This window comes from Erythranthe guttata, chromosome 10 (assembly GCF_056151865.1).
Source record: "Erythranthe guttata isolate IM_541 chromosome 10, IM_541, whole genome shotgun sequence".
Taxonomy (NCBI): domain Eukaryota; kingdom Viridiplantae; phylum Streptophyta; class Magnoliopsida; order Lamiales; family Phrymaceae; genus Erythranthe; species Erythranthe guttata.
Genome location: NC_142542.1, coordinates 17,211,400 through 17,283,488, shown reverse-complemented (window position 1 = coordinate 17,283,488; position 72,089 = coordinate 17,211,400). Strand labels below are relative to the sequence as shown.

The 72,089-nt window shown below is 31.9% G+C and overlaps 9 protein-coding genes and 1 pseudogene across 10 annotated transcripts; 4 read left to right on the top strand and 6 right to left on the bottom strand.

The window, feature by feature from the left end:
• Positions 1–3,528: 3,528 nt before the first annotated feature.
• Positions 3,529–4,661, bottom strand: LOC148767718 (uncharacterized). Its single transcript, XM_088824221.1, has one exon. The coding sequence runs from the start codon at positions 4,516–4,518 to the stop codon at positions 3,577–3,579; it is 942 nt and encodes a 313-aa protein (XP_088680347.1). The 5' UTR covers positions 4,519–4,661; the 3' UTR covers positions 3,529–3,576.
• Positions 4,662–13,065: 8,404 nt separating this feature from the next.
• Positions 13,066–14,025, bottom strand: LOC105952279 (uncharacterized). The gene has a single exon (XM_012975813.2). The coding sequence runs from the start codon at positions 14,023–14,025 to the stop codon at positions 13,066–13,068; it is 960 nt and encodes a 319-aa protein (XP_012831267.2).
• Positions 14,026–34,577: 20,552 nt separating this feature from the next.
• LOC105952266 (hypothetical protein) lies at positions 34,578–35,608 on the bottom strand. The gene has a single exon (XM_012975800.2). The coding sequence runs from the start codon at positions 35,509–35,511 to the stop codon at positions 34,636–34,638; it is 876 nt and encodes a 291-aa protein (XP_012831254.2). The 5' UTR covers positions 35,512–35,608; the 3' UTR covers positions 34,578–34,635.
• Positions 35,609–37,393: 1,785 nt separating this feature from the next.
• Positions 37,394–39,098, bottom strand: LOC105952267 (hypothetical protein). Its single transcript, XM_088824562.1, has 2 exons — positions 38,682–39,098; positions 37,394–38,009 (listed from the first exon to the last, which is right to left on the bottom strand). Exons 1-2 carry the CDS (start codon positions 39,007–39,009, stop codon positions 37,402–37,404), a joined length of 936 nt encoding a protein of 311 aa, XP_088680688.1. The 5' UTR covers positions 39,010–39,098; the 3' UTR covers positions 37,394–37,401.
• A 3,373-nt stretch (positions 39,099–42,471) lies between these two features.
• LOC105952280 (EG45-like domain containing protein) lies at positions 42,472–43,882 on the bottom strand. The gene is made up of 3 exons (XM_088824810.1): positions 43,709–43,882; positions 42,862–43,138; positions 42,472–42,742 (listed from the first exon to the last, which is right to left on the bottom strand). The coding sequence occupies exons 1-3, from the start codon at positions 43,812–43,814 to the stop codon at positions 42,736–42,738; spliced, it is 390 nt and encodes a 129-aa protein (XP_088680936.1). The 5' UTR covers positions 43,815–43,882; the 3' UTR covers positions 42,472–42,735.
• Positions 43,883–46,069: 2,187 nt separating this feature from the next.
• Positions 46,070–46,942, top strand: LOC105952268 (putative EG45-like domain containing protein 1). Of its 2 annotated transcripts, XM_088824120.1 has the most exons (3): positions 46,070–46,259; positions 46,408–46,678; positions 46,775–46,942. In XM_088824120.1, exons 1-3 carry the CDS (start codon positions 46,154–46,156, stop codon positions 46,782–46,784), a joined length of 387 nt encoding a protein of 128 aa, XP_088680246.1. In that variant the 5' UTR covers positions 46,070–46,153; the 3' UTR covers positions 46,785–46,942. The 2 variants fall into 2 exon arrangements, with proteins under 2 accessions (XP_088680246.1, XP_088680247.1); XM_088824121.1 differs by lacking the exon at positions 46,775–46,942 and having other exon boundaries at positions 46,077–46,259; positions 46,408–46,682.
• Positions 46,943–55,424: 8,482 nt separating this feature from the next.
• Positions 55,425–57,954, top strand: LOC105952282 (EG45-like domain containing protein). The gene is made up of 3 exons (XM_012975815.2): positions 55,425–55,715; positions 56,559–56,832; positions 57,690–57,954. The coding sequence occupies exons 1-3, from the start codon at positions 55,607–55,609 to the stop codon at positions 57,694–57,696; spliced, it is 390 nt and encodes a 129-aa protein (XP_012831269.1). The 5' UTR covers positions 55,425–55,606; the 3' UTR covers positions 57,697–57,954.
• Positions 57,955–60,636: 2,682 nt separating this feature from the next.
• Positions 60,637–63,226, top strand: LOC105952283 (EG45-like domain containing protein). Its single transcript, XM_012975816.2, has 3 exons — positions 60,637–60,791; positions 61,762–62,035; positions 63,013–63,226. The coding sequence occupies exons 1-3, from the start codon at positions 60,680–60,682 to the stop codon at positions 63,020–63,022; spliced, it is 396 nt and encodes a 131-aa protein (XP_012831270.2). The 5' UTR covers positions 60,637–60,679; the 3' UTR covers positions 63,023–63,226.
• A 2,167-nt stretch (positions 63,227–65,393) lies between these two features.
• Positions 65,394–65,810, top strand: LOC148767717 (uncharacterized; annotated as a pseudogene).
• An 856-nt stretch (positions 65,811–66,666) lies between these two features.
• LOC105952269 (EG45-like domain containing protein) lies at positions 66,667–67,508 on the bottom strand. The gene is made up of 2 exons (XM_088824765.1): positions 67,228–67,508; positions 66,667–66,807 (listed from the first exon to the last, which is right to left on the bottom strand). The coding sequence occupies exons 1-2, from the start codon at positions 67,506–67,508 to the stop codon at positions 66,801–66,803; spliced, it is 288 nt and encodes a 95-aa protein (XP_088680891.1). The 3' UTR covers positions 66,667–66,800.
• Positions 67,509–72,089: the final 4,581 nt, after the last annotated feature.

The following is a 72,089-nucleotide window of genomic DNA, read 5'->3' as shown; positions in this document are numbered from 1 at the left end:
ATTTTCTCTTTATAAATGGGATCTTTTGTAGTGAATTTCTATATTTTTGTAGTGGTTTTTGATGAACTTATAGTGGATTTGAGACAATACCTGATGCAGGCGCGAGGAGGGGTGTCGATGCGCTTACAGTAAATAGTGGTTTTTGAATTCTGATGTGACATTAAATAGTGGATTATGTGTTACAGTAAATAGTGGATTTCAAACAGTGTATAGTGGGTTTCAAATTCAGACAAAGAATAGTGGATTTCAAACAGAATAGTGGATTTCAAACAGTGAATAGTGGATTTCAAATTCAAGCAGTAAAATAGTGGATTATGTTATTTTATAGTGGATTTAGATAGTGAATGTTCATAAATTGAATGTTCATAAATTTTGACGTGTAGCGGATTTTATTTTTTGATAAACCTACTGGATAAAAAATGGTTTTCACTTAATTTCGAAATATTTATAGTGAAATTCGATTTGGTAAAGTGAGAAAAAAAAATCAATAAAAAATATTAATTAAAAGAATAAACTGGAAAAAAAAAATTAATATTTCAAAAAAAAACAAAAAATTAAAAATAATAAACAAATAAAATTTTTTGAAAAACTAAAAATAATAAATAAATAACTATTTTTTTGAAGTATAAATAAAAAAAACATTTTTTTTAAAAGGAAATCAAAAAAAAAATGAACGTTGGCGTTTGCATACATAAAGATTTTTTAATTTATTTTCCATATTAATATAATTGATGATTGATTAATGAATATAATAGGGGTAAATGGGGTATTATGTTAATTGAGGGGTTATCCCTAATAGTAAATATAAAAATGGATTTAAACCTCTAAGGAAATTGTATGAGGGGGTTATCTCATATAACCCCTATATAGTTTTTCTTCTTGAATCAGTACACGCAATATTGTATATTACTATTATATATGAATTATCTAAATTAATATAAGTAGTTAATACCACGTGTCACATGTTGAGTGGACATCCGATTAAGATCAATTAACGGATGGTCCGTTTTGAATTTATTCTCTTCAACTTATATTTGATTAGCTCATGTTATCAGTTGAACAAAAAAAAAAAAAAGATGTACTTCGATCGTGCTGAAATTAATACTTCAAGATTTGGAGATTGCCTTAATAGTGGATATGTGATTTGTGTCTACTGATTAAGATATTTATTTGGCTTAATCAGTATTTATTTATTAATTCAGAGGAAAAAGAATATAAAGAAAATATGTAAAAAAAAAAAAAGTATAAAACTGTACTTAACAGATTAATTACTCAATAGTTGACTTTTCAAAATTACTTAAGAGTTGATTAAATATACTGCAAAACATAAAGTGCACAGATTTATTATTTTCCTACACATTCCTACATGAATTTATTTGTTTTTGTGGTAAATAATAATAAAAAAAATCCAATGGAGCATAGAATAAAATGTAAATATATTTGAAAATTGTATGTATATATAAATAGTTAATTGCACATAACCCCAATGTAAATTTCGAATTGCTAAAAAGACCATTTGTTAAAAAAAATGGGCAAGAACACCCCTATGTTCCGTTTTACAAAACACATCGCCCCTTATTTCGAAATAACAAAATATCAAAGAGTTACCAAAACTTACATCCAATAAAATATATATATATATAAGCCAAAACCCTTAGGGAATATCACTACTCAAAACAGGCAATTTAGTGTATTGCAAATCTCCAATAATTAAATTAATCTCTTCGTCTTCGTCTTCACCGTGGTGCTTCTTACATCGGAAATAAAACACCGTGTACGCCATTAAAGCCGACATCTTCAACAACGACAAAGAGTTCAAAAAGAACAACCCGTAATAATAAACCGTCACATTCTCGGACCATTTATCGATAAAATAGAAAACGGGCAACGACAAAATCAAAGCCACCAAATTGAAGAAAACGTTGAGCATGAATCCATGGAGGCGCTGGCCCCCCTTCACGAGCTTCTCCGCCTTTTCTACCGCCTCAACGCTCGACCTATCTTCTACAACGGACACCACAACCGACAAGGCCCAAATAACCGACGAATACAGCTGGCAAAAAAATACGATAATCCCGAAAACAAGAAAACTGCATATTGTAATAAAATTGGGATACGTTAAAACCAATAGAGCAGCTAAAAAAACAACGATCGACAGATAACGGGACGACGAATGGCTGGATACGCCGAGGAATATTCTTTTTCTAGAGGAGGGAATATTCTTCTTCCATGTTCGTTGTTTGATGCTCGAGAGGAGATCTTTGCATGTTAAGTTCTTGTGATCGGTGTACGAAAATGCCGATACTAGAATCGTCGCAGTGCTCGATAAGTGGGAGATTATGTTGTAAATGATCAAGAAAGAGAGCTCAACTGCAAGAAGGAGTGCTATGTATTTCACGAGCACGTGGTAATTATTATTATTATTGTTGTCTGAATTAGGGTTTTGTGTGTAGTTATAAGAAGCATACATTTTAGCCATGAGGGATTGGAAGAAGTAAATGAATAAGGGGAAGAGGATTGATGGTACGAGGAGGGAAAGAACGGCGATCGAGGCCATGAGTTTCCCATTTCTCGGGAGGATTTTTAGGGTTTCTTTTAGGATTATCGAGAAACCGAAAATTTCGGAGAAATCCATGAATATATGAGAATGTACTATGCAGTACAAGAAAAATGACTTTTAACAACTTAAGCATTTTGTTGTTGGTCTGAAATATATATATATATATATATATATATATATATATATATATATATATATAGAAAGACGATGGAAAAGTGTCGTGGGAGAAAATGTCATATCTGCATATCTGCATAATTATGAGTCCACTCCCACTCTCAAACATGACTTTTATATATTAATGATTTTATTATACACTGGAGATTTTCTAGCAATTAATAAGATATATTTGATTTACATGTATTTTGTATTCTTTATTATAATATATATTATTTATTTTTTTAATCTTATGACTCTGGCCTTTATTTTGTAGTCATTAAAAAAAGAAGATATGGAGATGGAGATGGCATTAAATAGTGGATGACATGTGATTAAATGATTAATGTCTACTGATTAAGATATTTATTTGGCTTAATCAGTATTTATTTATTAACGCAGAGAGGAAAAAGAATATAAATAAAATATGTTAAAAGAAAAGTATAGAACTGTACTTAATTAACAGATTAAGAATTACTCAGTAGTTGACTTTCAAAATTACTTAAGAATTGATTAGATATACTGCAAAAGATAAAGTGCAGACTTATTATTTACCTAGACATACCTACATGAATTTATTTGTTTTTGTGTGTGCCTGTGGATAAATAAAAAAAATATGTCCAATAGAGCATTGAATAAAATGTAAATATATTTTAAAAGATGTATGTATACATACAGAGTTAATTGCACAGAACCCTCCGTGCAATTTTGAATTGCTAAAAAAGCCATGTATTAAAAAACAATGGGCAAGGACACCCCTATTTTGCGTTCTACAAAGCACAGTGCCCTTATTTCGAAATAACAAAATATCAAAGAGTTACCAAAACTTCCATCAAACAAAATATATATACAAGCCAAAACCCTTAGGGAATATCACTACTCAAAACAGGTACTTTAGTATATTGCAAATCTCCAATAATTAAATCAATCTCTTCTTCTTCGTCTTCACCGTGGTGCTTCTTACACCGGTAATAAAACACCGTGTACGCCATAAAAACCACCATGTTCGACAAGGAGACGAAATTCAAAAAGAACAACCCGTAATAAATGGTCACATTTTTCACTGACAATTTATCGATATAATAATAAAAACCCGGCAAAATTAGAATCAACGCCACCAGAGTGAAGAACAAGTTGAGCATGAATCCATGGAGGCGCTGGCCCCCCTTAACGAGCTTTTCAGCCTTTTCCAACGCCTCCAGCCTCGAACTATCTTCAATAATAGAGACCACAACCGACAAAGCCGAAACAACCCTCAAATACAGCTGGAAAATAAAAACAATTATCGCGAAAATAACGGCTGCACAAATTGTAATAAAATTGGGATAAATAAATGCTAAGATAACAACTAAAGTGAAAGCGATTAGAATTAATCTCGATGATGATGAATATGATATTCTAGAGAAGGGTTTCTTCCATGTTCGTTTGATGGTCGAGAAAAGATCTTTCGAATTTAATTTCTTGCCGGTGTAAGAAAAGGACGATACTAGGATAGTTGCGGTGCTCGATAAGTTGTATATTATGATGAAAATGAACAAGAAAAAGAGTTCGAATGCAATAAGAAGTGCCGTGTATTTCAGCATGTGGCTATTGTTATCATTAGCATCGGAATATTCGGGGTCTGTGTGAGACGCAAACATATTAGCCACGATGAATTGTAAGAAGTAACTGAATAAGGCGAAGACGATTGAAGATAGGAGGAGTGAAAGAATGGCGATCGAGGCCACGGACTTCCCATTTTTCGGGACGATTTTTAGGGTTTCTTTTAGGATTATCAAGAAACCAAAAATTTCGGAGAAATCCATTAATATATATTGAAAAGAGGCTCAAAGAGATTCTTTTATTCTTTGGGAATTTGAGAAGAAGATATATAGGAGTGTGTGTGTGTGTGTTTTTATTTTTTTGTGCTGATATTTAAGATGGTTTATTGCGTGGAAAAGTATGTTTGTGGGAGAAAATTTCTTCTTATATACTTGGTCACCGTTGGCAATTTCGTAGTATATATATATATATATATATATATATATATATATATATATATATATATATATATATATATATATATATATATATATATATATATATATATTTGTTTTGCAATAATAGGAGAATAAGGAGTGATTCCCCTCAATCTATGTACCTGTCCCTTGCACTATTCCAAGCTGAGTTTTGTAATTTTCAACCAAACTAGAACACAATTTGTGAGATTTTTTTTATGGGCTCTTTGATATAATCCTCTCAATACTTGTACCAAAGGGCGAAATTCCTTGCCCCCAGGGCTTTCCGTCTCTTGGTTCGATAAGTATTTGATGGAAGAATGTAAATCATGGCAACTCAACGACCCGTTAAAGTAGCGGATCCGGACCTGGTGCTCACAAAAAGAACTAACCCTCATTAGAGTTGAATTTTCGAGAGAGATCCAAATTATTTTGCACCATTTGAGAAAAGTCCCTTTCTAATTTCAGCCACCTAATTTTCCAATTATGCCTCTGCCACCTCATCAACATTATCACGAATATAATTATTTCCCTGCCACCTCCATCAGTCGTTTTTTTTAAATTTTTTTATTTTTTTATTTTTATTTTTCATTTTTAACCTTTTTTTTTCTCTATCAGGTATATTAATCAACTATGAGATATAAGCATAGTCGATCAAGAAACTGACCACTAAAAATAAATAAAAACACAACTATGTAAAAACGAAAATCGATACTATTTTTACATAACAAATAATATACATAAATGGTAATTGATTTATACAAATCGGAATCAATACACAAAAATCCAAAAATGAAAAATGAAATCAAGTAACCTTAATCGACTACTAAAACAACTAATTAACACTTTAATCGACTACCAGAGTATAGTCGATTAAGTTAATCGACTACCAAAAAATACATAGTCGATTAGGGGTACAACTTGCGCGAATTTCTCTACCCGTGTCGTCCTCCGCGTGATCTACCAATAAACCCTAGCAAAATCAAATTAAAAATCCATAACCTACGGCGACGAAGAAGAAATTTTCGCAAAATCGAGAAACTATGGGTAAGGGGAACGCTACTTGGGGTATTCGCGAGATCCTCCGCCGCGTCGTCGCCGTGAGTTTCCAAAAATTGTTCGTGATTTAGACCATGGTGGTGGCAGAGGGGGGGATAGGGGTCTGAGATCTAAATATTGAGAAGAGAAACAATAGAAACGACGCAGAAGAAAAAAAAAGGGTCTGGAAAAGATGATATATAATTAGGGTTAAAATAATTATACTCAAATAAGGGTAGTTTTGGAATTATAAAAATATCAATTTAATGGTGATCCTGCTGGATTCAGGGTGGGTTAATTTAGGGAGTTAGGTAGGCCTGAACTCGGACCGGGGCCCGCGGATAAACCTACAAAAAAGGAAAGAACCGGACTTTGGCCGGAGTTAGCACTCCGACGGCCAAGTCAGTAACTTCCTGAAGAAGATATTATATTTTTATATGTAATTGATGTAGAAGATTTCGTGTGTCCTGATACTTGTATTTACTGCCCCTATTTATACTAGAAAGGGGACGAACGTCAAATATTCTCCAATTTAATTTATCTGTCCAATCGCGGTAATTAGGCATCCGGACTCCAAATTACTTCAATGCAGTTTAATATGTCATTTCATTGGCGGTTGCAGCTGCAAAAAGTAGGGGACCGAAACGACATTCCTCTGCGCCTGTCAGTGGATTATACATGCATTAAATACCTCCACGTGCAGCTAGCATCAATTCCGGGCTGGTCTAGCGAGAAGCTTTGCGAGAGAGTGAGAGAGCTTCTCGCTCTCCCGGGTCGCTTGGTCCCTCTCGCCTAACAAGGTGTCGATTTAATGGGCCCTCCTCTCTTAGTGGGCTTAATGGTGCCTTTTGATCCTAGTTGGGCCTTTGGTCTTTACTGGATCTGCCAAACGGTAATGGGCTGGATCAAATGGAATATTAACTAAGAAGATTTTCTCTAATTATTTTTTGGAGGAGCTATTTCCCTTAACTATATTTTCTAGATGAGGGTTCTTGCTAATTTTCTCTTTTTTTATTTATTTCTAATTTGGTGGAATATTAGCTAATGATATTTTTTTTAATTATTTTTTTCTCTAGTTATATTTTAGTTAATTTTTGAAAGGTGTTCTTACAAATGAATTGTCAGAATTGATTTCAATCAATTCGGTCCAAGAGATTGATATCATTTATTCTTTCCTTTTTTTTCTTCTTCTCCATCTCTTCACTCAATTTATTTTTTCGAGTTGATTTACAACTTGTTGAATGACCACTTAAGCTGCTAGTGAAATATATTATTTAATATTTGGGTAAATTATAATCACTTTCTGAGGGTATAGTTCAATTACTAAAAATCGCCTCTTGTTTGGATAGTTACATTTACTCCCCTCAACTATGAATCTTCTTACATCTCCACTCTTATGGTGTCAAAGTCAACATAATCATCTAAATTTCGTAGAATGTGCTCTAGTTTGTATATCATTTTGTGTAAAATACAGTTTCTGATGCACCAAAATCTGATATACACAAGCCAAAAAACATATCTTATGATCATCTCGCTTCAAAATGTGGAGCTCGAATGGGATAAAACGGGTACATAAGTGATTATATTACATATAATCTAGAAGATTCTACTAAATTTGAAACCGCAAGGGTGGACGTGCAAGAAGATTTATAGTTGAAGGGGTGGTTGTAATTACCCAAATAAGACGAGGGTTTTCGTAATTTGACCATATCTTAGGAGGTGGTTGTAATTTACCCGTAATATTAATATCTCCAATACGTCCCAATTTAATATTAATAACACCAATTCGTTGGCTCTGATATCATATTAAATAGGGTTAATGGCGAAGAAGTCTGACGAGCGAACTTATTAAAAAAAGTCATCCAACTTTTTTGTCTTTCAAATAATTCCAGCTCATTTAAACTTATTTGCAAATAAGGAAAACCCTTTTATATATACCAAAATTATCCTCAATTCCTTGACACCCATTCCAATTCCAATTTCATGATTTACAGTTTTACACCTCAATTCAGCCCAATTTCACCCATTAAATAATTTTGACCCGCCACCGCCGTTGACCGCTGGTCTGCAGCGTTGACCTTTTTTTTTTTGAAAACTTTTTTTTTCTGATTTTTTTTCCCGGCAGGTCAACCGCCGGTCTCCGGCGTCGGTTTTTTTTTTTTTGAAAACTTTTTTTTTTATGAAATTCTTTTTTCGGCAGGTTAACCGCCGGTCCCTGGCGTTGACTTTTTTTTTTTTTTTTTTTTTTCTAAAAAAAAATATTTAAATTAATATTACTTACTATATTGGCTGCTAAATTATTGTCTCCAACAGTAATTTAACCGTCGAAGACAGTAATTTAACTGTTAATTAACTTTTTTTTTTAAAAAAAATTGTTTTTTCTTAATAAATATTAATTTAATTAATATTACTGTCTTGGCTGCTAAATTAATGTCACCAACAGTAATTTAACTGCCTAAGATAATAATTTTACTGTATTAATTAATTTTATCGTCTTGGCCTACAATTTTGCTGTCTTCAACCGTAATATTACTGTCTCCGACCGTAATATTACTGTCTCCGACCGTAATATTACTGTCTCATGCAATAATATTAGTAGGGGTGAGCATTCGGGTCGGGTCGGGTTATTCGGGTATTTTGCAAAAAAAAAAATTATCCGAACCCGACCCGAGATAACCGGGTACCCGGTTATTTCGGGTCGGGTTCGGGTTTTGCTATTTTCCTCTTTTTTTTTTTTCTCTAATAATTATTTAATACTTCTAATTCTAAATGTAACATCACACTTCATAAAATATAAAAAATATATTAAATGTTGCTTTACTTGGACTACAAATACGGGAAGTAAAACATATTGTTATATACACACATTCATAAAAACAAAAGAATTACTAAATTTATTATACAAAAAAAATTAATCACAAAAACATAAAAAAAAAAAAAAAAATACAAACAAACAAATAGTGACCAATTTTACATAAAATATACATATTACATACATATAGACATATACATATAGATACACACAGACATATATATATATATATATATATATATATATATATATATATATATATATATATATATATATATATATATATATATATATATATATATAATTTTTCTTTTTTATTTTTTTAACCGGGTACCCGGGTAGAATTGCTAATACCCGAACCCAATCCGGTTTGGGAGCACCGGGTACCCGAACCCGGGAAAAACCCGGTTAAGTCAAAAATTATCCGATCCAATCGGGTAATACCCGGCCGGGTCGGGTCATACCCGAATAACCCGACCCGAATGCCCACCCCTAAATATTACTGTTTGGGACAGTAATATTAGTAATATTACTGTTCGGGAAAATAATATTTATAATATTACTGTTGGGGAAAGTAATGTTATTGTCCCAAACAGTAATATTATTGTCTGAGACAGTAATTAAGCAGTCAAGACAGCAATATTAATTTAAATACTTTTTTTAAGAAAAAATAAAATTCAAAAAAACAAAAGTCAACGCCGGAAAAAAAAAATTCAGAAACAAAAATAGTCAACGTCGGAATTTAGCTGGAAAAAAAAATTCAGAAAAACATTATTTTCCTAGAAAATATTTTTTTCAAAAAATTATTAAAATCGGGGTTAATGTGATATATTTGTTTAAATCAGGGGTCAATGTGTGATATTAAGGAAGTTAGAGTATAATGGATTCAATTGATAAAAAAATGTATTATGAAGGGTATTTTAGACTAAAGAAATGATGCTGGGTTTATTTGAAAGACTGTATTTTGTGTGGACCAATGTGCATTTAAGTCCTTTGCCATGTCCCTCTTTGTCATTTGCCCTATTATTGGGTGTCTTCGGTGTCTTGTGTATATTTTTTTTGTGTGTGTTTTCGGTGTAGTCTGTGTATATGTTTTAGTGTGTGTAATTTATTTAGTCTGTGTTTTCGGTGTAGTTTGTGTAGTTTTTTTAGTGTGTGTTTTCAGTGTAGTGTGTGTATATTTTTTAGTGTGTGTTTTCGGTGTAGTGTGTGTGTTTTCGGTGTAGTGTGTGTTTTCGGTGTATTGTGTGTAATTTTTTCTAGTGTGTGTTTTCGGTGTAGTGTGTGTAATTCTTTTTAGTGTGTGTTTTCGGTGTAATGTGCGTATTTGTTTTAGTTTGTGTTTCGGTATAGTGTGTGTATATTTGTTAGTATGTATTTTTGGTGTAGTGTGTATTTATTTTCGTGTATGTTTTCGGTGTAGTGTTTGTATATTTTTTAGTGTGTGTTTTCAGTGTAGTATATGTATATTGTTTTAGTGTGTGTTTTCGGTGTAGTGTGTGTCATTTTTTTAGTGTGTGTTTTCGGTGTAGTGTGTGTAATTCTTTTTAGTGTGTGTTTTCGGTGTACTGTGTGTGTGTTTTTTTTATTGTGTGATTTCTGTGTAGTGTGTATAAAAACTTTTCACAATCAACATCACCAAAAACTGTATACTATAGTACACAAATTTTAGTTGAAATTGGTGCAACGTCTAAAAAACTACTTCACAAAACTACTTCACGATCAAAATCACCAAACACTATATTGTACACAAATTTTTGACTAAAATTGGAATCAGTTTTTGGTGCTTTTAATCGTGAAAAAGTTTTTTGGACGTTCACCAATTTTACCCAAAATCTGTGTACTTATAGTATACAATTTTTGGTGATTTTGATCGTGAATTTTTTTTGGGACGTTCCACTAATTTTACCCAAAATTCGTGTACTATTATTGCATACAGTTTTTTGTGATTTTGATCGTGAAAATGTTTTTGGACGCTCCACCAATTTTACCCAAAATTTGTGTACTATAGCATACAATTTTTGGTGATTTTGATCGTGAAATAGTTTTTTGGACGTTCCTCAATTGTACCCAAAATCTGTGTACTATAGTGTACAATTTTTGGTGATTTTCATCGTGAAATAGTTTCTTGGACGTTCCTCAATTTTATCAAAAATCTGTTTACTATAGTGTACAGTTTTTAGTGATTTTGATCGTGAAATAGTTTTTTGGACGTGCCACCAACTTTACCCAAAATCTGTGTACTATATAATATACAATTTTTGGTGATTTTGACCGTGAAATATTTTTTGGACGTTGCACCAATTTTAACTAAAATCTGTGTACTATATTATACAATTTTAGGTGATATTGATCATGAATTTTTTTTACAGACACTACACCGGAAATATACACTAAAAAAAATAAACACACTACACTGAAAACACACACTAAAATAATTACACACACTACACCGAAAACACACTGTATCGAAAACACACACTAAAATAATATACACACACTAATATTATTGCATGAGACAGTAATATTACGGTGGGAGACACTAGTGTTACGGCTGAAGACAGCAAAATTGCAGGCCAAGACGATAATATTAATTAATACAGTAAAATTATTGTCTAGGACAATAATATTACTGTCTCGGACTGCTAAATTATTGTTGGAGGCAGTAATTTAGCACCCAAACCAATAATATTATTAAAATATATTTTTTCTATGAAAAAAACTAAATTTACAAAAAAAGTCAATTAACAGTTAAATTACTGTCTCCAACTGTTAAATTACTGTTGGGGCAGTAATTTAGCAGTCAAGACAATAATATTAATTAAAACAAATTAAGAAAAAAAAAGTCAACGCCGGTGAACGACAATTGACCTGCCGTAAAAAAATTTCATAAAAAAAGTAGTTTAAAAAAAAAACAAGTCAACGCCGCACCACCGGACTCCGAAGGGGTCGGGTCAAAATTGGAATAAGGATCAAAATTGGTTAATTAGTTAAATTGGGCTAAATTGGGATGTAAATCATGAAATTCGAGTTGAATCAGGGTTTCATGGAGTTGAGGGTAATTTTGGTATATATAAAATGGTTTTCCTTATTTACAAATAAGTTTGAATGAACTGAAATTATTCAAAAATAAAAAAGTTGGATGTCCTTTTTTTAGTTGTGACCTTATCATGAGCCTTTTTACCATTAACCCTAGAACAAAATGTAAATATTTTTGAAAGTTGTATGTATATATTCAGAGTTATTTGCACAGAACCCTCTACGTAATTTTGAATTGCTAAAAAAAAACCTTCGTATTAAAAACTGGGCAAGGACAACCCTATTTCGTTTTACAAAGCAGACCGGACGTTATTTGGAAGCAACAAAATATCAAAGAGTTACCAAAACAGGTAATTTAGTGTATTGCAAATCTCCAACTTCAATAATTACATCTATCTCCTCTTCTTCTTCTTCACCGTGGTGCTTCTTACACCGGAAATAAAACACCGTGTACACCATTAAAGCCAGAATCCTCAACAAGGAGACCAAATTCAAAAAAGAACAACCCGTAGTAAATCGTCACATTATCCACGGACAATTTATCGATATAATAATAAGCAGTGGTGGCGGATCTGGCTATGGTCTAGCCTCTAGGGTGTGCAGTTGCACACCCTTGATTTTCATCAAATAGTATTGTTATACATAAGTTGACAGGAAAGGCTATTGGTTGAGGTGGTAAAGATAGTTTTCATTCATTATAGGTCCCGGATTCGCCACTGATAATAAGTACCCGGGGAAATTAGAATAACCGCCACCAGATAGAAGAACAAGTTGAGCATGAATCCATGGAGGCGCTGGCCCCCCATAACGAGCTTTTCGGCCTTTTCCAACGCCTCCATCCTCGAACTATCTTCAACAATAGAGACCACAACCGACGAATACAGCTGGAAAATAAAAACAACTATCCCGAAAATAACGGCTGCACGAATTGTCATAAAATTGGGATACGTAAATAGTTATAAGACAACAGCTAAAACGATAGTGATTACAAGAAAACTTGACGACGATGACGATGAGTATGATCTTCTTGAGAAGTGTTTCTTCCATGTAATTCGTTTGATACTCGAGAAAAGATCTTTCAACGAAAATATTAAAGATTTAATGAAAGTATTAAGGATTTAAAGAGTCCATTAAATAGTGGATGACATGTCATTAAAATATTTATTTTGACTTGATCAACATTTATTTATTAATGCAACGAGGAAAAATAAATATATATGTAACATATAAGAAAATATATAAGTGTTTGCTATGTGATTTGGGGTATCAATAGGGTGGGGCCATGGTTTTTTATTTGACTTGAACCAAATTATATGGCAGATATATCATCACGATTAATAAACACACAAATACATACACACCCAGATTGGTGTGTAGATCAACGATAAAAATACTTGGTGAAATATTCAAAAAGAACAAACAATCAAAGAGTGGCAATAATGTAAATACTATACAAGCCAAAACCCTCAGTGAATATCATCACTACTCAAAACAGGTAATTTAGTGTATTGCAAATCTCCAACTTTAATAGTTATATCTATCTCTTCTTCTTCATCTTCTTCGCCGTGGTGCTTCTTACACCGGAAATAAAACACCGTGTACGCCATAGAAACAACCATGTTGAACAAGGAGACGAAATTCAAGAAGAACAACCCGTAATAAATCATCACATTATTCACGTACAATTTACGGATATAATAATATAAACACGGCAATATTAGAACCGACGCCGCCACCAGATTGAAGAACAAGTTGAGCGTGAATCCATGGAGGCGCTGGCCCCCCTTAACGAGCTTTTCGGCCTTCCCCAACGCCTCCACCCCCGAACTATCTTCCACAATTGAGACCACAACCGACAAAACGTAAACAACCGACGAATACAGCTGGAAAATGAAAACAGTTACCCCGAAAATAACGGCTGCACAAATTGTGATAAAATTGGGATACGTGAATACTAAGATAACAGCTAAGACGACGGCGATCGAAAGAAAACGTGACGATAACGATGATGATGATGAATATAATTTCTTAGAGAAGGGTTTCTTCCATGTTCGTTTGATGCTCGAGAAAAGATCTTTCGGATCTAATTTCTTGCCGGTGTAAGAAAATGACGATACGACGATAGTTGCCGTGCTGGATAAGCTGGATATTATGACGAAAATGAACAAGAAGGCGAGTTCGACTGCAAGAAGAAGTGCCAAGTATTTCACCACGTGGTTATCACTATCGGAATATTCGGGGACTGTGTAAGAAGCGAACACATAAGCGGTGAGGGATTGGTAGAAGTAAACGAATGACAAGAAGAGGACTGAAGGTAGGAGGAGCGAAAGAAAGGCGATTGATGCCACGAGTTTCCCATTTTTCGGGAGGATTTTTAGGGTTTCTTTTAGGATTATCAAGAAACCGAAAATTTCGGAGAGATCCATTTTATTGAATTAGGCTCAAAGAGAATTGTGCTTTTATTCTTTGGGAATTTGAGAAGAAGATATATTGGTGTGTGTGTGTGTGTTTATTTTTTTGTGCTGATATTTGAGATGGTTTATTGCGTGGAAAAGTATGTTTGTGGGAGAAAATTTCTTCATATACTTGATCATCGTTGGCAATTTCGTAGTGTAATATATATATATATATATATATATATATATATATATATATATATATATATATATATATATATATATATATATATATATATATATATATATATATATATATATATAGAGAGATATATGGTTTTGCAATAATAGGAGAATAAGGAGTGATTCCCCTCAATTTATGTAGCTGTCCTTTGCACATGATCTTGGTGACTTTTCCAAGCTGAGTTTTGTAAATTTGACTAAACTAGAACACATTGTGGGGTTTATTTACTTATTTTTAATTTCATCTCTCTAGTTTTATTTTAGTTAATTTTTGAAAGGTGTTCTTACAAATGAATTGTCTGAATTGATTTCAATCAATTCGGTTTAAGAGATTGATATCAATTATTCTTTCCTTATCTCTTTCCCCCCTCTCTTGACTCAATTTATTTTATCGAGTTGATTTACAACTTGTAGAACGGGCACTTAACTATTAGTGAAATATATCATTTAATATTAATATTTTCAATATATCCTACTTAGCTCTGATACCATATTAAATAATCACCTCAACCAAAATTTTAGATTAATCAACTAACTTAAATCACGTGAATCAACCGATTTACAACTAATCCAAGGTACTTAAAAGTTAAAACTAAGTCCTAATCATAATTTGATCAAATCCACTAATTTCTTTCAGTTGACTTACAACTTAGTCAATTAATAATACCAATTCAGCTTCAAATATACTTTTGACCATTTTTGGATATGGAGTTGGCAAAATTCAAACACGAAAATTGTAGTCAAATTTGAATCACTTAATCATCGAATGAGCTTATAAATTAAGGTTGTAATATCTACTAGAAACTAAAACACAAGACATGCTACTACTGCAAGAACGAACCTCAAAATCCAAAAAAAAAAAAAGAAAAAAATAATTTTTATATATATATATATATATATATATATATATATATATATATATATATATATATATATATATATATATATATATATATATATATATATCTAATTTAAATACAATAATATATAAGCCATCCTCAGGGAATATCACTATCCAAAGCAGGTAATTGACTGTATTGTACATTTATATCTTCTTCTTCTTTTTCTTCTTCTTCTTCACCGTGGTGCTTCTTACACCGGTAATAAAACACGGTGTACGCCGTAAAAACAAAAATGTTCAACAAGGAGACGAAATTCAAAAAGAACAACCCGTAATAAATCGCGAATTTATTCACGGACAATTTATCGATATAATAATAAGAAGCCGGCAAAATTAGAATCAACGCCACCAGATTGAAGAACAAGTTGAGCATGAATCCATGGAGGCGCTGGCCCCCCTCAACGAGCTTTTCGGCCTTTTCCAACGCCTCCATCCTCGAACTAACTTCAACAATAGATATCACAACCGACAAATCCGAAACAACCGACGAATACAGCTGGAAAATATAAACAACTATCGCGAAAATAACGGCTGCACAAATTGTGATAAAATTGGTGTAGATAAATACTATGATAACAGCTAAAACGACAGCGACTGAAAGAAAACAGGACGATGACGATGAATATAATCTTCTAGACAAGGGTTTCTTCCATATTCGTTTGATGCTCGAGAAAAGATCTTTCGTATCTAATTTCTTGCCGGTGTAGGAAAATGCCGATACGAGGATAGTTGCGGTGCTAAGTAAGTTGGATATTATGACGAAAATGAACAAGAAGGAGAGTTCGACCACAAGAAGAAGTGCCGTGTATTTCAGCACGTGGTTACTATTATTATTATTAGGGTTGTACAGAGCATCGGAATATTCGGGGTTGGCGTAAGAAGCGAGCATATTAGCCCAGAGTGATTGTAAGACGTAAATGAGTAAGGAGAAGAGGATTGAAGATAGGAGGAGGGAAAGAAAGGCGATCGAGGCCACGAGTTTCCCATTTTTCGGGAGGATTATTAGGGTTTCTTTTAGGATTATCAAGAAACCGAAAATTTCGGAGAGATCCATTATATTGAGTTAGGCTCAAATAGAATTGTGCTTTTATTCTTTGGGAATTTGAGAAGAAGATATATTGGAGACTGTATGTATTTTTAAGATGGTACATTGCGTTGAAAAAGTATGTTGTGGGAGAAAATGTCTTTGGCAATTTCTTAGTATAATACACGCTTCTCTTCCAAATAATTGACTCAATACTTGAGTCATCGTTGGCAATTATATATATATATATATATATATATATATATATATATATATATATATATATATATATATATATATATATATATATATATATATATATATATATATATATATATATATATATATATATATATATATATTCCCCTCAATATATGTATGTATCTGTCCCTTGCACATGATCATGGTGACTTTTCCAAGTCCAGGCTGAGTTTTGTAATTTTTGACCAAACTAGAATACAATTTGTGGGGTTTTTTTTCTTCTTTTTATTTATTTTTAATTTGGTCCCTATTGGGCCCAGCCGTTCTTCATTTTATACTCTTTCTGTTCCATTTTACCTTCTGTGTTATCTAACTGTCTTTTACAGATCTATGGCTATGTTTGGAAGAACGTGTACCTAACAGTGGTACCAGAGCATCAGTTGGACACTCGTTCTTTTGCAGACTCGTGCTACGGATTTAACTACTGTGACTCACTCAATCTGTTTCTGGGTAAAATCCTGGAAAACCTGTGGTTGACCTTGTGTGGTCAAAACTTGCTTCCGCTGTTCTCTTGTTCTGGGCCAACTCAGGCTACTCGCCACTCCAAACTTCCCTTGTCCGGACCGCTTAGTGTCGCAGGAATCTGGGGAAGGGGGGTAGTCTGAGACAGCCCAGCCTTCGACCGGTTACTTTGGTACCTTCTGGGCCAACTCACACTATTTGCCACTCCAAACTTCCCTTGTCCGGACCGCTTAGTGTCGCAGGAATCTGGGGAAGGGGAATAGTTTGAGAAAGCCCAGCCTTCGACTGGTTATTTTGTTGCCCCCTGCAACACTTGGCTCTCTGTTGGGCCTATTGGGATCATCTTGTGTGTTTACTTTCTGTTGCTGTCTGTGTGCAGCTTGTGTGGTTTATTTTTCCTGTTGCTGTCTGTGTGCAGCTTGTGTGTTTCCTTTTCTGTTGCTGTCTGTGTGCAGCTTGTGTGTTTCTTTTCTGTTGCTGTCTGTGTGCAGCTCTTTTGTTTGTGTGACTCTTACTTGTGTCTGAGCCCTTGTTTGTTTCTCTTCTGTGTGAATATGAATTCTTATCCTGTGGCTACCTTTGATGGTAAGGGTGATTTTGCTATATGGAAACAGAAAATGAAAGGTGTTTTAGTCCAACAGAAATGTTTTAAGGCTATAACTCAAACTTATGATGATAAAACCACAAAAGAAATGAAAGATGATTATGATGAACTTGCTTACTCCCTGATTATTCTGAACCTATCTGACTCTGTGATTAGAAAGATAGGTAAGCTTGATACTGCTAAAGATTTATGGGATAAGTTAGAAGAGCTTTACACTGAAACCTCTTTACCCTCAAAAATGTTTTTACTGGAAAAGTTTTTTAGATTTAAACTTGACTTGCACAAAGATATAGATGAAAATCTTGATGTTTTTACAAAACTTGTGCAAGACATAAAGTTAACTGGGGATAAAACCATTGATGAATATACCCCCATTGTTCTTCTAAATGCTATTCCAGATTCTTACAGTGATGTCAAATCTGCTATTAAGTATGGCAGAGACAAAGTGACTCTTGACACTGTGATAAATGGTTTGAAAAGTAAGGAACTAGATTTGAAAACTACCAAAGGCAACAAGTCTTTGGGTGATGTAAACTTTGTGAAAAACAAGCATAAAAACAAGTTTTCAAACAAGGGTTCTACCTCCAGTAACCAAAATTTCCAAAAGTTTGATAAGGGTAAAGCAGGGAGTAAGAACAAGCTCAAACATAGGAAGTGTTATAACTGTGGCAAGTCTGGTCATTATGCTAATAGGTGTGCTGAACCTAAGAAAGAAGTTAAGTCTAATAATGAACAGGCTAACCAAGTTGCTGAAAACATGGGTGATGTGTTTATGATTACTGATGAGTATCTTGATTTTGTGAATTCTGTGTCTGCATCTTTGACTGATAATGACTGGTTAATGGATTCTGCTTGCTCTAATCATATGACACCTCACAGAAGCATGTTCACCTCCTATGTTAAATTGGAAAATGGCTCTGTGTCCATGGCTGATAGCAGCAAAAGGCATGTGCTAGGTATAGGAACTGTATGTCTGAAATTTCAATCTGGTTTTGTGCTTAAACTGAAAAATGTGAGACATGTTCCCAAGCTGAGTAGCAATCTGATGTCTTGTGCTATCTTGGAGGATTCTGGGTATAAGGGTACTTGGGGTGATGGGGTTATGAATATTATGCATGATGGTTTAATTTCTTTCAAAGCTGTTAGAATGCACAATATGTATGTTGCATCTGCATTATCTGTTTCACATGTTAATTCTGTCCAGCATGACATGACTGATCTTTGGCATAGAAGATTAGGTCACATCAGTAGTAAGGGACTAGGAATCTTGCATAAAAACAAGTATCTGAGTGATGACATTGTTGTTGATATGCCTTTGTGTGATTCATGTGTTATGGGTAAACAGTCTAAAGTGAAATTCCCTAAATCTCCTTTCCCTAATACTTCTAAGTGTACTGAAATCCTTGAATATGTTCATGCTGATGTTTGGGGTCCTGCACCTGTCTCCACACCTGGTGGAAACAGATATTTCTTGTCTGTTGTTGATGATTTTTCAAGAAAAGTGTTTGTTTTCTTACTTGTGCAAAAGTCTGATGTTTTTGATAAGTTCAAATCCTGGAAAACCTTTATTGAAAATCAAACTAACAAGAAACTTAGAACCCTTAGAACTGATAATGGCACTGAATTTTGCAATCATGAATTTGATTCTCTGTGTGCTGAATTTGGCATTAGAAGACATAGGACTGTTGCATATACACCTCAACAGAATGGCATAGCTGAAAGAATGAATAGAACATTAATGGATAGGGTTAGATCCATGTTGCATGCATCTGGTTTGCCAAAAGTTTTTTGGGGTGAAGCTGTCTTAACAGCTGCCTATGTGATTAACAGATCTCCATCTGTGCCTTTGTCAGGAAATTTGCCTGAAACTTTGTGGACTGGGAAACCAGCTGATTTGTCTAATTTGAGAGTTTTTGGATGTTCTGCTTTTGTGCACCATAAAACTGATAAATTAGAACCTAGATCCTTAAAATGTGTTTTTATTGGATATCCTGAAGGGGTAAAAGGTTATAGATGTTGGCTAAAGAATGAACATGGTTTTAAAACTATCATTAGTAGAAATGTTGTTTTCAATGAAAATGAATATCCTTGTTTGCCTGTGCCTTCATTTATTGTTCCCCCCTCTGCTCCAATTGAGGTGGAGAAATCTCCTCTTGAGAGTGAGGAAATTGATATTGTTGATGATGATGATTCATCTTCTGTGCCTGAAAATGTGTTTGATCAAAATGTTGAGTCTGATTTGCCTGAAATTGATGATTTGCATGATTATCAACTTGCTAGGGATAGACCTAGAAGAGAAATTAGGAAACCTCATCATCTTGATAATTTTCAGCTTGCATCTTTTGTGTTCAATGTGTTTGAAGCTTTAGATGGGAATGAACCTAAGTGCTACAAAGATGCTTTAAATTCTCCAGATTCTGCTATGTGGTTATCTGCTATGAAAGAGGAAATTAACTCTCTGCATGTCAATCATACTTGGACTCTTGTCCCAAAACCTGCTAAGTGCTCTTTGATTGAATGCAAATGGCTGTTTAGAGTTAAGCATGAATCTGATTCTGTTAGATATAAAGCTAGGCTTGTAGCTAAAGGTTTTACACAAAGAGAGGGTATAGACTATACTGAAATCTTTGCTCCTGTTGTTAAATTCACCACTGTCAGAATCTTGCTTGCCTTAGTTGCTCATTTTGATTGGGAACTTAAGCAAATGGATGTTAAAACTGCTTTTTTGCATGGTGATCTTGATAAGCAAATTTTCATGTCTCAACCCGAAGGTTTTGTTGATTCTGATAAACCTGATTATGTCTGTTTGTTGAAGAAGTCTCTGTATGGCCTTAAACAGTCTCCTAGGCAGTGGAACAAAAAATTTGACTCTTGCATGCTCTCTTTGAAATTTAAAAGAAGTGAATTTGATCCTTGCTTGTATTTCAAAGATGACTGTCAATCTCCTGTGTTCCTATTGATCTATGTTGATGATATGCTTATTGCTAGTCCCTGTTTAAAGGCTATTGATCATGTTAATAAATGCTTAAGTGAAAACTTTGACATGAAATTTCTTGGTGACTCTAAGAGAATTCTGGGAATGGACATAATCAGGAATAGGAAAGATTGTTCTTTGTTTCTGAACCAATCTGCCTATGTTGAAAAGATCTTAGATAAATTTGCCATGAAAAATGCCAAGTCTGTGTCTGTGCCTCTAGCTGCTCATTTCTTGCTAAGTAAGGAACAGTCCCCAAAGACTGAACCTGAAATCTGTGATATGAAATCTGTTCCTTATGCAAATGCAATTGGTTCTATAATGTATTTAATGGTAAGTACTAGGCCTGACATTGCATATGCTGTTAGCTGTTTGAGTAGATATATGGCTAATCCTGGCATGCCTCATTGGGAGGCTGTGAAATGGCTAATGAGATATCTAAGAGGATCTGCTAGAACAGGGATTGAATTTTCTAGGTGTGAAAAAGGAATTGTCTTATGTGGTTATGTAGACTCTAATTATGCTAATAACAGAGATAATAGGAAGTCCACCACATCTTATGTGTTTACTTTGTGTGGTTCTTGTATTTGCTGGAAATCTCAACTTCAAAACATTGTAGCCCTTTCTACCACAGAGGCTGAATACATTGCAACCACAGAGGCCATAAAGGAATCTCTCTGGTTGAAAGGGCTGCTCTCAGAAATTGGCTTCTTGAAAGGTAAAGTTGTTGTTTTCTCTGACAGCCAATCAGGTATACAATTGTGCAAGAACCCTGTCTTTCATGACAGAACAAAACACATTGAGATCAAATACCACTTCATCCGGAAAGTGGTGAAGAAGGGTGAGATAGACCTGGAGAAAATTCCTTCTGAATTCAACCCTGCTGACATGGGCACTAAGTGCCTGCCTGTGGAAAAATTGAGATCATGTTTGAGAATTTTGAACATTGTCTCAAAACATGATTAAAACAGACATGTGTTTGTCTGCTTGCTTTGTGCAAGTCTGTTGATGCTTTCTATGTGATTGCTTGCTTTATTTTTTGTTTGTCTTAACTTCTATGTGATGTTAAGTGTTGGTTTTATCTTGGTGATTACCTCCTTTGTGGAAAAAATACTGTGTGAATCTTCTACTACAATCTGTGTGATTAGTGTTTAAGATTCACAGTTACGGCAATGATGATCCCAGTCCATTAAGTGTGTGTCATACTGATCCTTTTATTGGTCTCAGGTGGAGAATTGTTAAGTATTGAGCCCACATAAAATGATCTGTTGTGATCTGGGCCCAATAGCTATTTTAATTCAAAGCCCAACTTGGGAAATCGGGCCCAATGTTACTTAAGCCCACTGATCAGTCAAACCTAGATCTTGACCGTCGGATAGAGGGCTTCAATCTGAGCCCTCCATTTACCCACTCCTCTTTTCTTCTCTCAACCCTAGCAGCTTTGGTCTGCTGCGCCGTTTCTCTCTCTTCCCTTGTCCCCTTCTCTCTCTACAGTGTATCGTCACCCCTTGTCGTTTTCCGGCGACACCTTCGCAGGTCCGGCCGGACAATGGGTGTCCTTACCGTCGCAGCACATTTAATGCTGAAGACCGTTGAAACTCCGTGTATTTATACTGTGGTGAGAGAGAGAGACAAGTGTGATTCACCTTTTATTCAAACCCCTTCATTTCTGGTCTTAATCCTCTTCTGTGAGGGTTTCGACTTTGTGTGTGCAGAAATCTGGGTTTGTGCTGAGTGGAGAGGGTGAGTTATCACCGAGTTGACTGTGCATGTGTTGGTGAGTCAACTCGGAGTGAGGTTTGGGGTCAGATCTAGGGTTTCGATCAGTGGCAGTGCTTGGTGCTTGTTTTCGGTTGGTGTTACCACCAGACCTTGGATCTACAGTTGAACACTGGAAATAGGGAACTGAGCCGTTCTTCATTTTATACTCTTTCTGTTCCATTTTACCTTCTGTGTTATCTAACTGTCTTTTACAGATCTATGGCTATGTTTGGAAGAACGTGTACCTAACAGTCCCTCTACTTATATTTTAGTTAATTTTTGAAAGGTGTTCTTACAAATCAATTGTCTCAATTGATTTCAATCAATCCGGTCAGGAGAGAGAGAGAGATCTAGAGAGATAGAGAGAGAGAGAGAGAGTTGTGTGTGTGTTTATTGTTTGGTCCATGGCGTGGAAAAGTATGTCGTGGGAGAAGAGGTCTTGTTATACTCGGTCATGATTGGCAGTTTCCTAGTATATAGTATATTACACGCATACGCTTCTCCCACAAATAATTGACTCAACTCTCATCCCAAACATTTTACCTTTTTCAATAGTGCGAATCGGCGAAAAAAACTCATCACATGTTACTTAAATGCACATTAATTCAAAAAAAAAAAATCTTTTAATTAAACTTATCCCTATGCCTAGGGGTGAAAGTCGGATGGATCGGATCGGAATTAGCCTTTTCGGAAAATTTCCAAAAAAAATCGGAAGTACAAAATCAATTCCAATTCCAATTCCAAAATTTTCGGAATCTAAAAATTCATTCCAATTCCAAAAGGCCCGGAAATTTCGGAATTTCGGAAAAAATCGGAAATCACATAAGCTTTAAAATTTCAAAACTTAGCCGAAATTTTCTAAAATATTCATAATTTTTCGAAAATAAGAGCATCATCGTCGATAAAGTAAAACTAATAACTACTAAATTTCAGTTCAAAAAAATAAATAAAAATAAACACAGCATAATATCCAATAAAACTTCTAACAACAATTCATTATGTCAAAATCATAAAACAAAACTTATAGGTGTATTTTTTGGAAAATAAGTATTATATATTATATACTATTTATAGGTGTATTTTTCGGAAAAAAATCGGAATTTTTCGGAATTAATTTCGGAATTAAATCGGATCGGAAATTCCAAATTTATTTTTTTATAATTCCAATTCCAATCCAAAAAAATCGGAAAATTTCGGAAATCAGAATTTCGGAAGTCGGAATGAAAAAAGTTATTCCAAAATTGGAACTTTTCGAATCGGAACCGGCGGAAATTGGAAAATCCGTTCCAACTTGCACCCCTACCTATGCCTTTAGTCTAAAATATGATCTATAATATAATTCTTATAAATTCCATCCATTATGCTCTAACTTCCTTAATATTACATATTGACCCCGGATTTAAACAAATATATCACATTAACCCCCCATTTTTTTTCAAAAAATAATTTTTTTTCTGAATTTTTTTTTCCGGCCAGATTCTGACGTTGACCGTCGGTCTCCGGTGTTGACTTTTTTTTTTTGTTTTTTTTTTTTTGAAATTTTTATTGTTTCCTTAAATTTTTTTCCGGGCGGTCAACCACTGTTGACCGTCGGTCTCCGGCGTTGACTTTTTTTTTTCTTTTTTTTTTCTTAGATAAAAATATTTTAATTAATATTACTGTCTTGGCTACTAAATTACTGTCTCAACAGTAATATTACTGTTTGGGACAGTAATATTATGAATATTATTTTCCCGAACAGTAATGTTATTAATATTATTGTCTAAGACAATTAAATTACTGTTGGAGACAGTAATTTAGCAGCCAAGCCAGTAATATTAATTAAAATATTTTTCGTAAGAAAAAAAAAGGTCAATTAACAGTTAAATAATTGCTGGAGACAGTAATTTAGCAACGAATACAGTAATATTAATTAAAAATATTTTTTTTAAGAATAAAAAAGTCAATTAACAGTTAAATTACTGTCTCCGACAGTTAAATAACTGCTGGAGAAAGTAATTTAGCAACGAATACAGTAATATTAATTAAAATATTTAAAAAAAATCAATTAACAGTTAAATTACTGTCCCCGACAGTTAAATAACTGCTGAAGACAGTATTTAGCAGCGAAGAGAGTAATATTAATTAAAATATTTTGGAACAAAAAAAAAGGTCAATTAACAGTTAAATTACTGTCTCCGACAGTTAAATAACTGCTGGAGACAGTAACTTAGCCGCCAAGACGATAATATTATTTAAAATATTTTTTTAAAGAAAAAACAAAATTATATATATATAAAAAAGTCAACGTCGGAGACGGGCGGGCGATCAACGGCACTTGACCGGCCATAAAAAAATGCAGAAAAAAAAAAGTCAACGCCGGAGACCGGCAATCTCCGGTGGTGGCGGGTCAAAATTAAAATTAGAGTTAAAATTGGTTAATTGATGAAATTGGGCTTAATTGGAGGTGTAAATCATGAAATTGGAGTTGGATTGGGTTTCAATGAATTGGGGATAATTTTGGTATATATAAAATGATTTTCCTTATTTGCAAATAAGTTTGAATGAGGTGGATTTATTTGAAAGACAAAAAGTTGGATGTCCCTCTTTTAATTAAGTGTCCTTGTCATGGGCATATTTGTCATTTGCCCTTATATATATATATATATATATATATATATATATATATATATATATATATATATATATATATATTAGTAATTACAAAAAAAACCCTGGACATAGGTTAAATAAAGAAAAACACATCCACCTATTCGTAAGCCCTCGCCTCCATTCTTGCCCCGCGAGTATTTGATGGAGGGATCTAAATTTATGGTCACTCAACGTCCTGTTAGGGTAGCAGGCATAGACCTGGTGCCCACAAGATTCCAACCCTCATTGGAGTTGAAATTTCCACACTGCGGCTGTCAAGATTAATTAAAGTAATAACCAAAAGAATAATTAAATTATACAACTAAAAATATCTGTTGAAAAATATGTTATTTTTAAAATTTAAAAATATTATCTTGCATAGGGTACATATTCACATTTTATTGTTGTTGAACCAATTAATCGTATATATTTATATCGATAAATTTCAAGAAACCAATACATTACTATTAGTAATCTTAAGTATTTAAATTTATTTTAGTTCCTTAATTTTCAAAAAATATTTTTTCATTCATTATTATACAATATATATCACTTTTTAATTTGTTTCCAACAATTTAATTTTAGTTACTTTTCAATTTTGTATGATCCAATATACATTAGATTGTTATGTTTATTATGTTTTAAATTTTAAAATATAAAATAATTGATGTTGAGTGGGTAAGTGTTATGAATGATAAAATAATTGATGTTGAGAGGGTAAGTCAACTATCAGAGCTCCAACGACTCGCCGCTGGAGATAAAAGAAAAGAAGAATAAAAATGAGATGTCAACTAATGCTGAGTCAGTTAACCGAAACTTCGATGACCCACTAACGGAAAAAAAAATAAAGAAAAAAAGAATGTCATCTAGTATTGAAGTTAACTAATGTTGAGTCAGCTCATCACAGAAAAAAAAAAAAAAAAAAAAAACATCGGGTTAGGTCGGACCGAACCAGACCTGATGGGCGAGGTGGGCTGGGATGAGCTAAGGTGGGTTTATTTCAAATAAAATTATGTAGAACTATTTTGAGGAACACATATTTTTTTGGATTGATTTGAAATGAAAATATATTAAAACGTGAATTGATTTGTAGTAAATACTTTATTCCACGTGCCTAGCTAGCTGAAATTCACCCTATATGTAAACATTTACAAGAAATTTTGGAATACTATGTTCCATCGGGTGAATACACTAGATATATCTTTACCATCGATAAAAACATAAACACATACATAATTACATTGATGTGTGTGGATCAACGAAATATTCTTAATGTAACAATGGGTATAGTTTAGAAATAACCAAAAACTCTGACCAATGACTAACTAAAGAAATAAATAAAATATATCCAATAGAGCAATGAAGGGAAAATTTAACAGAATCCCCTATTACACAAGTGTCATTACAATGAGTCCAATTTTATTTTACATTTTTAAGATAAATTCAAATTAGTTTTTATTAATTAAAAATACCTAATTATCACCATTATACCGCTAATTAGAAAATAATATATATTTAATTTTAATATTAAAAGATATATATTATATTTTCCATTAAAGGATTCTAATAATTAGGGAGTTAGTTCCTCGTTTTCCTAACCTCCATTATCTCTCTCTCTCTTGAAGTTTTCTGCCGACACTGGGGTACATATATATATATATATATATATATATATATATATATATATATATATATATATATATATATATATATATATATATATATATATATATATATATAAAAGGAAATAGATTAAGAAAAGATAGATGAAAGAAGAAGTGTGATGAAGATTTGTCAATTCTCCGTCTTCGATTCTCTGATCTCTCGCTCCTCTTCGTCCAAGATTGTGTAAAATGTCTCTTGATTCGTGCTTTGTCTTTGCCCTTTTATAAATGTCTCAACTTGGTAGAAGATATATGTTTCCTTGTGTGATTAAAAGTCCAGGATTTCTCCCAGCGTGTTTTCACACGGCCGCGCGAGAGAATCAGTGCAATTCTCACACGGCCGCGCGAGAATCGCCGAAACATTCTGCCCAAATTCTGCCGTTGGCGCGGCCGCGACAAAAATGGGCTAATTTTGGCACGGCCGCGCCGGGCCAATTTTCAGCATTCGATTGGTTTCTCCCGTTTTTGACCTTTTTTTTTCTCATTTCATCCTTGGAACTCCCAAATCGTCAAGTTGTACCTAAAATACAATAAACCACTCATTAAGCACCATTAAATCAATAAAAGTATACAAAAATTCTCGTAAGAAAGTATACATTGATTGTAAAATATACACTCAACATGATACCGAGCCAATAAAGAGGGAAAACGGAATTTTCCCAAAAAAATAATAAAAAGTCTTAACTCTTAAGTTTTAATTACGTCTACTTTTCTTTATCAAATTATTTTCTTTAATACAGCTCATTATTTGTTTTCCAAAAAATTAAATTCACCCAACCGTCATTAATTGATTTTCTTTTTCATACTCGAATTTAGGGCTGGGACTGGGTTGGTTTTTTATCCACCAACCGACCCATTACCGACCATATTTTTAGACGGATAATCAAATTTTAACCGATCCATTGGATCGGGTTGAAAATTTCAACCAACCCATCTATAATGGGTCGGTTGGTGGTTTCTAATATTATCAAAAGTTGGTTGACCGATAATTATCGGTTATCCAACTATACTATTAAAATTTTATTAAAAATATAAAATAAAGGCAGTTTTTTCTTAAGTGGATCAAAATAATTAGTATTTTAAATTTTAAAACAATTAACAAAGGAAAAAAAATTGACTTAAAACTTCAACGAGTTTCTTTATGTCCAACCTTAAACAAAAAGCCACAAAACTCCACTAAATCTCTTGTGCATGTTTGAAATTACTCTGAATTTCCTAATTATATTTTTTCGTTAAATTGTTATTAATTATTTTGAACTGATAAATGATGATGGCACCGTGGCATTACGTAAAATGTGAATATTTTTACTCCAAAACTTGAATTTTTTTTTAAGTGAACTAGGTGGCGGGTATAAACCATCAACCGACCCATTCCGGAACCAAATATTCGGTTGCCAACCATCAACCGACCCACAAAGGTTGGGTCGGCAACGGTTTTCAAATTTGAGCAAAACTGGTTTGACGGATGGGTCGGTTTTTAGGCTGGTAATCGACCGAACCAACCCAGTCCCAGCCCTACTCGAATTAATTCAATTACATATATTACTCCACTTTGTAGGGGTTGTTAGGGTCCGAGTGGGCTGTACTTCTCGGACCGTAATCTACCAATAAAATCGTGCCACATAGAATAAGTACGAACCCCATGGCAAAAAGTACGACACACATATCATAAGTAAAATTACGTAACAACCCTTAAAGCTAAAATTTAATTAAAATATATTAATTCATAATCAATAATAAGATTTGATTGTAGAACAATAATAATTATAATAAAATAATAACCTAATTTATCTATTAAACCGTTCTTGCAAAAGAAGCAAAGAATCTTGCTTCTCTCATCTATCATGTTCTTCATTTTAGTAAACCCTAATCATCGTCTTCTCCCTTACTGATGATCGTCCCACCAAAAAAAATTAAAAAAAAAATTGGGTTATCACAAATTCAAGGTCTAAAATTTACTATCAAATTCTTCGTCGAGTATTTGTCAGTTTAATTAGTGTGCAAGGCAACAAGCTACGTATATCTGTTTGTGACTGCATACTATTTCAATTTTTTGCATTCCATGGTAGAATTTTCGAGGGTATATTTATGAAACGTGTAGCATGTATTTGTGTTGTCATTATGTTGATTGATTTTTCTTTTTGGTTTTGATCTTGAGCATTTATGTTTTTTACTCTATGTGAATTGGTTTTACGTTTTGGTTTTGATCTTGTTGATGTATTGACTATTGACTTGTAGTCTTTTTTGTGGATTGAATGCTACTTTACTTTCTGCAATAGAAGAAAAAAAATGAGAAAAAGAATTGGGTACATATACATACGTTCTTGCACTACGGGAGTTTGATTCTTTTAATTTGCTCAAAGTCTCAATCTATTGCTTTTTGTTGTTAGACTAAAAGAATTGAGAATTTAGAATTGGACACACGTCCTCTGATACTGAGAATTGTTTAAGATTCTCCTATTGATAATGTAGAAGTTACTTAATTACTTCTACTTGAGTGGATATTCAATCTTTCATCTTTGAGACTCGGGAGGCCTCACGATATAACAATGTGTAAGTAACTATTTATTCTTTGTGAAGTTTTACATGCATCAAATTAGAGCTACCATATCTTTATGAAATTTTACGTTCTCATTCTCTCTGTAAAATCTTTCATTATCAAATGAATTTTTCATGTTCTTTATTTCTGTATTTTTTTTATTTCGCTTAAACTCTAACTGAGAATGTGTAGTTTTTTTTATTATTCTTTCTTATCTTTGTATCGAATTTTAGGTTGTGGTTTGTACAGGACGATGACATACTGAATAGAAAGTCCTGCCAATCTGGTTTATTTGTTGTCTGGCACTTGGTGATCTTCAGTACTCTAACTCAAGTAATTAGATTTACAATATGAATTTTCTGGTGGCGAAGACTTCTGGAATTATATATATATCGTCTTATTTTTTTTCAAGTGACATAGTTGTGAAACGTGTATCCATTGCAGAAGAGAACGTAGACAGAGAAGTTCAAAGAGTTACACGATGAGTGGACTAGCCGATGAAGAGACTGCTGCTTGTTTGTTTGTTTAGACAACGTGAAAATGAATTATATGTTTGTTGTAACATGTATACAGTTTTTAAACATAAATAAAACTAGCTCCTAAAGATTTTTTGGTCTTTCCTATTTCACCAGAATGTGATTTTGCTCAGAAAGCTGATTTTATGAGCGACTCCAACATACAAAATATTCAAGAAAAAACTCAGATTGATACCTAACAACGTGCTAAGTAGGGGCGGATCTAGGGGGTGGCCAAGTATGCCATGGACCACCCCAAATATTTATAATAAATTTGCCTTAATGGCAAAGATCTCCAAGTTGTTAGATGAGGTCATGAGTTCGATTCCGTTATGGTACAAAAAAGTATTTTTTAAATTTTTTGTCTAAATTTCTTTTGAGCCCCTCTCCCATAAACACATTATATTATATCTATATTACTATTTAGTACAACCAAAATTCAAAATATACAAAAAAAATCCTAACTTTTTTTTTTAGCCCTCCCCAAAAACACATTATTATATCTATATTATTAGTTAGTCCACCCAAAATTCAAAATATAAAAAAAAAGTCCTAAATGTTTTCTTGTTTTTTAGCCCCTCTCCCCAAAAACACATTATATTATATATATATTATTATTTAGTCCACCCAAAATTCAAAATATACAGAAAAGGTCCCAAATTTTTTCTTCTAATTTATCCAAAACAAAAAAAAGGTTTTCAATTTTTTTTTCCCCTCCCCGAACCCCCGAAAATTTAACCCCACTGTACAGTAAATTCTTGGACTCGGCACAGCCGGCATATCCTGAATTTTCGTCCTGGATCCGCCACTGGTGCTAAGGATCCCAAAAAATATCCAAAGTATGCTGGCTCAAGCATTGTTACAATAGAATGGAGTATATATACAAAAGTAAACTATACCTACCTATTCTCAACTGTCATTGAACGAAATAATTGTCTTAAATGCTTATCATTGTATAACAAAATATTTGTCTTAAATAAATATCATAAATTTACAGCTTTCATCTACAGCAATATTTGCTGCACAAAGTCCATATTCATCAAGGGTTGTCTAATGCTTGAGGATTTATAGGCCTATAGCATTATGGGTTGTCTTTCTGCTTGAGGATACTGCATTTAGATCTTGAATTTTGGGTTAACATTTGACGGGCATCATTTTAACCATTTTCAGGTTCTTTTTTTTCTTTTTTCCTTTATCCTTTTTTTTTTTTTTTTTTTTTTCTGTTCTTCCAACGATTTTTCAATTTTTCTATCGTGTTAATTCACACACATATATGTGTGTGTATATATAAATATATATATATATATATATATATATATATATATATATATATATATATATATATATATATATATTTATATATATATATATATATATATATATATATATTTATATATATATATATATATGATTTTGGTGTGCATATCAATGGTTTGCATGAATGCTATGTTGTTAGGCGTTTGCATGTTGAATTCTTTAATACCTAATATGTGAGAATCTTTGTCTTCATATCACAACTTCTTTTTTTCTTTCTTTAGGTCACACCCATCATTAAAGAATTTTTTTTTTGTTGAAAATTTGCAGTTTTAGAATGCATCTTTTTTCTTTTTCTTTAATTTTTTTTATCACTTTAATACAGGTGTGTGACATGCAACAAGTATAGAAAATGAGAGTGGTTTATGAAAGTTTTCTCTGCATATCTATATCACCTTTCTCTGCAATATATATCTGAGTTGATGCTTATTATTATTATTATTATTATAATAATAATTATTATTATTATTATTATTATTATTATTATTATTATTATTATTATTATTATTATTATTATTATTATTATTATTATTATTATTATTATTATTATTATTATTATTATTATTATTATTATTATTATTATTATTATTATCAAATGATGAAATGAGTAGTAGTGTGTAGATTTATTTAATCTATTAATCTTGGATTTAATGTAATATAAAATATTTATTAAATGTGTTTGAAATGTTGGATTTTTTAAGGAAGGAGAAACAGATGGTAGTTCTGGAGGGTCAAGCCCACTTGGCTTATCTCTGAAAAAAGCACCATCGTTTCTTGATTTGCTGCAAAGATCATTATTCCTTTAGTTTATTTATCACTGAATTGACTTAAAATTGGAAAAGTTTTTTTTTTTTTGACAAAAAAAGAATCCCTTTAGTTTATTTATTCAGTTTCTTTGTGTTCCTCATCTTCCACAATCAACAATTCATTGTCAAAAAAATTTAAAACCGTAAGAAGCATCTATGATCAACTATTCAAAACAAATTATGAAAAAAAAATGTATGACCTCGATAAACACACATTCCTTACCCATCACAACACGCTTCAACCATAAAATAGTCATAGAAACGATAATTTCAGAAAATAAATATAATTTTTTTAAGGGAGATTTTCACAATACCTGTGTGGTCAAGACAATTAAAGAGTGTAAAGAGTGCAGAAGAAATTTCACATGACTATGTCTTTGAGAGGCGTTTCATCGAATAGGTGGAGTGCTTCAACCAATTAAAAGTTTTTTTTTTTCTTTTTTTTTTTTAATTTTATTTATCAAAATTTAAAGTTTTCAACATACAGAGAAATCATCTTTGATTTCTCGGCAAAAAGAAAGTGATGCTTGTCGAGAGAGGGCTTTTGATTCTGGGGAAGAATTGTGAGGTTTTGATTTTGTTTGACGTGTAGTTGTTAATCAATATGATAATTAAATATTTCCTAATAAACATTTTAATTTATTAATTTGATTGTATAAGGTTAGTTACGTAATTTACATAAAGTACAATGTGTGTACGATAGTATACGATGTGTTTTTAGTGGGGTTCGTACATTAATTTTCAAATCTCTAGTATCGTACTAGGTCGTACTAGGTCGTACAAAAAAAATAATGGATAAGATTAAAATTTAATAATTTTGGACGGACAAGATTAAATATTTTACGGTTCGAGAAGTATAACCATCTCGGACCCTAGACAACCCCCACTTTGTATGGTTGAAACTTTTGAAAAATATTAAAAGATCTAAAGAATCATTTAAATAGTGGATGATATAAGATTAAGAAATTTATTTTGATTTGATCAATATTTATTTATAAAAAAATAATCTTGAAATTAGAATTTTAAAATAATAAAATTGATTTGATGGAGGGATGTAAATTCATGTTGATTCAACGGCCATTAGGGTAGCGGATCCGGATCTGGTGCCTCAAGTAACCAACCGGTTCAGCCCTAATTGGAGTTGAAATTCCCACACTGCGGCTGCCAAGATTTAATCCTAGGACATTGCACCAACTTACCACTCCAAAACCAGTTGAATTATACTCATACGGGTACTCGTCATTTAATTAATGATTGAAAGGGTATTACGAGAAGAAAAAAATGTTAATTCGCTATAAAGTCAAAATTCTACCATTAAATTTATTAATGGAGGACTTTAAATTTACAATCCATATACTTTAATGGTGCAAACTGTATTCAATCCAAAATATAAACCACACTCTGATAAAAGAGTGCACATATACAGTTTTATTTATTCACCTAAACATATATACCAACATGAATTTACTGTTTTCGTGTGAGCATGAATAATGGAATATAATTAAATATAGGGTTAATATGCTAGAGGTCCCTAGTTGGAAACATAATTAGATATAGAATACAATTCTAATATTTTTTTCTGAACTAAATCATCTTTTCAAATATAAATATGACCCACATCCTTTACTTTTTTTTAATCCCAAATTTGCCCTCAACATAAATCCATAAATTCTACACGTTTATCTCAGATTTATATTTTTTTTTAATTTCCCTTCTCTCGCTCTCGCGTTCCGCCTCTCTCGTTCTTTTTAATTTTTCTTCTTCTCTTTTCTCTCTCTCTCTCTCGTGTTCTTCCGCCTGCCTCGTTCTTTTTAATTTTTCTTCTTCTCTTTTCTCTCTCTCGCGTTCTGTCGCTCTCCTTCTCCATCACTTTTCACCATTGTTGAGGGGGCGATGGCTATGACGCAATTATGGCGGTGGAGTCGGAGTTAATAAATGGATGGTTATGGAGGCAAGAGGCGACCACGACTATGGTGGTAGAAGTCAGATCTACGACGGATGATGGCGGATATGACGGCTAAGTTTTAATTTGGTCGACGGCTATGGCTGCTACGGTTTTAATTTAATCAATGATTAGGGTTTAATTTGGTCAGATCTACGATGGAAGTTAGGTTTTAATTTGGTCGACGACTAGGGTTTAATTTGGTCGACGGCTATAGCGGTTAGGGTTTAATTTGGTTGATGGCTAAGGTTTAATTTGGTCAGATCTACGGTGGATGGTGGCTAGGTTTTAATTTGGTCGACGGCTAGGGTTTAATTTGGTCGACGACTATGGTGGCTAGGGTTTAATTTGGTCGATAGCTAGGGTTTAATTTGGTGGGTGACTAGGGTTGGTGGATGACTGGTATGATTTAACGGTGGCTGGAAGATGTTGAAAGTTAGGGTTTGGCGATGGTTGGGAGGTTGTGAATGATAAAGTTCGGATAGTACATCACAATATATCATAGTATACCATAGCGTACCATAGCATATCATAGTATCTTTAAAAATCTGCTGTGTTATTTGACAAAAACGAAACCACGGGTGTCTGCAAATGACTACGACCGGAATTTTTTTTAAAAAAAAATCATAATTTTCAATATTATATAGAAAGAAAAAGGAAAAAAAATAAATTCTTATAGTAATAAAAAAAACAAAAAGAAAAACGTACTCCACGTAAAAAATAAAATAATAAAAATGTTAGATGCAAATTAAAAATGTTAAATAATATCATAGTACATCATAGAATATTTACAATCTGACGTAATTTCGAATTTGTGAGTAAAGGGGCATTCTAGGAATGAATTTTTATAAATGATGTGAAGCAAATTTTAGTTAGGCTTGTCATTTAGTTCTAATAATGTTTGTCACCAAGGACTTATATCTTAAGACCCCTTAAATATATTCAATGTATTAGCAATATAATAGAGTAATTAACTTAATTACATGCAATAAGCCAAGATCAGGGAATATCACTACCTAAAGTAGGTAATTCACTGTACTCTCCAAATACATCAACCTCCTCCTCTTCTTCACCGTGGTGCTTCTTACACCGGAAATAAAAAACCGTGTACGCCGTAAAAACAACCACGTTCGACAACGAAAACAAGTTCAAGAAGATAAACCCGTAATAAAACGCCACGTCATCCGCGGACAACTTATCATTATTATAATAAAAACCCGACAAAACTAGAATCAGCGCCACCAGATTAAGGAACAAGTTGAGCATGAATCCATGGAGGCGCTGGCCCCCCATAACGAGCTTTTCGGCTTTTTTCAAACCCTCCACGCTCGAACTATCTTCTAGAACGGACACAATAACCGACAGAGCCGTAACAACCGACGAATACAGCTGGAGAATAAAAGTATTAATCCATAGAGCAATTGCAATAAAGTTGTGATGCGCCGCAAGTGCTACGAGAAGTGCTAAAACGACGAAAACCATCGGCAGAGAGTAGGATGAGATGTAGCCGCCTAGGAGGAATATTCTTCTGGAAAAGGGAATATTCTTCCATCTCCGTCCGATGCTCGAGAAGAGATCTTTCGACGTTAGGTTTCTGTCGGTGTAAGAAAAAGCCGATACTAGGATTGCTGCCGTGCTAAGTAAGTGGGAGATTATGAAGTACGTGAGCATGAAAGAGAATGCAACTACTGCGGTACCAAGTGCATTATATTTCAACACGTATGGGAATAAGCTAATATTTAGCAAGAAGAGGGTTGAAGGTAAGAGGAGGGAAAAAACGGCGATCGACGCCATTTTCTTCCCGTTTCTCGGGAGGATTTTTAGGGTTTCTTTTATGATTATCAAGAAATCGAAAATTTCGGAGAAATCTTCCATGAGTAGAGGCTCAAATAGTATATACACTACGGTTTAATTATTTTATTGGAATTTGTGAAAATATTGTGTATTAGAGAGTTCTGTGTGTGTTTATACATGTTATTATATAAATTGTTGATATTTTTTGTCATGAAATTTAAAATGGTCTATCGCGTGGAAAAGTATGTTGCAGGAGAAACTGTCTTGTTACTCGGTCAACGTTGGAATTAACACGCTTCTCTCACAAATAATTGAGTCAATTCCCAAACATTATTATATATAGGGTAAATTACAGCCATCAACACTGATGTAATGTTAAATTATAAAAAAATCCCTCATGTTTGGGTGATTACAATCACCTATTTACTATAAATCTTTTTACATATCCACATTTATGGTGTCAAATTCAACTTAATTTTCTATATTATGTGGAATGTTCTCTAGTGTGTACTCGTTTTGTGCAAAATGCTGTTTTTGATGCACCAAAATATGATATTTACATAAGCGAGACATATTATGACTTATTTCAAAATGTTCAGCACGAATGGGATAAAACGGGTACAAACTGGAGAATATTCCACATAATCTATAAAATTCCACTAAATTTGACACCGCAAGGTGTTTACGTCTAAAAGGATCCATAGTTGGGTGTGGTTGTAATCAAGGGCGGAACCAGAAAATTTGATTAGGGATACCAGTTTTTTATGAAATGATACAACGAAGAGAGATTAAGTATTTTGGGGGTCGAGGGACATCGTCTCCGATTTTTAGAGTAATTCATAAAAAAATGAAGCAAAAATAAGTAATATTATTTTATGTAAAATGGTATGATTTTAACAATAATATTTTATATTGTAATAATAAATATGAAAAATATATATATTTGCATAAAAGAATAGAGATAAATAAAAAAAAAAAATTGAAGGTTCACAACTTATATTTATACAAAATTGAGGGGCCAAAACCTATATCATAAAATATTCCTCAAATTAGATAGCCATAATGGCATGGGTCCGGTTCAAATTATTGACCACTTGGTAAGTTGAATAATAATCTAGTCCACATATTCCTTATCCAAATATTTATTTGTAATAATGTCAAACATTGAAATAGTCTTGTTGCCATTCAAAATAAGCACATTATGTTATGGATTAATTACTGCCACCCCTGAGTTAAGGTTCAATTACAAAAAACCTCTTATGTTTGGGTAACTAGCTACGATCATCCCTCAACTATGAATCTTCTTAATTTCAGAAAAAAACTATGAATCTTCTTACATGTTCATCCTTAGGGTGTCAAATTCAACATAAACTTCTAGATTCCGTCGAATGTTTTCTAGTTTATACTTATTTGGTGCAAAAATGCAGTTTCTGATGCACCACAATCTAATATTTACAAGTCAAGAGATACATATCATCTTGTTTCAAATGTGGAGCTCGAATGGGGTAAAACGGGTACAAACTGGAGAATATTCCACATAATCTTGAAAATTCCACTAAATTTGACACCGTAATACCGTTGACGTGTAAGAAGATTCATAGTTGAGGAGTGATTGTAATAATCTAAATATGAGAGTTTTTTTTTGTAATTTAACCTTACCTCAAACAAGGGATCGTAATTTGACCTTATATTATAGATATCCTTCACATGTGCTGAGGTTGTATATTTCAAACAAGAGAAGATTGCCAGAGTTGCAAGATCAAACTCAAAATTTATTAAAAATCGTACAAATATAAAATATAATAAAATATTAATATAAAGAATTACAATCATTTACAAATATATATATATATATATATATATATATATATATATATATATATATATATATATATATATATATATATATATATATATATATATATATATATATATATATATATATATATATATATATATATATATATATCCTCAGGGAATATCATTGCCCAGACTAGTAGGCAATTCACTGTATTGGAAATCTCCAATAATTATTTCTTCACCGTGGAACTTCATACACTGGAAATAATAAACCGTGTACGCCGGGAAAATGAATATCTTGAACAGCGACAAAAAGTTGAGGAAGAACAAACCATACACCTGCAGATTCTGCGACAAACCCCTGTCACCGACAAGCATCCAAAAACCCGCAAAAATAATCAGCGACAAAACATTGACGAACAAGGCGAGCATGAACCCATGGAGGCGCTGGCCCCCTTCAACCAGCTTCTCAGCTTTCTCCACTTCCGCCTCTCTTGTACCACCGTATTCCAAAACCGAAACCACAGTTGACAGTGCCCAAACAACAGACGAATACAGCTGGAGAGCACTAAACCAAATCCCGACAAGAATAGCGACAGAAATAGTGACGAAATTAGGGATGAACCATGCTAGAAAAAAAGCGAACGCCATCACAACCGACAGATACTGGGCCGATGATGAGTGGTTAGTTCTAGGTTCGCGGAAGGTGGTCGTAAACGGGTTTCTCCATATTTTTCTTATGCTGGATAAAAGGTCTTTCGTTGCTAAATTGTTCTTGCCTAGGGCTGAAAGTCGGATGGATCGGATCGGAATTAGCCTTTTCGGAAAATTTCCAAATAAATTCGGAAGTACAAAATCAATTCCAATTCCAATTCCAAAATTTTCGGAATCTAAAAATTCATTCCAATTCCAAAAGGCCCGGAAATTTCGGAATTTCGGAAAAAAATCGGAAATCACATAAGCTTTAAAATTTCAAAACTTAGCCGAAATTTTCTAAAATGTTCATAATTTTTCGAAAATAAGAGCATCCACGTCGATAAAAGTAAAACTAATAACTGCTAAATTTCAGTTCAAAAAAATAAATAAAAATAAACACAGCATAATATCTAATAAAATTTCTAACAACAATTCATTATGTCAAAATCCTAAAACAAAACTTATAGATGTATTTTTCGGAAAATAAGTATTATATAATATATACTATTTATAGGTGTATTTTTCGGAAAAAAATCGGAATTTTTCGCAATTAATTTCGGAATTAAATCGGATCGGAAATCGGAAATTCCAAATTTATTTTATATAATTCCAATTCCAATCCAAAAAAATCGGAAAATTTCGGAAATCGGAATTTCGGAAGTCGGAATGAAAAAAGTTGTTCCAAAATCGGAACTTTTCGGATCGGAACCGGCGGAAATCGGAAAATCCGTTCCAACTTGCACCCCTATTCTTGCCTATGGTGTAAGAATTTGCCGACACTAAAATGGTCGCGACTCCGGACAAGTGGGATATTGCGCCGTATATGACTAGGAACACGATTTCGAGTGTTAGAAGCAACGCCCAATATACTAACACGCGCACTAGGCTGAGAGACTCCGTATACGAAGCGGTTGCATATGAGATTAACGGTTGGGAGAAGTAAATGAATAGCGAGAAAAGGATTGAAGGTAGGGTTAGGGTTAGTATGGCGATTAAGGCTGTGAGTTTCCCATTTTTCGGGAGGATTTTTAGGGTTTCTTTTAGGATTATCAAGAAACCGAAAATTTCGGAGAATTTTTCCATGGGGATTAAATAAATTAAATATTTAATTATGTGTGTGAAAATAAAATGATGTGTTATTTTGGGAAGAGTGAGAAGCTGTTATATATATATATTTGTGATTTTTTGTATACTTTGAATTTGAAAATAATTGAAATGGTCAACTTGTGGAAAAAGTCATCTTCACTCGTTTGTTTCTGGTGTGCTTCAGCTTCTTGTACTTATCAGTGTTGTTGAATTTATCAACTTCCAAATAATAAATACAAGGATATATCTAGCTTATATAGTTATGAAAATTACGAAAAAAACCCCTTTTGTTTGGGTGATTACAACTATCCCTCAGTTATGAATATTTTTTACATGTTTACTATTATGGTGTCAAATTCAACATAATTTTCTAGACTATGTGGAATGTTCTTTAGATTGTACTAATTTTGTGCAAAAAAATAATTTTTGATGCACCACAATTTGATATTTACAAGCCAACAGACGCATCTTATGACTATTGTTTCAAAATGTGGAACTCGAATGGGGTAAAACATGTATAAACTGGAGAATATTCCACACAATCTAGAAGATTTCACTAAATTTAACACCTCAAAGGTGAACGTGTAAGAAAATTCACAGTTGAGAGGGATGGTTGTAATAACTCAAATAGAAGATTTTTTTCGCAATTTCACCTTACCTGAGGAGTGACCGTAATTTACCCTGTTAAGAAAATTAATATATATGAATAGGGGTCATTACAAATAAGTCCATCAATGGGTACTTATTCATAAAGAGATCCAGACAAAAAACTCTTTTACCAATAAGTCCACACAGAGTCCAGATTTTTGTAAAAGACTAAAATAGCATCTCATTCTTTAATATGCTAAAATTTCATCATTAACTTAATTTAACCTCAATTTGACCCCAAATTTCACAAATTATTCAATTTTGACCCAAAACTTTTTTTTTCAAAAAAAAATTCATTTTTTTTTTGCCGCCGGTCTCCGGCGTTGACTTTTCAATTCTTTTTTTCTTCCGGATTTTTTTGCCGGTCTCCGGCGTGGATTTTTTTTCTTTCTGTAACATTTTTTTTTCGTTTAAACATCAATATTGCTGTGATTGACAGTAATATTAACTATATTACTGTTAAATACAATAAAATTAACTAAACTATAGTTTAACACAGTAATATTGCTATATTAATCTCTATCACAATAATATTAACACAACAAAACTCATTATTATTGTGTAATAGACTAATATTACTATGTTGACCGTTCAACAAATGTAAACATAATAAAAAGGCAAATGAATTAATATTACTGTGAGTGACAGTAATATTACTATAACAACAGTAATATTACCGTCAACCACAGTAATATTACAATAATAGACAGTAATATTATTACGTTACTCCGTGAATAACTCAAACAAACAAAAAAATCCAAACAAAATAATAATATTGATGTGGTTGACAACAATATTACTATAACAACAATAATATTACCGCCAACCACACTAATATTATTGTGTTTACAGTAATATTACAATAATAGACAGTAATATTATTACGTTACTCCGTGAATAACTCAAACAAAACAAAAAACCCACAAAAAATTAATAATATTGATGTTGTTGACAACAATATTATTGTGTTTACAGTTATTTTACTGTCAATGACAGTAATATAATTACGTTGACTTGTCAACAAATCAAACAAAATAAAAAAATAATAATATTACGTTAATTTACTGTCAACGGCAGAACAGTTACATAAATGTATTGTCAAATAAAAAATAATAATATTACGTTAATTTACAGTCAACGGCAGAACAATTACATAAATGTATTGTCAACGGCAGTACAATTACGTTAATTAACTGTCATTGACAGTATAATTACGTTAATTTACTGTCAGTGACAGCACAATTACGGTCAACGTTTAGCGGCGGACGTAAAAAAAAAGAAAAAAAAAAGTCAACACCGGAAACCGGCGAAAAAATCTGGAAGAAAAAAACATAAAAAAAAAATCGAAAATTCAACGCCGGAATCCGGCGGCAAAAAAAAAATTTGAAAAAAATGAAGTTTTTTAAAAAAAAGTCAAAATTGAACTTTTGTGGTCAAAATTGATTAAATTGGGGTTACAATTAAGAATTAGGTATAAAGGGTTGGGGATAGTATTGACATATACATGAATATTTCCTTTATTTATAATAAATAGTAAATAGATGTACTTATTGGTGAAAGAGATATAATCCATAAACCTAGAATAATAAAAATGCTTGGTTGAGAACTTATGCACAAAAACCCCATATGAATAAAGTTTAAGAAAAAAGATATATATAACATGAGTTTGCGTTTGAAGTAGTTTATGAGTTATAAGGACAAACTGGAAATGGATTAGTTGGTGTATGTATCATTAAAAACATAAAAAACAATAATTAAATTGAATGGATAAAGCATAATATATATTTCGAGCTATTAGCACAGACCCTTCTGTCTGATTTTTAATTGTCGAAAAAATCCCTTTGGTAAAATTATTAACAAAGAATTCCTTATGTTGTGTTTTATTTAGCCCACTGTTCCTTAAATGTACTTGTTGATTTAATTTAAATGACAAAACTACCATATTGAATCTAATAATATTTCAATTTATAAAAATAAAGTACACTAAAACTTTATTAGTAGATATGAAAAAGAAAAAAGAAAAAAGAAAAAGAAGAAAGAAGAAAGAAGAAAGAAGAGTTGTTAGTTGTCATCCCCGTACTAAATGGGTTCCACATTAACTCCTCGACAACGGCAATTACGAAAATCCGTGAATCAAAAAGGAAGATGGTTTTGGAATTTCTCACCAAATGTTGGGACCCTTTTGTGGCCATGGCCGGAGAGGGTCGACGGAAAGGAAAGCCTTCATCTTCAGGTTGAAGAGGGCTTTTCAAAAAATATCAGGGACTGAATTGGAAAATTAAAATTTTCATTTTGGGCCTTACAAAATTTTGAGGTAAATCTGTAATTTTTGAATTTTAAATTTAAAGGGTATTTGAGTGTTTTCAGGTCAAAACCCCCACCCCCATTCGCATAGATATGGCGAGTGTACTGTACGATCAGCTCGTAGTCCTTTTTAGCTTTGACTGACTTTCATATTGGGTCCTTGCTATTTTTTTTTAATACGAGGGCTTTTGCGACGATTAGATATTACACAGGGGTGGCTAGTGCTAAACCCCCTATATATTTGTATACATGTACATTGTTTGGCAAGGTGCAACTCTAGGGTGGAATTGATTATTGACAATTTAGTAGAGGGGTGGAAATTGTATTTGGCCGTATATATATACAAATGTTGTAATACTACCGTAACACAACACGGAACGCACTTTGTTATAGCTTCCAAGCTTTGACAACATGTTTGTCAACATGTGTTGTCAATGTATTTTCACAAGATACTATGTGCGTTGTTAAAACGTCTTTTTTTTTTGCAACGCAACATCAATACATCAATTTGAAATTGGTAATTTATTTGAAATTCTAATGTCATTTTTTTATTCCCAATAAAGAAAAACTATTGTATACTGACCAAGAGGTGTGCTCTCTCATTTATTCAATCAACAACATACATATATAACTTTGATAAAATAAAAAAAAATACAAAGATACAATGCTCTTGGAGAAAAATACTATATATATATATATATATATATATATATATATATATATATATATATATAGACCAGACTTCCCAAGTTGAAAAACTTTTGCTGCCCTTTAAACCCTGCAAAGTTGTAATCGAAAATCGGATAGTCACTTAATCGATAAATATGGCATGCAAATATATATTCATTTATAAATAAATACAAAGATTTTTTTTTTTTTAAGTTTGGATAATCGTACCGGTTGTATTCAATTAGGATCCTTCCGGCATTAGGGTCGGCAATCATGGAGAAAGCTTCTTGGGAGAGATCGAGCTGGGTGACCCCACATCCAGGGCAGAGATCCACTATTCTCACCGTGATTTCACCGTTGCGGCAGGGTGCAAGTACACCGGCGTTGGTGCGTCCGGTGCACCGCACCCTGTAACTTGTTCCGCATGCAGCGCCGTTATTGTACAGACTAGGGTTAGCTGCTGCTATCATTACACCTTGGTCTTGAAACCCGAAGCATGCCGATGCTGCAATAAATTATAAAATTATATATACAATTTATAAATCAATATTTCAACAGATAAAAGTGATCAAAACTAATTAATTTGAAGGGTAAATTACAACCAACCCCTGAGGTAAGATCAACTTACGAAAAAACTCTCATGTTTGGATAATTACAATCACCCCCTTTAACTATGAATATTTTTACACGTCCACTTTTGCGGTGTCAAATTTAGTGAAATCTTCTAGATTGTGTGGAACATTTTCCAGTTTGTACCCATTTTACCCCATTCGAGCTCCATATTTTGAAACAAGATGATCTTAAGATGTGTCTATTGGCTTGTAAATATCAGATTCGTGGTGCATTAAAAACTGCGTTTCTACCTAAAATGAATACAAACTAGAGAACATAATGTTGAATTTGTACCATAAGGGTGTATGTGTAAGAAGATTTATAGTTGAGGGTTGGTTGCAATTATCCAAACAGGAGGAATTTTTTAGTAATTTGAATTTACCTCAAGGGGGTGGCCGTAATTTACCATTAAGTTTAGAGAGAGAGAGAGAGAGAGAGAAGTGTGTGTGTGAGAATTACTTACGAACATAGGTAGTGTAGAAAGTGGAAGTTCCAGGGATGGCAGAGGCCATGGAAATGAAGCTAATTGCAGCTACTAAAAAGAATGTAACTGTATATTTTGTTGCCATATTTTAACCTAAATTTGTGTATTGTGTGTTAACTAATCACGCTATATTTTGCATTGAAGAAAATGTGAAATATATATATAGCTCTATTAGTCTATTTATAGTGATCATGTCATGCAATAATAGTCTTGTACTATACGTATAACACACGTTTTATTTTTCGGAAATAATGACTGTGGAAAAATATATAGTTGAATTTTTTTTTGTTTGGCAATTGATAAGACACGTCTGAGAATTGAGTTTTTGTTCATCAATTGAGCTTCGCTGAATTTTCCTTACATTAATTATCTTGATATATAGAGCATAGCAAATTTAAACTTTAAAGTGATTTTGGGCTATTATTTGACTTCGTGGTGTTTGCAAAAGCTTTTAAAAATAGATTATGAATTTTTTTTTAAATTTTTGTATATAATTTGTTTTTAGATGGTTGTAAAACAAGCTTTTGTTTTTGCTTATCTTAAAATAAGTTGTTTTAAGCTATAATTTTAAAGCACCAGTGTACCTGTTTTTTCTACTTTAGTTGATTTTCCAACTAATTTGCGAACAATTCCAACTTTTAGAAATAAGCACTTAATTCCAACTCAACACACAATCAATAACTTCGACTTTTAAATAAACTTTTACAAACACCACCTATAGGTTTCTAGGGTATGGCGTGAAAGATTGAAGGAAATTAAGGCCTAATGAGTTTTGAAGTAGGATTTTTGACCAAACTTTTTTAATTTGAATGTAAAAACGATTCGTGGATCAACGATCGCCATTTTCTGGGCAAATGAGCATAAATTATGGTTCTTAGATGCCTAAATACGAGAAACATGGTTTTGTAGAATCTACACCTGGTGAAATACACTATATAATTTTTACACCGTACCATTGATCTATCCATATCCAATATGTATATATATGTGTGTTTAGTGGATAGTTATTTATGTAGATCTACCATTTAGAACCACATGGTGTAGATGCAGGATCTCATAAACCGAGAAACGGTTAGTTTTTGCACAATCCTCACAATTTTAATTGAACTAAATTTCTTCAATTTTAATTTGGGGATGAATCATTAATGTATTTGTGGAACATGTAATCGCAATGTCTAGAAAACCCGAATTTTATAGTATATATTTTTATTTTTTTATTTAATCTATCACTTTCTTAATTATAATTATCTTATTATTAATGTACCCAATTAATTATGAATGTTCTTATAGATTCATTTAATTTAACTAGTCAAACATGACTTTTCACGATTAAATTGGTACCCTCCGATCCGCAGACGTGCCAAACTTTTCAACAATGACCGAATGCAATTTAGAGTAATTCTGCACATGACTAATTTTGCTAAAAATTGAAATAAATGGAAGGAGGAAATTTATTTTGCCATGCATATATGTCATTTTTCAATGGAAATGACTTTTAGTTTTCTATGCATAACTTTCAAAGATGACTTTTCACGAAGATCATAAACCAGAAGCCCATGATCCATTTTTACATCTTATTAGGCCTTTATTTCGGTTTCGATTTTCGGGTTTTTGGGTTTTCGGATTTCGGTTTCGGGTTATAAGGTTTCGGATTTCGGGTTTCAGATTTTGGTTTCAAGAACAAGAACGTCAAATAAAAAAAAAAACTCCATAAAAGACAAGATAAGGTAAAACAAACTATGATAATATAATATTTGCAGGTCGACCCGACAAGTAATTATTGGAGATATCAAACATCAAACAAAGTCCAATTATATACTAGTGGAAAAATTGACTTTTTACTACGACCATTAACCGTAGCAAAAGGTATCATATTCATAGTAAAAAGATTTTTCCTTGATGCTATCTATTTTATAGCTATTAGAATAATAATAAATAGTCTCAAGCCATTAGTTTGGTTCTATTAATTTTTTTTTTTTTTTGCAAAATTATTATTTTAAGGAATGGATTGATTCGAATTATTAGGAGGGCAAAGTTTACTCAGTACACTTCATGTTATTACATTATAATATTGTATATGAATTTAAAAATAAATTTACAAAATGTATATCGAAATGTACATATATGTTAACAGGGTTACCATGTAATCATTCTTCACTAAGTATTATCCAAATTGTCCATAATCTAATTGTCTTGGGGGATAATATAGCAACTTAAATGATGCATTGCTACCTTAATTTCATAATGATTAATTTAGTTACCAAAATCTTTTGTAAAGTAGCCTTTTCATCCCACATATTTTCAACTATAAAATGGTGCCTAAAATTCAATGATTTTATCAAGTTGTGAAGATCAAAATAGTTCGAGAAAAATAAATAAATAAATAATCCAAAAAAAAAAAAAACAAAAAAAAAAACAACGAAAATGGCATTCGAAAAAAGCCTCACAATTATTTTTGGTATTGTGGCATGTTTATTGTCTGTGGCTTTGGCTACACCAGGAACAGCCACTTTCTACACAAGCTATGTTCGTAAGTCGATCGATATATCTCTATTTTACTCGTTACTTTTTTTTTCTTATATTAAAAAATAAAAATTTTGAGCTAATTAATCAATCTACTCGAATATGTAGATTATATATATATAGCATTAAAATTATATATCTTTTTATTATTGCAGCCTCGGCATGCTATGGGAACAAAGACAGTGGAGTTATGATAGCTGCAGCGAGCGATCCGTTATGGGCGAACGGGGGTATTTGTGGGAAAGTATTTAACGTCACATGCACCGGACCAACTAACCCCGTTCCACATCCGTGCACCGGCCAGAGCGTGGTGGTTAAGATTGTCGATCACTGCCCTGGATGTGGCGGAACCCTAGATCTCTCTAGAGAAGCCTTTGCTGCCATTGCTAATCCGGTCGCTGGAATTATCAAAATCGAATTTAACCAGTAAGTCGAAATAATTCCCTTTTTTTTCTTTCTAGAAATAGAAATATTCGAGTAGCTCAATAAATTTTAATTGAGTTTTATTTATTTTTTCTGCAGGATTGGTTAAGGTTTTATGAAGGGAAGTGCTTCAGTATTGTGGTAGCTACAAATAATTGGATAAAGGGGAAATTCTTCGAGATTATTAAGGATTTTAATAATTATAATATATGTGTAATAGATGTAAACCTTGCTACATTATTATTAATAAACGGAGCATTTAATTGAGTTACTTGTCTAGTTTTATATGTACTAGTAGTTCATCCGTGCGTTGCACGGAGTATTCATCATAAAAGCAAACATTTAATAATAAAAAGGTTCTCGAAATAGTATGATCAATTGTTGATATGCAATACAAAGAAGTAGATTTTTTTTTTAAAGAAAACTATTTTGTATAGTGTAGGTGATGAAATAAACCAAAATAAAATTAAAAAGCTATCCAATGTTTTAAATTCCGCAGACAAAGAGTGGATATATTGTTGGTCTCAAACTTGTCCAACTATAATGATATATTTCTATTCAAAACTTGAATTTGATCCTAGCAATTAGTGTCATTGTGTTTTGATACCAACCGCCCTAAACGCATGTAACGAATCCAATATAATACAGGGCAATTGACCTGCATATTTTGTACAATGATCGTACGAAATAAGTAAAATATTACAAAACAATACTAGTATAAATTTTTAATAATATAAATTCATTCTACAATAAATTACCTTGATGAATTGAGCGGAGTCCATAGCAAGCTCCTAGTACAATGCAAATTAACCTACAAATGAGGAATAACAAAACATATAAGTAATACAAAATAAAGGTCGTTATTTAATATTGTATAATATTTCATATAGTTAGTTACTTTCATATACACTGAAAAACTTCCTTATAGACCACATTATTTGTAATGTTGGTCCTATTGCCAGATTCCGACTTGATCAAAATCTCCAATTCGACTCTTAACTCTCGAGAGTGAGACATAGAGCTGTCCGTGACTCAAAAGAAGTTTGGGCAAGTACAGTCCTACATAAGAAAGAGTTTGTCCTTGAATTGTATTGATTGCTATTACAAAGGAGACCATCACCAGAAACTGTCGCTGAAATTTAATAGACTATGCAGAGTTGGACGGTACCAACATCATTCGAGGAATGAACACTATATCACCAATATGTTTACCGTACAATTTCAAATTTTCCACAAAATAAACATCCTTGATTTAAATTAACCGGAATATATATAATTATAATTCATGATATCTAGGAACAAATTAATACCGTTTCCATAATTAGAGAAATTATATATATATATATATATATATATATATATATATATATATATATATATATATATATATATATATATATATATATATATATATATATATATATATATATATATATATATATATATAATTGATAAGTTATTATGGAATATGGAAATGATCTTCATCAAATTAATACAGAAAATAAGAATATCTTATACTGAGTTGGTAAGTTGTTAATTAATGTGTGTTTATTATTGGTAAGTGCATTGAATAATTAATTTATGTGTGTCTGTAAATATGGTGATATAAATGGAATAAAAGAAGGCCAAATTGGAATGGGAAAATATGCAATACACCCCTCAAATGGAAAATATTTTGAATTAAACTCAATTGACTTGTAAAGACTTTTGCCCACTCCCAAATTCAATTCTTAATTAGTGAGACCCCCCTAGGCTAGTGTGAGAAGACAAAAGTACCCTCAACTACTATAAACCCTAATTATTTGCCCGCCTACCACTTTCATCTTCTCTCTTCTCCACCTCTCCACCCACTCCTAAAATTTCAAGCTTCATCCACCGCCGCCACCGCCGCTTATTTGTCGCCGCCGCCGCTTCCTCCTTCGTCTCCACATAAATAATCTCTTTCTCTCATGTTCGTCCTCTCTCGATTTCTCTCTTTATACCACCATCGTCTTTACATAGATTTGCATACCACCACCACCGTCGTCGTTTGTGTCGTCGCCGCCTTCTTCCTTTTCACGTAAGACTCATTCTCTTCTCTTGCATTATCTTTCTCGATTTCTCAGTTTTTTTTTTTTTTTTTTTGAGATCTGCCCATCACCACCACCACCACCGTCGCCGCCTCTCTCACTGTATCTTTCGTTCACCACCGCCGCCATCGCCGTTGACTCCCCCTCCCTCTCTTTCGTTAATTTTCTACCTTTATTTATGTAATTTTCGATTTTCTCTCTCTCTCTCTCTTTTTTTTTTCTCCAGATCTGAAAATAGAGTTTCAGATCTGTACAGTAGCAGCAACATGACTATAGCCATATCCGAATATGACTATAGTCATATGTATGTATTTTTTCGAATATGACTGTAGTCATATTCGAATATGACCATTGTTGAATATGATTGTAGTCATATTCGAATATGTTCTATCTTCTCGTTTCAAGTTGACTTGTAATAACAAGATTTAAATTGTGATTTTTTGTGTGGATGTTGATTGCATTGTTTCCCGAAACAATAGGGAATCTTAGTTGTGTTAAAAATCAGAATTTGATAAACATAACTGTACCGTACTATACAATCGGAATTTTGAAGTTAAAAATGTAAATATGTGCAGTATAAAGAAAAAGAAAGAATATAACTACAGTTGATATAGTCACTTCAACTATAGTCATATTCGACGTTGTAAACCGTCCAAAAAAAATTCAATTTTTTGTTTTAAAAAAATAAAAAATAAATATTTTTATTAAAAAAATATTAAAAATAAAAAATAAATAAAAAATGACTAAATAAAATCCGAAAAAAAAAATCAGTTTTTTTTTTTGGTAGCAATTTTTAGGAATTAGATTATTGTTATGGAAAGAGAGAAAAAATGAATAATTGGAAGAAATTATGCAAATTAACATAAGGGTAGAATTGGGAATACAAATTCTAGGGGGTTATCACAAAGAAAGATTGAAGGAGTGGACATATCACCATTTCTTAAAGGAGTTTATTGCTAATGACCCCAATTGGATATGAAGTGGATTCCACATAGATATGCAACATAGATATGCCACATGTCGATTTCTTAAGCTATGAGGGTTTTAATTTATGTATTATATAGATTGTTGAAGAGCTTATAATATATATATATATATATATATATATATATATATATATATATATATATATATATATATATATATATATATATATATATATATATATATATTATTTAAAATCAAAATATTTTAAAAGATAATTCTAAAAATAAGATGTAACAATCTGTCAACACTTATAGCAACTTATCAAATGTAAGAGCTTATTATTTTTTTTAAAATTTTAGCAAAACAACCTCTAAGTTAGAATTCAAACTGACAAAGTATATTAAAATTAAAGAAAAAAGCGAATTAAAGCTCAAAGAGAAGAAGTTATGTGCTCATAAATTCTCCAAATTTAAACTTGGGACGTTTACCATACAACAGAAGACACCAAAACCAAAGAGGATTTTTTAGATATCGTAGATATTTAATGACTCTCTTATGTTACCGCCTTCATTTATGTTGTATGTTAATACATTTTTTACTCCTTTCAAACATTAAATATGATTTTTTTGTTCTTATTTATTTATTTTAATTTTTTAACTTAACAATTTATGCATTGCAAATTATAAAAAAAAAAATAGTTTTGTCAACGACACGAGAAATGATTTGAGAGTCATAGTTTGTGAACGGTCAATTATGAACCGTGTATTGACAGTTCATGACTTGTGCTCATATCTACATGCATAATACACGTCGTAATTGTTGATGAGTCAGTTAAAAGTCGTGTATTTTGTATCACGATCAACTCGGGATTTCATACTAATGCCAGTTCGAGAGAGGTGGTGCTCGATTATCAATATGATATTAAAACATATATTACTTACTAATAACCTGATGGTGCAACCATTGATGTACGTCTTCTTTTGGTTTACACGTGCCCTCATTTTGCCGATCAAGTAATCAGAAACAGCTTTTCCCCATGAATAAGAACCTAATTCAGACAAATCCTCTAAATACGAAAAAATAAACGTTGGGGTCGAATAGTTGCTTTGAGGAAATAATACACAATTACAAACAAAAAGAATGTATATTCTACAGAAATCATCTACACACTCATCCCTAGAAGCTAATTCTAATAATCAATCAACTAATTCATTCTGCAAAGTGTTTTCTTTTTTTTCGAAAAATAGATCATCAATAATCGAAGACTTCATCTTCAATTTTAAATCAACAGCGTGCCCGTTATGTCGCAACCCATCAGCATAAAGAACTCAGAAGCTTCAAAAGGGTTCTCAACATATTCTCCGAACTTAAACGACATTTTCTTAACCTGAACATGTCTCATAATAGCTAAAACCTTAGTAAATTAAAACTATGAGTGAGGTTTGGCACATTCAAAAAAAGGCCCAAATGGAGTGCTTTTGATGGCCTCCAATTGTGCAGTCCTCATCTTTGCTTTTACTTGATCCATTGTATCCTTGAAGTTTGATGGAGAACAACGCGAATATAGCGCACACTTCTTTAACTCCTTAGGGGCCATTTCTGAAGTGAACAAATAACGAAGATTATTACTATAAGAAATATATTAAACATGCATCTCAACCATACAACCTAAAATTATAGAACAAAATGCAATTAACTAAACATTCTCTCAATCTGCATTAATATTACTTGCAAAACATGACAGAACACAAAATACTTAGAAAATTAAAAATTGCATAGTACTAATTTCCCCCAATTTTAAATACCAAAATTCATACAACAATAAACTAGATTACTACAAAGCATAAAATACGAACAAATAACCACTGAAAATCATAGTTTTCAAAAAAAAAAATAGATCTATTGCAAACTCAAATAAGAAATCACAATTTAGGCTTAAATATTAGGGTTCAAATTGGATTTTTATTTTTTAGAAATCCAACCTTAAAACTAAAACATAAACAATGAAACTAACCTGAGAAATCTGATATCTTTGCTTGGGAGTCGAAAGGAATAGAGTGCATATTGTATTTTGGATTTTTTTTCATTTTTCCTCTTGGTCCTTTTTTAGAGCGAATACTACACCAAATAACTGCGTATTTTTCAGTTTTCTTGAAGTGTTCTTGAATATGGAAGAATTTAGTTGAGGAGAGATGAAACCTTCGACTGAAGAAGAAAGGGTCAAAATTTGCAGTTCTTCTATTGTGTTGAGCGCGAATTACTAGATCGATGAGAGAGAGGAATTTGATGAGAGAGACAATTCTCCTATAAGTTGTGGTTTACTTTTACAGTGAGGGGCAGTACAATTTTTTAACATTAAAGTGGGAGGTAAGTGTATAAAATCGACAATATAGGGAGTTTTTTATATTTTAATTGAAGTGGGGAGATAAATGAAAGTTAAAAGGCACGAAAGGGATTTTAAATCAAAAAACCCTAAAAAAATGATAAAACTAATAATAATAACTTGTAAAGTAAACGAACAAAATAAACCCTAGGGCAACAAATATTTCACAAAAATGGGTCTAGGGTTTCGGGGCAAACCCTTTTTTTTACATACTTTTACTAGTAGTTCACCCGTGCGTTGCACGGAGTATTCATCATAAAAGCAAACATTTAATAATAAAAATGTTCTCGAAATAGTATGATCAATTGTTGATATGCAATACAAAAAAATAGATTTTTTTTAAAAGAAAACTATTTTATATGGTCTAGGTGATGAAATAAGCCAAAATAAAATAAAAAAGCTATCCAATGTTTCAATTTCCACAGACAAAGAGCGGATATATCGTTGGTCTCAAACTTTTACAACTATAATGATATATTTCTATTCAAAACTGGAATTTGATCCAAACAATTAGTGTCACTGTGTTTTGATACCCAACCGCCCTAAACGCATGTAACGAATCAAATATATAATACAAGGCAATTGACCTACATATTTTGTACAAAGATCGTACGAAATAAGTAAAATATTACGAAACAATACTAGTATAAATTTTTAATAATATAAATTCATTCTACAATAAATTACCTTGATGAATTGAGCGGAGTCCATAGCAAGGTCCTAGTACAATGCAAATTAGCCTACAAATGAGAAATAACAAAACATATAAGTAATACAAAATAAATGTCGTTATTTAATATTGTATAATATTTTATATAGTTACCTTCATATACATTGAAAAACTTCATTGTAGACCACATTATTTGTAATGTTGGTCGTATCACCAGATTCCGACTTGATCAAAATCTCCAATTCGACTCTTAACTCTCGAGAGTGAGACATAGAGTTGTCCGTGACTCAAAACAAGTTTGGACAAGTACAATCCTACATAAGAAAGAGTTTGTCCTTGAATTGTATTGATTGCTATTACAAAGGAGACCATCACCGGACACTGTCGTTGAAATTTAATAGACAATGCAGAGTTGGACGGTACTAACGTCATTCGAGGAATGAACACTATATCACCAATATGTTTACCGGATTGAAGTACAATTTCAAATTTTCCACAAAGTAAACATCCTTGATTTAAATTTACCGGAATATATGTAATTATAATTCATGATTTCTAGGAACAAATTAATATCGTTTCTATAATTAGAGAAATTAATATCATGATTTCTAGGAACAAATTAATATCGTTTCTATAATTCATGATTTCTAGGAACAAATTAATATCCTTAATTGGTAAGTTGTTAATTAATGTGTGTTTAATATTGGTAAGTGCATTGAATAATTAATTTATGTGTGTCTGTTAATATGGTGATAGAAATGAAATAAAAAATGCCAAATTGGATATGAAGTGGATGTCATATAGATATGCAACATGGATATGCTACATGTCGATTTCTTAAGCTATGAGGGTTTCAATTTATATATTATATAGATGATTAATTTATATATTACATTTTCTTTCAAACAATTAATACATGAATTTTATTATATATCATACTTTAATTTGAAACTAGCTAGATATACATGAATTTTATTAAAATATAATGTCTAATTCACTTTTTTAGTAGAATTAATATTTGGCAACGGATTAATTCGAAGTCGGATCGACCAATGTTATTGCACTTTCTTGTTCCACCAATTAGCTCACCCCTTGTCGAGCATTTCTTCAGTAATATAAGAATATTTGACTTAACATTAAGCAAAATCTATATAGTATTGATTATATTTTATTTTATGATTTTTATTTTAATTACAATGTCTATTGAAATATTATACATGGTTACTATATATATAATCATTCTTCACTAACTAATTACTATGATACTCCCTCCGTCCCAATTTAAATGTCGTTTTGGATTGTTTTGCACATATTAAAAAAAACAATAAATGTGCATAGATTATAGGTTTTAAGGTTTTGTAAATGGAAGTGTTTCGGTTTTGTGGTAGAAATTTGGATTAATGAAGGGGGAAAATAGTACTACTGGTAATAGATGTAAACCTCTTTCTACTATTATTAATAAACGGAGCAAAGCAATTTGAGTTTTAGCCTACATCTACAATCGAAATGACGGAGAAAACGAAACTTCTACATTAAGTTAGTTATCTTTCGATAATTTTATTTAGTCCATCATCAAGAAAAAACTTATTACTCTTACATCCCTTTTATATATTAAAGACACTCTATAATTAGATAAATTAAAATTAAAATTAAAATTAAAATTAAAATTTGATTACCGTAATCGTAATATTTCACATATAAAGAATGTTTGGCTCAGTTTATAAGTTGTTAAAAAAAACTTATGAGATATTTAAGAGCTTATAAGTTCTTCCAAAATGGTTGGTAATATTTTTACAAAGGATCTTACATCAGTAAAAATTAAATACTTTATAAATTAATTCTAAAAATAAGACGTAACAACTTATCAGTACTAAAAATAACTTTTCTAATGTAAAAGTTTATCAACTATTTAAATAAATTTAGCGAAACATGCTCTTAATGGACCCAAATTTATGTTATATTCTAGAATGCATAATAATTATTTCAAATGGAATAGTCCGATGTTTGAATGATCCAACAATTTTGCTTGTTTCATGTGACGTGACAAATTGTATCACGTTAATTAGCAGAAAATAAATATTGATCTTTTATCCTCAAACGCAAATAAAAATGTTCTTCGAAATTCTTCCAGGGAAAATTCAACTCAGATGTAAATTTTATCAACAAAGAAAAAATTTAGCATCTTAATTTTGACCAATCAAATGTTTTACGTGTGGAGTAAATTACGGTCATCCTCTGAGATAAGGTTAAATTACGAAACAATCCCTCATGTTTATGTAATTACAAGCACCGCTCAACTATGAATCTTTAATTTTACATGTCCACTCTTATGGTGTCAAATTCAACAGAATGTTCTAAAATTCAGTGGAATGTTCTCTTGCTTGTATTCGCTTTGTGCAAAAATGTAGTTTCTGATGCACCACAATATAATATTTACAAGCTAAGAGACACATCTTATGATCATCTTGTTTCAAAATGTCGAACTCAAACAGGATAAAACGGGAGAATATTCCACATAATCCAAAAGATTCCACTAAATTTGACACCGTAAAGGTGAACGTGTAAAAAGATTCATAGTTAAGTAGGATGATATTAATTATACAAACATGATGAGTTTTTTCGCAATTTAACATTACATCAGGAGTTGCCGTAATTTACCTTTTAAGTTTATATATCTTTGGTAGTAGTAACCATATTGTCAACCATGTGATTTTTCTTGGAAGTACATTTTAGACCAATTAAAGAACACGTGCATTTTTCTAGCCCCTCAAACTTCTATATAAGTTTCATCAATTCCAGCTACTTAGCATGCAATATTTATTTCAGATTAATTAAAAAGAAACTGAAATTTAAGAAAGCAAAGATTATTTAGAGATTTACAAATGGCAGTCGAGATCAGAGTTATGATGGCGGTGGTGGTTATTGCTTCAAGTCTAATTTCCATGGCGTCTGCCATTGATGGAACAGCCACTTATTACACAACCTACGTTCGTAAGTCGCTCCTCTCTTCCTAATTATTACTCCCTCCGTTCCTAAATAAGTGTTTCTTTTCATTTTTCACAAAGATTAAGAAACTCAATAAATATATCTTGATTTTAGAAAAATCATATAGAAATGACTAAAACAAACTTTATTATTCAATGATTTATAAGAGAAAAATAATGATTAGAGTTTCATTAATAAGGTTAAAATAGGAAAAATGCATTTAATGCAGTATTGGAAATATAAAGTGACAGATAATATGGAACAAAAATATTTTTAAAAAGAGACAGTTATTGTGGAACAGAGGGAGTATTATTGTTATTATTATTTTTGTTGTTGTTATTATTATTAGGGTAAATTACAACCACCCCTGTGGTATGGTCAAATTACGAAAATTCCCATCTTGTTTGGATAATTACAACCACCCCTCAACTCATCAAATTTAGTGGAATCTTCGAGATTATATAGAATATTATCACTTTTGTACCCGTTTTATCTTATTGGAACTCTACGTTTTGAAACAAGATGATCATAATATGTGTTTTTGGCTTGTATATATCAGATTGTGGTGCATTAGAAACTATATTTTTACACAAAACAAGTACAAACTAGAGCACGTTTCACATAATCTAAATGATTATGTTGAATTTGACACCATAAGGGTGGAGGTGTAAGAAAAAACCATAGTTGATGGGGTAGATGTAATTATCCAAACAAGAGGGGTTTTTTCGTAAATTGACCATACCTCAGGGAGGTGTTTGTAATTTACCATTATTATTATTATTATTATTATTATTATTATTATTATTATTATTATTATTGATCAATATATTTTTTGGTGTACGTACGTAGCATCTGCATGCTATGGGTTTCAGGACCAGGGTACGCTAATAGCAGCAGCAAACCCTAGTTTGTACAACAACGGAGCAGCATGTGGTCGGAGGTACAGAATCCGGTGCACCGGAGGCACAAACCAGACACCAAACCCTTGCCGGAGCGGTGAAGTGACGGTGAGGATAGTGGATCTCTGCCCTGGATGTGGTGCTAATCAGCTTGATCTCTCTCAACAGGCCTTTTCCACCATTGGCAATCTTGATGCTGGCAGAATTCGCATTGACTACACTCAGTAAGCAACTAATTTAATTTAATTAATCTCCTTTTGTTAGTTAATCTTAGGGTTAATTATTTTTTTTTTCATGTAAAAATTAATTTTGCTTCAAAAAGTAGTGTTCATTTGATTATACCGTAGACATCGAAATTTTGGAATAAATTACTAATTAATAACCAAAACAAATCGGGTATTATTTTAGGTCTCAAATTAAATTTCATAACATATTTGGAATTTAAAATGTCTGGCCCACGATACAAGTCAAGAAATAACCCTAGTTTGTGGCTATAAAAGAAGGTATCCGGTGCATAAAAAAATTAGACTCACATAGAGACGAGCTGTCAAGCTCAGGTCTCGAGCATCCGCCTCGAATTAGTAACATATTTGAATTTCAGGTGTTTATACAGTAGAACCTTGATAAATTAATACTCGATAAATTAATAACTTCGCTTAAATAATAGTTTCTTCCGGTCCCGATTCGGTAAAAACCTACTAAATTATTAGTTCGATAATTTAATATTTCGCTAAATTAAAAGAATTATGCTAGTCGCGACTGTATTAATTTATAGATCAAGATTTAACGGTATATACCTATTTGATTCAAGCAAAAGCTTCTAAGCCCTTGAATCGATTTAAAATAGAAGAGAAGAATGATCAGGGGAATTCCCAGAGATTGTAATTCACTTTCGTTTTCATTAATAAATTTATTTGTTTCATATTTTTATTGTCTTTGAATTTATATATTTTGCAGACTCGAGAAATTTGTGGTTTACATATATATATATAAGATTATTAATTGCCCAATAAATTCATACAATTGATGCTTAGACCAACCCTTTGCATATGCTAATGTTTATTATTCTTGAAATTCGCAGGGTCTGATTGAGGGAACTATGACAAATAATAATCTCCATATTACCAAGAATAATAAGCTTCTGATCAGCATACGTGGAGTAACACGTGATATATATATTATTAGCCTGAAATAAAATAAAATAAACTCGGATTTATCGAATTATGGAGATATTATATTCCATTACATGTAGAGAAATCTTGAGACCTTTGTACTAAATATAACCTATATGGTAATTTTATTCAAAATAAAGTTTGGTGGACGGATCACTCGATCGGATCGGATAATTTATGTGATTCGAACATTCGGTTTTAATTTTATGTGAAAATAGAATTACACAAGTTCTAATTTATATAAACCAATAAACTATATAATATGAAAATTAGGTATTATTAGTTATTTCTTCAATATATATATATATATATATATATATATATATATATATATATATATATATATATTGAACATTATATGAGGTTTAACATAAGATGTGACGGTCCATGCATGGAATATATGTTAGGCAAAAGTCAAAGATAATTAAGAAATTAAATTAAATTGAAGATAACAACGAACCTAAACATTATAGATATCTTAATTAGGTGGTTTAATTACAATTAAGTTGAAGCCGGAAGCTACATCTACTATATTACGAATGTTCTATGATGTAAATATATTTTTACATTTTAATTTCAATATTTTGGAGACAAAAAAAAAAAATAGAATTAGTGTCGGTCGTATTCTATGAGCAGATATTCGTCAAAACGTGCAATACCTGAACAATTACCATTCAAACATAACGGCATTTATACTAAATTCAAACCAAAATTATTTAAAATTTTAACTGAAATATCAAAATCATTACCGCCAATATTCAAATACTCACAAATGCATGTTTATTATTTAAAATGTATAATGAAAAATATACTTTTAAATTGTTTCAATTTTTCCACCTACAGTATGTTTTATATTACAATCTCTTTTAACTTTTTTTTTTTAACTATCTATCTATTATAATATATAAATATTAATTAATTCACAAATTATATGGCTGAATAACACGATTTTACTATACATTTTAATTTTTAGGGGTTTTTGTGCATAAATCCCCAACCAAACATGTTTATTATTCTAGGTTTAGGGGCTATATCTCTTTCATTAATAAGCCCATCCTTTTAATATTTATTATAAATAAATGAAACATTTATGTATATGCCAATATTACCTCAACCATTTATATCCAATTCTTAATTGTAACCCCAATTTTATAAATTTTGTTAACAAAAATCCAATTTTGACCACAAAAATTCAATTTTGACTTTTTTGGAGCATACTTTAATATGCTCCAATTTCATCATTAACTTAATTTGACCCCAAATTTTACAAATTGTTCAATTTTGACCCAAAACTTTTTTTTTTCAAAAATATTTTTTTTCCCGCCGCATTCCGGCGTTGACCGGCAGTCAACACCGGAGACGTCAACGCCGGTCTCCGGCGTTGACTTTTCAATTTTTTTTTTAATTTTTTTTTTCTTTCGGATTTTTTCGCCGGTCTCCGGCGTTGACTTTTTTCTTTTTTTTTTCTTTTCTTCCGGATTTTTTCGCCGGTTTCCAGCGGTCTCAGGCGTTGACTTTTTTAAGTTTTTTTTTTTTTTTTTTGTTTTTTTTTTACGTCCGCCGCTAAACGTTAACCGTAATTGTGCTGTCACTGACAGTAAATTAACGTAATTGTACTGCCGTTGACAATACATTTATGTAATTGTGCTGCCGTTGATAGTAAATTAATGTAATATTATTGTTTTTTTTATTTTTTGTTGTTTTTTTTTATTTTGTTTGATTTGTTGACAAGTCAGCATAATTATACTACTGTCGTTGACAGTAAAATAACTGTAAACACAATAATATTACTGTCAACAACATCAATATTATTATTTTTTTGGGTTTTTTTGTTTTGTCTGAGTTATTCACGGAGTAACGTAATAATATTACTGTCTATTATTGTAATATTACTGTAAACACAATAATATTACTTTGGTTGACGGTAATATTACTGTTTGTTATAGTAATATTGCTGTCAACCACATCAATATTATTATTTTGTTTGGATTTTTTGTTTGTTTGAGTTATTCACGGAGTAACGTAATAATATTACTGTCTATTATTGTAATGTTACTGTGGTTGACGACGGTAATATTACTGTTGTTTATAGTAATATTATTGTCACTCACAGTAATATCAATTCTTTTGGTTTTTTATTATGTTTACATTTGTTGAACGGTCAACATAGTAATATTACTCTATTACACAATAATAATGAGTTTTGTTGTGTTAATATTACTGTGCTAGAGATTAATATAGCAATGTTACTGTGTTAAACTGTAGTTTAGTTTAATTTTACTGTGTTTAACAGTAATATAGTTAATATTACTGTCAATCACAGCAATATTGCTGTTTAAACGAAAAAAAAAGCTACAGAAAGAAAGAAAAGAAGAAGAAAAAAAATCGAAAAAGTCAACGCCGGAGACCGGCGAAAAAATCCGGAAGAAAAAAAAATTGAAAAGTCAACGCCGGAATCCGGCGGGAAAAAAAAATTTGAAAAAAAAATTTTGGGTCAAAATTGAATAATTTGTGAAATTTGGGGTCAAATTGAGATTAAATAAAGTTAATGATGAAATTGGAGCGTATTAAAGTATGAGGGGTTATTTTGATCCTTTACAAAAATCTGGACCATGTGTGGACTTATTGGTAAAGGAGTTATTTGTCTGGATCTCTTTATGAATAAGTACCCATTGATAGGCTTATTTGTAAAGAACCCTAATTTTTAAACCAAAGGAGTCGTGTGATATCAGGACATATCATAATTAAATAATCGCTGACCACCATCATTAATTATTTCCAGCTACTTAGCATGCAAATATATTTATATATACACTTCATTTTTTATTTTTTTTATTGTAAAGTAATTCAAATTAAAAAACGAAACCTTATTTAGAGATTGTATTACAAAAAAATATTAATGGCAGCCGAGACGATCAGAGTTATCGTCTTCGTTGCGATTATTGCTTCTAGTCTAATTTCCATGGCGTCTGCGAGAGATGGAACAGCCACTTTCTACACGGAGTATCTTCGTAAGTATTATAAGTATTTGTTCGTTCCATTGTCAATAACGATTAGTTTTATGTTAAGCCTAATTTGGCAGCAATTGTCCCACGTGCATGTGGTGGAAACTCATGTATAGGTGACTCCAATCGAATGCCGTGGTCACTTGAATTGTGTTGGATAAAAACGTGATGATTGAATCCTAAAATTGGTAGCGCCGACAGCGGCAGATCTGTAGTGGTGCAATTGTGTGCAGCTTCATACCCTTGATTTTTAAGATTTTTTTTTTCTTTTTGTATATATATTATCTATGTTTATAATAAATGTAGCTTGTTGTTTTTTATTTAAAGATATAGAGGGTTTAAATTGCAAAAAGGAAAAGGGTAGATCAGATCACAAAATTCATTTACCACTTGTTTAATATTTTCATCAATTTTCTCTCGAAAAAAATCTAAAATTCTCTCGAAATTAATTTGCAAATAATCTTGTTAATTTTCACATAATTGTATTATTTTATATTAAAAAATATAAATTAATTTGGGGACGGTGCACCCGACCCTCCATAACTTTAATCTTTTTTTTTTGTATTAAGTGCTATTTATAGGTTTAAATTGCATAAAGAAAAAGGGTAGATCATATCACAAATTTGATTTACCACTTGTCTAATATTTTCATCAATTTTCTCTCAATAAATTCTAAAATTCTCTAAAAATTAATTTGCAAATGATCTAGTTAATTTTCACATAATTGTTTATTTTATATAAAAAAGTATAAATTAATTTGGGTACGCTGCACCCGACCCTCTATAACTTTAATCCTTTTTTTTGTCTTTTTCTTTTTTGTATTAAGTGCTATTTATTTGTTTTTACTACATACACTCAATTTCGAATACCCTTGAGTAAATCTTTGAATTAACTTCACTACGGCGCATAGTTGATTAATTATTATTACTATTATTATTAATTAATTAATTAACCAATTTATTTGAATAATTTGCAGCATCTGCATGCTACGGATACGAGGGGCAAGGTACGTTAATAGCAGCGGCCAATCCGAGGCTGTACAATAACGGAGCAGCATGTGGTCGAACGTACAAAGTTCGATGCACAGGTGGCACAAACGGGACGCCAAATCCTTGCCGTAATGGTGAAGTAACGGTGAAAATAGTGGATCTGTGCCCCGGCTGTGGAAATTATCAGCTTGATCTCTCTAAACAAGTTTTCTCCAGGATTGCTAATCCCGATGCTGGCAGGATTCGTATTGACTACACCAGGTTTCGGGTTTCGGGTTTCCAAATTTTCCAAATAATACTCAATCTTTCTTTTTTTTTTCTTTACAAATGAATCTCCGTAATTTTGTAAATTGAAAATAGAACTATTCGATTGCTATGATTAGGAGCGAAAGTTGGAACGAAATTTCAAATTTCCGTCGGTTTTGGTTAAAAAACTTCCGATTTTGGAACAATTTTTTTCATTCTGATATTCAAAAATTCGGTTTCCAAATTTTCGTATTATTTTTATTGGAATTGGAGTTATATAAAAATGAATTGGAATTTTCAATTTCCGATTCGATTTAACTTTCGAAATTAATTCCAAAAATTCTATTTTTTCACCTAAAATACACCTATAAATAATATCTATTATATATTATTATTTTACTCTATGCAAAATAAATTAAATATTTAATTATATTTTTATTTTATGGTCATGTAAATCTTGTTGGAGAGTCAAAGTCTTTCATTTGTTATCAAAATGATTTTTTTCTAATGAATTGAAACTTAGTAGCGTAGCTATTATTTTGTATCAAAGTGGGTGTTCTTATATTCGGAAATTCATTAAAAAAATGAAATTTTGAAAATGATGTAATTTCCGAGATTTTTGAAATCTCGATTCTGTAACTTTTAGAATCGAAATGAATTTTTAGATTTCGAAAATTTTGAAATTGGAATTCGAATTGATTTTGTAATTTCGATCCGTCATTACATCCGACTTTCACCCCTAGCTACGATAAATTGATTTTCAGGTTAGTATATTAATACAATAAAACTTATTATTTTCTTAAAAAGTGTTTTGATACATGCTTCTCTATATATAGACTATTGTATAACAAACTTAACTATGCAACAATTTGCAACATTTTTTTATCATAATAAATAAAGAGATTAATTACTAGTGTAATATTTTCATTAATTCTTTTATCTAATTAGTATATTGCTAATGATTATTAATTTCTAAACTTTGTAATTTACAGGGTCTATTGAGAACAAGAATCTACAAATTACCAAGAATAAGCTTTTGAGCATCTTTTGGAGCAAATTAATTAGTAATAACCTGAAATAAATCTTAAATGTCTGGAATTATGGGATTATTCCAGAAAACCTCACCATTAAGGGGATAGTGTGCTAAAAAAATGTATTATAGGTACATTTTTGCTAATATTAATGGAGCTGGGGTTTTTTTGTCAATTCAATATAACACGGGCTATTGATGAATGGTATAAATTCTCCAGCTCTTTTACATCATCTCCAAAATACTCTCCAAATTTTGGACATCACTTTGATATACACCACTTGTATCATCTTTAATTTTAGGGTAATTTACAGACGCCCCCTGAGGTATGGTCAAATTCCAAAAAACTTCCTCTTGTTTGGATAATTACATCTACCCCTTAACTATGAATCTTCTTACATCTCCACCCTTATGGTGTCAAATTCAACATAATCATCTAGATTCCGTGAAATGTTCTCTAGTTTGTACTCGTTTTGTGCAAAAATACAATTGCTGATGCACCATTATCTGATATATACAAGCCAAAAAATATATCTTATGATCGATCATCTTGCTTCAAAATGTGGAGCTCGAATGGGATAAAACGGGTACAAATTTGAGAATATTCTATATAATCTAGAAGATTCCACTAAATTTGAAACTGCAAGGGATGACATATAAGAAGATTTATAGTTGAGTAGGTGGATGTAATCATCCAAAGAGGAGGGAATTTTTCGTAATTGAACCATACCTCATGGGTGGTTGTAATTTGCCTTGAATTACCCTTTAATAATAGATCCTACTTTTATCACTTAGAAATAAAAAGCAGTCGAGAGCAACTTCGATCGTGTTATTAAATAAATTATAAAACCTTTAACATCATTCTCATAAATAATGAACCTGCAGCCAACCATCCGTCACAATTAATAGTTCTCAAATTCGGGCAGAAGAGTAAAATCCAACCTCAATAGATTCAATAAAATACAAAGTAACATATATAAGAAACAAAGAAATACATGCATCACTTTTTTCTATAACATATCAATTTTATTGACCTCAATCAATTCATTATCGAAACCAGGGTTACAATCATCACAACAATAATCAAGAGATGGAAAAGCGTAAGCAAAATTTTATAAAAATCAATCCTACAATAAACGTATACCATTTCGTTAAATGCTACACAATGTCGCAGGGTTTATTTTTGGCCGATATTTTGCCCATTACAAAGACGATCCTATCCATAGATCTTAAAAAAATATATATAAATTACACTAGATTTATTATATAATCAAATATTACTATAAAACATAAACCAAAACCTATAAAACAAACATCCATAGAACAAACTATAAATGTTTTTTTTTTTCGAAAACGCTGTCGTATCCGTCTACCGTCAATTTCCCAATTATTCCTCTTGCATCATTTCCACCAAATCTCATCCGCCGCCGTACGCCACCGTCGACATCACTGCTACACGGCGCTCCACCCGCCGCCGGCACCATCGCTCCGCGCCGTCAACATAACAGGTTAATCTCTCTCTCTCTCTCTCTCTCTGTTTTGATTTCTTCCTAAATTTCCCAAGCATAAATTTCCCCCAAATTTGCAATTACGTATTTGCAATTAATTTTAAATAAATATATATATAATCAATGGTTTGTTTGGTGTGATTTGGATTACATGTGTTTGTGAGTTTGATCAGTAAATGCCATATAAACAAGCCTGGGTTCTACGTTTTCTTTGAAAGCTACAGCAAATTCCAAATTATAAATTTGGAATGAACCCTAAGAACAACTTTAAAACTGGAGTAGTTCAAACAAATTTATTAACTTATATTTATAGTATGCATGATGAAATTTTTATACGAAAGAAATATTTAAAAATTCCTGAGAATACGATATGAATTAGTGAGTGTGCGTGAAGAGTGTGTTGGAGTGTGTGTTCAAAAGTGTCAATGTGTGCGTTTGTGAGTGTGTGTGGAAAGTGTATTGGAGTGTGTTTATGTGTGTCCAAAGTGTGTATGAGTTTGTGTGTGTGTGTGTGTGTGTGAAGAGTGTGTATGTGTGTCTAAAGTGTGTTGAAGTTTGTGTGTATGTGTGTGTTCAAAAGTTTGTATGTGTGTGAAAAGTGTGTTTGAGTGTGTGTTTGTCAAAAGTGTGTGTGCGCGCGCGCGTGTGTGTGTGTGAAAAGTGTATTGGAGTGTTAAGTCTTACCGGTCTTTTTACCTCGAAATACATATACATTAGCCTGTTTGCGCAAATCACCGATTTCAGTCGCCTCCAATCTGTTTGATATTTTGCCCCAACGAATTAATAGCAAAGTTGCTTATTTTCTCTTTTTCAATTTTCGAAATTCATTAGGGAAAGATGAAGAAAGGGGTTCACCCGCAGATGCAGTGGATATCGTAGTATGTGACACAAAGCGGTCGATCGTCTGATGAATGTGACGATGACCTAGATTCACCACGTCGGCTAAGTTTACCATTTCCGAGCAAAGCGTCATATGGCTCAAAGCATCGGACAAATTGCCAAGTTCAAGCGTAGGTATGGCGAGAAGAAGGAAGAGGTGCCCGAAAATAAATGAATTCATTGAGGTCCTACTTATTTGGGTTTATTGCATTCAGCACCCATTATTTATTCTAATTGTTTTAAAAAAAAAGTCTTTATAATATGTTGTTAGCAAACTACAGCAAACCTCGCCATTAAGGGGATAGTGTGCTAAAAAAAATGTATTATATGGACATTTTTGCTAATATTAATAATATGGGGAGTTTTTGGTCTATTCAATATAACATGGGGCATTAATGCGATGAATTCTTAGTTATTTAGTACATTCAGTCTAGCTATTTTACAGCGACTCCAACCACAAGCATCAGATAGATTATCAAAATTTAAATATATGAGTAATAATATTTAATATTTTTAAATGTCACATGTCAATTAATGATAAATTTACTCAGCGGTTATATTTTTGATACCTCAATTTCAAGGGAGCATTTTTACACCTCGAAATGGTTGAGTATCGAAATAAATGACATCTTGATGCCTCCATTGGAGGAGGATGATGGTTTTTTTTCTTTAATTTTGAGGAATCGGAATGGAAGATTTATTATAGTTTGTACTCGATTTTGATTCATCCATTAGAGTTTGGATAACCAAATGAAGTATAGATCAAATGATAAAACTACTATTTTGATACACAACGCCAAAAATCCCAATCCAAGAGAAGCATCAAAATGGTAGTTAATTTGATACAATACGGTGAATTTAAAATGCAACCGTAAAGTGAAGTATCAAAATATTAACCACCCAATCAACCTTTCATGAATTGACATGTTGCATTTAAACATATAATTATTTATACATAGTCAAACCTCTATAAATTAATAGAGTGAAAATTAACAAAATTCTATTAATTCAATATATTATTAAATTATTGAACTAATAATTTAGTATGTTTTTATTGAATCGTGATCGAAATAAATTATTATTCAAGTGAAGTAATTAGTTTATCGAGGCTATACTGTACTCCAAATTTAATAATATATTTGATGCTTATGGTTGCAGTAATTTGATAATTTAATGTACTAAAATAAAGCACTCCATTAATTACTTCGATAATTCCACTTATTATTCATACACGATGGCACCACTACATATCTTGAAGCACAATTATAATACACACACACACATACATATCTTCAAGGCGATGCTGCTTATTTTATTCGGAATCATCATTCAATCATATATCCCATCCTCATAAAATTTTCAATTAAACCCTGCGCCAAAAAAAAAATAATTATATATTAAATTTAGAGGGTGTTTGGCTAAGCTTATTTTAAACAGCTGATAAGCTCTTACGTCTGATAAGATGTTTTTAGAGCTGATAAACTGTTATATCTTATTTTTAGGATTAATTTTTAGAGTGTTTGGATAATAAGTTTATTTCCTATTGTTACTCATTATAAGATCTTAAATAAAAATGTGGGGTAGAGGTACTTATTTAAAAAGATTTTATTTTGTCTCCAACAACTTATTTATAAAAAATTAAGATCTTTTTTTAAAAAATTACCAAATACTTTGGAAGAGCTTATAAGCTCCAAAACATCTTATAAGCTCATTTTAACACCTTATAAGCTTACCCAAACACCCTCTTAAGAACAATAAAAAAGATATCATATGATAATATTTGGACTTACCGGTCAAACTGAATGTTGACTTTTCCAGCATCGGGATTTGCAATAACGGCGAATGCTTCTTGAGAGAGGTCAATCGTCCCTCGACAACCCGCCGGGCAATAGTCAACTATTCTGACCACCACGCTCCGCCCCGTGCAAGGGTGCGGCACTTGGTTCGTGCCGCCGGTGCATTTAACTCTGTAAGTCCGACCACACGCCCTTCTATTGTCCCAAATTGCATCGCTTGCTGCAGCTATCATTACGCCGTCGTTTTTGAATCCGTTGCACGATGAGGCTTTCATGCGTCAAAATTATAACACTATGTTAAATATTAATTTTTCAAGTGACGTCGGACATCGATTATATGTAATATGATCGATAAAATATCAAAATATCGTCACCGGTTAGATCTAATTAATGACAATAGAGAGTTGCATGTCTACAATTATTTCATGAGTTTAATGGCTTATTCGTATCTACACGTGGTGAATTAGTTTTACCGTGTGTAATCTCACTATACAACACACGTGTATTCATCCCAGTACATATTTTACACACATCCACATGTTTATGTGCGTGACTATGTGTTCCAACATATCTATCACTAGAGATATTAAGAGCTTATCTACGTAAACTCCAAAATAATTTATAAAAATTATTCAAGGAGCTTATAAGTTTGAACTTGTCACTTTTTAAGTTTCTAATAATGTAAATATATAAAAATTAGGGTTTTTGTGTCCTTTTTTTCATTTTATATAGGTAACTGAAAACACTCACGAAGCAAAGCTCACGGCCACCACCACCACTACCACCGCCACCACCATAACTCCAACGCTTTTGCACATTTTATTTTCTCCAATACGTTAGCGAACAATTTCTATGTTTAGTAAGTATGAATGATTTCAGTGTGGCGAAACAAGAGAAATGATACCCCTTTTTATAGGTAAAATCAAAAGCCTTCTAGCAAAGCTGACTTGTTTCAAAATGGAATATAAAATAATTCAATATTTCTTTTGCGCAATATTAAAAATAATAATAATAATGCAATTTTGTCTGCATAATAAGGACAATGGCAAATTTGTTGTATATATTACTTCAAATATTCCAAATATGAAAATTAAATTATTAAATATTAATTTCAAATCTTTTTTTTATAAACGATCAAGGATTACTTGAAAATTTGTTCGACCCGCAAGTGCTGTAGTTGATGGAGCAAGAGAGTGATGTGTCAAATATAGTGACGACCCCAGTTCGAATTCATTTGCCAATGTTTAATAGATCGAGCTTGTCACATGGCTTATGTTTTGTGTGGCTTACATCTCTCGTGAGGTTAATTTGCAAGCTATTGCACGCAGAGAGTACAGTTATATTCATTCATCTATATAGTTGGTCTATTCATTCATCTATATAGTTGGTTGCGAGTTACTTCAAATTTAACATTTAAATCAAAACAAAAACATAATAAAACCACTCTTTGCATGCAATTGATTATACTCGAAAGCGACTACATTTTAGATGAGGAGCAAATCAAAAATCGAAGGTAGTTGATTTACGAACGGTTTCGCTATCTTTTCCTCAAAATATTACAAAAGTACACAACAAAAAATTGGAAATTTGTGTCCAACTAATCTTGTGAAAGATCGTATGTTCCAAATAAAACACTACAGAAATGTATTTTCATTGACAAGCCTCGATTTTAACTTGTTACAAAATCCAGTCAGCCTTGATTGGTCCATATTAATTATATGAATTCATCTATTTAAAGTCTCAAATGAAACAATTTAAATAGAAAGTTCATTCTTCACTTTAGAGGTATATTCCATTTGAGTAAATAAAGAGCTTTCTACACACTCTTGGAATCCCAGTCACTAACTTGATCGTCGGATTGCGAACGTCACGAGTCGGGATTAGTATTTGTGTGGTTCATTTTAGGTCAACACGAGGAATTATACTAGACGCGTGGAATTCCGCAAAGCTTGGATTATTACGCGACATTCGAATTGCTAGTTTTCTGATATCGTGCAAACGTAGTGGCAGATGATCGACCCCTTGCATTCTTTCCTTATTCGTAACCAAGGAATCGTGACCTCTAATTGAACATAGAAGAATATTTTTTTTTTTTTGAATTCCATGCATATATACTCCGTGTAGTATAAATATTCATTAAATTTCATAAATACAAGTTTTTCGTGATATTTTTATTTCCTAATCATTTGCGAAAGAGATATATTTAAAACAATTCAATTCAATTAACAAAAGTAAATATTTATTTTGAATTTGTTAAGCGACTTTTAACATAAGCTTGAAAACATTTACAATGGATGAATGTAAGTTCAAATTTTCCTAAAGTATTTTTATGAGTCGGTGTTAATTGTATAAAATAAATGTTTATAAATATGCCAACTTACATATTTAATACATATTTAAATTTATTACTTGATTGGGCTTTATTCGAGTTGAGCTATAATAAGCTAAAATTTAGCTCATGATGGCCTTTTGAATTTGATAAATCGATTCTGATCGTAGTTAGTTAGATTTGATCGGGTCTAATTTGTTTTTGCTTAATGCAGCATAAATGAAGTATTTACATATTATTACTTTAATACTTCATTTGCTATATCTCATTTTAAAACAAAAAATCCAGGTTATAAAAAACGGTAATTGGGTCGGAGGCGGTTAGGCACCGACTCACAATTAATCTGTGCGGCGGTGATTAATCGGTGATAAATCGAAAATAAATTAGTTTTTAAGATTTAATATAATACATTTCTAGATATTATTTATAAATACTCAAAACATATATAAAAAGATATTTAAACATAGTTATATCTCCATCATGTATATATATCCTAATAAAATAATAAAAGTTTAATAATAATAAGATCATAATACATAAATATCCTTATTAAATATAAATAAAAAGACATTTTTTTTAAATTTACATTTATTCCACATTCCTACATCATTAGTTCTTTAACAATAACAGTTAACATAAACTAAATAAAGCATGAACTCATTTTTTTTATTAAAATCCCAACTTTTATTTTGCATTAAAAAAAAAACCAATTTTTAACCTATTTTCGACCGATTTTTGCTACCGAGTTTGACCCGCCTTAAAAGTTTGACCGTCTCGGACCGCCTCAGACCGCAAAAAAATCGATTTTCCAAACCTTTACACTAAAATCGTAAAGGTTTGGAGCCGCCTCGGCCGATTTTTAGAACACTGTAAAAAACCTAGTTTCTTCCTTAGTTTTGACTTTTATCATTTCGAGAATAAATAATTTTGTGGTATTTAAATCTAGGTGTCTAGTGCCATTGAAATCATTATAATTATTTTAAAATATTAAAATTTAACATATAAGTAGTTTTAGTTATATGATTTTATAAATATGGGGGTCCTTATTTTTCAAAATTTATGAAAGTTTTCGAAACTTTTTAAAAATATTAAACTCGTGTGATTTTCGAAATTTCTGCGATTCCTAAAATTCCATAGCTTTTGGAATTGGAATGAATTTCTAAATTCCGAAAGGCGGCGGAGATATGCAAGCCCATTTTTTTATTAGTTCAAGACCTCCAACATAAAAATACTAATTCACCCTTAATGAAATTCAAAACCAAATAAAAAACATAAATCAACAAAAAAAAAAAAAAAAAAAAATCGACGTTGCAACGCCGATTTTGACTTGTAAAGTCGGCGTTGTGTCGCCAATTTGGTTAACACAAATCGGCATTGTAACGCCGATTTTCGTGTACAAAATCGGTCTGGATAAACCGATTTGGGAAACCAACGAAAACACACAAAAAAATCAATTTCAATCTCATTTTTTTTCTAAAATCGGCTAAAGCATTGCAACCCAACAAGAAGTAAGCATAGATTAATGTTCATCCACGCATATTTATCAAGAATCGATGCTCGATTAATGTTTTTGAATTGACAAACAAAAATTTAGTAAAAAGGACTTTTTTGTGGTGGTGGGGTGGTGGTGATGGTGCGGTGGAGGTGGTGCGGTGGGTGGGTCGTTGGTCGTCGCCGGCGCGGTGGATGTCTCGCTGGTCGGTGTCTCGGCGGTCTGGTGGCGGCAATTGTGAGTTTTTTCTATTTTTTTCTCTTTTTTTTCTTTTGTTTTTTTTTACTTTTTTATTTTTTGGTCTTGAACAAATGAAAAATAGAGTTTGTTTGTATTTTGGTATTATTTTTTGATAAGGATATATTCGTCTTGTTTGGTCTTGATGTAATAAAATTAAATTAATTTACGGGTTTGAACTAATAAAAAAATGGGTTTGCATATATCCACCGCCGTTCCGAAATCTTAAAATTAGAATCAGTTTTGCACTTCCGGAAAAATTAAAATTTGTCCACAAAAGATTAATTTCAATCTGTTTCATCAAACTTTCAGCCGTATCTATATGTATATAAAATTATAAATATATTTATAAGTGGGGACAGGTAAAATTAGGTAATAGTATAATTGCAACAAGTAACAACAGACAGCGGCACATAACCGTCCAGGCGGTGACAGTAAATTACGTAAAAGCCCTTTTGTACGCCGCACCATCTCTCCATTTAATGCAACAGCCTGTGACTCACTGAGTCCGAGTGACCACACACCCCAATCTACACTATTATTATTTAATATTTATTTCTTATTTTTTTATTTTTTAAATTATTTCTTTTTGTACATTTTCATTTGGAATTTTCAAAAAATATTGGGCTACCATTGTTGTTTTTAGACTAAAGTAATAATTGAATGAAAATGAAATATAGATTTGTGGTGGAGATGATTTGAAAATTATTTAATGATGGTCATTTGAAAATATACAATATTTTATTTAGTAATATCAATTATTTTACTAGGGATACATTTGGAAAAGAATAACAATCA

Excerpts from the sequence above, each read along its gene's own strand:
- LOC105952282 (XM_012975815.2), top strand. The coding sequence starts at position 55,607 with ATGGCAGTCGAGATCAGAGTTATGATGGCGGTGGTGGTTATTGCTTCA. Across the intron at positions 55,716-56,558 it reads TTATTACACAACCTACGTTC|CATCTGCATGCTATGGGTTT; the intron begins GTAAGTCGCTCC and ends GTACGTACGTAG.
- LOC148767718 (XM_088824221.1), bottom strand. The coding sequence starts at position 4,518 with ATGGATTTCTCCGAAATTTTTGGTTTCTTGATAATCCTAAAAGAAACC.
- LOC105952268 (XM_088824120.1), top strand. The coding sequence starts at position 46,154 with ATGGCATTCGAAAAAAGCCTCACAATTATTTTTGGTATTGTGGCATGT. Across the intron at positions 46,260-46,407 it reads TTTCTACACAAGCTATGTTC|CCTCGGCATGCTATGGGAAC; the intron begins GTAAGTCGATCG and ends TTATTATTGCAG.
- LOC105952283 (XM_012975816.2), top strand. The coding sequence starts at position 60,680 with ATGGCAGCCGAGACGATCAGAGTTATCGTCTTCGTTGCGATTATTGCT. Across the intron at positions 60,792-61,761 it reads TTTCTACACGGAGTATCTTC|CATCTGCATGCTACGGATAC; the intron begins GTAAGTATTATA and ends AATAATTTGCAG.
- LOC105952267 (XM_088824562.1), bottom strand. The coding sequence starts at position 39,009 with ATGGAAAAATTCTCCGAAATTTTCGGTTTCTTGATAATCCTAAAAGAA. Across the intron at positions 38,010-38,681 it reads GGCAAATTCTTACACCATAG|GCAAGAACAATTTAGCAACG; the intron begins GCAAGAATAGGG and ends TTTCAGCCCTAG.
- LOC105952279 (XM_012975813.2), bottom strand. The coding sequence starts at position 14,025 with ATGGATCTCTCCGAAATTTTCGGTTTCTTGATAATCCTAAAAGAAACC.
- LOC105952269 (XM_088824765.1), bottom strand. The coding sequence starts at position 67,508 with ATGAAAGCCTCATCGTGCAACGGATTCAAAAACGACGGCGTAATGATA.
- LOC105952266 (XM_012975800.2), bottom strand. The coding sequence starts at position 35,511 with ATGGAAGATTTCTCCGAAATTTTCGATTTCTTGATAATCATAAAAGAA.
- LOC105952280 (XM_088824810.1), bottom strand. The coding sequence starts at position 43,814 with ATGGCAACAAAATATACAGTTACATTCTTTTTAGTAGCTGCAATTAGC. Across the intron at positions 43,139-43,708 it reads TTTCTACACTACCTATGTTC|CATCGGCATGCTTCGGGTTT; the intron begins GTAAGTAATTCT and ends AATTTATTGCAG.